Consider the following 72,089-nt stretch of genomic DNA (forward strand, 5'->3'; position numbering starts at 1 on the left):
AATTAAGTAATCAAAGGTTCAATGATGGCAACATACTTTCATGGGGGTTCAGAAATCCAAGCAGCAGGAGCAGCAGGAGATCATAACCTCCAAACACTTTATCTCATGAACCCTAATTTCATAGCTGCCTATTCTGAAGGCCAAACACCTCCTAACATGTTATTCCTCAACCCGGCGAACGCCCTCTCTCAGGGTAATCTCCCTCACGCGCCGCCTCCGCAGCAACCTCAGCAGCAGCAGTTTATTGGGATCCCTCTAGGTGGGACCCATCCTTCGGAAGATCATGGCCGTCCATCACCATCTTCCTCAAGTTCACTTCAACACCATCACCACCACCAGATCCCTACTGCTTTACATGGCTTATCAGTGTCTAGAGTTCATCCCAATCTCTGGAACCAGGGCTCAATCCCAGCTACTGCATCTGAGTCAGACATGACAGATCACATGGGCTTTCGCAGACCCATGACGGCTCAAGGTTTGTCCTTGAGCCTCTCCCCAGGTCAGCAACAGCAGCAGCATCAACAACAGCATCAGAGTCAGGTAACAGTAGTAGGAGGGTCCGCAACATCTGTTGCGGCCTCAAATGGGGTCATAATTGGGTCCAAGTTTTTGAAAGCTACTCAAGAGTTGCTAGAAGAAGTAGTGAATGTTGGAAATAATAATAAGGCTAGTAGTGGGATTAATAATAATGGCGAACATCGTAGTGGAGAGTCTAGTGGGGTCCTCAAGGAGAAGGCGAAAGCGGCTGCTGCTACTGTCAAAGATCATTCCGGTGTCGGCGAGGGAATATGCTATGGTGGTAGTGGTGGAGGCGGTGGTGGTGGTGGTGGTGCTGCCGAGAGTAGTTGTGGGGGTAGTAAGAAGATTGTTGAAATATCTACTGCTCAGAGACAGGAACTTCAAATGAAGAAGGCCAAGTTGCTCAACATGCTTGAAGAGGTACTATTGCTAATTGCTATTAGTATATACTCATTTACTACTTCCACACCATGTTAAAACTAGTACCATTAATTAGGCGAAATTTGAGGTTTAATTAGTTTTGATTTAATAAACTGGATCAATATGATGAATTAATGTTTGTACTTATCAAACTATATAATTGGAAAATTTTATGAAATTTAAAAATGGATTAATTAAGTTAACGTAGATTCAAATGGACTAGGAGGGGGATGTTTATTTTTTTTCTTCTTTTTAGCTTACGCATTTGACTTGTTTCCCACCATGCAAAGGACACCTCTGTTCTTTTCTCCTTTTTTTCGAGAAAGTAAAATAAAAATGGCTCGAAAAGCAATCTTTTCGCAACTCCGAAAAAATATGGGAGATTTTTGCAATTCGATAAAACAAAATATTCGAAAATTATCTGATTGGTTAACAATATAGATGTTAAACATATTTTTTTCTCCGCTAATATCTTTAATAGTTGATTGGTACTTGGTTGCGTCGGAATCTAAGACACTTGCATAGTGTATTTCTGTTCAAACTAGTAACGGTTCCTTGTGACTATTCACTAGTGTACCTCCAATTATTACATCCAATACATCAAACAAATTATAATTTGGCAACAACAAAAAAAATAAAAATAAATTAGATTCCCAAAATGATCAGTACATTTAATAAATGGGACTAAAGAATTTCTAGCCTCTCATTTTGTTTTCTTGTTTTTTGGTATAGGTGGAACAAAGATACAGACAATACAACACTCAGATGCAAGTAGTAGTATCATCCTTTGAACAAGCAGCAGGAGTTGGGTCAGCAAAACTGTACACTTCCCTAGCCTTAAAGACTATCTCAAAGCAATTCAGATGCTTAAAAGACGCAATTATGTCTCAAATTAAAGCTACATATAAGAGCTTAGGAGAAGAGGACACCACTAGTAATGGTACAGGGATAAAATTGGAAGGAGGAGCTGGTTCGAGATTGAGGTATGTAGATCACCAGCTACGGCAGCAGAGAGCCTTACAGCAGCTAGGGATGATGCAGCACAATGCTTGGCGGCCGCAACGCGGCTTGCCTGAGCGTGCTGTCTCCGTTCTCCGTGCTTGGCTCTTTGAGCACTTCCTTCACCCGTACGTATCGACTTCTTATTATTGCGGTCTGTTTAGTACATCACTTTGCTAAATTGTGGTAATAATAATGAATTTATAGGTAATTATATTAACAAACTTTACATGTTACTTTTTTTTTTCTTTATAAATTTCAATTACTACATCTATCCACTGAGGTGGTAGAGAGTGGTAATACAAATTTATAAAGAGGAAAACATATATGTGCTTATTTTAAGTCAAGAGTGTGTCTTGTGTGTTACATTATTGTGTAACAAAATATCACACATATATCATGACACACACACCAATAAAACATGGACTACTCAAATAATGACATGAATTTGATGTCATTTTGTCCATTATTTCATGTCATTTGAGTTTTTCTTAAAAAAAAAAAAAAATTGTGTTTTATGGGTTTTTATACAATAAGTTATGGTGTAACAGTTACACTCAAGAATTTATATTAATTCGAAGCAAAAAAAAATGGTTTGGAGGATGATATGAGACTTCCTTACAAAATTACATTGAAATTAATTACCATAACTATTTTTATCCACAAATGATTATGAAGAAGTAAATTAAACATTAGAAGTATTTAAATACTATGTGTTTTATTTAATTGTCTATATTTGCTTTTGTATAAATAGGTACCCTAAGGATTCAGACAAACACATGCTTGCTAAACAGACAGGGCTTACAAGAAGCCAGGTACTTAATCATCATGTAGTAGTAGAATGCATGATTAATTGGTTTTTGTTATTAATCTAGCATGCATGTTACATTGATTTTCAGTTAGGGGATATGATTTCTTGAAGTTCATCTTGAACTTAATTTGGTGTTACTCTATGCCTTCTCTACGATTATTTTAGTTTGCTACTACTGTCTTGAATTTTCGATATGAAACTCATGATTGGTTAAGGATATGAGTGTGCTTTTCCCATATGATATATCTACATTCATAAACCTTGCTTACTACAAGACTCACGCTAAATCTATCTTTGTAGTTACTATTATAATCATCAAGCTAATCGATCCTTACATGAGGTAGTCTTACGTGGACCAAAGCCACTTATATGATAGTGACCTTTTTTTTTTTCATATACTAACCTTATATAGTTATTATTTATCATAGTGACTTTTTTTTTTTTAATATAGTCGCTTTTTCTAACATTAGTTTATCATGTTAAAATTTTACACTTTGTGACATAGTAACCTTTTTTTTCACATAGTCAAACTTCACAATTTATATCTATTCATATTTTATATTTATTTATTTTTATATAGTAAACCTTTTTTTTCATAAATCACATGAATTAACATTAAATCCACGATAATTTAGTGTGGACCAAATCCATATAAATTTTTTACTCCTTACATTAACCAAAGGCAAAGTTCAACTTCTCGAGGGGTAATAGTTCATGCATGCATATTTGTCCATCTGCATGCATATGTGTACTTTTATACGCAAAATAAAGTGAGTATTTATATACTTTGAAAGCAAATAGGTCTACTTTCGGGAAAAAAAAAGTGTCATGTTTCTAATACCAATTATATACCATATGCCATGATGGCGTAAACTTGTCTCCAATTTGTCACGGTAGGCCAACTCGTGAAGTATATATACTCCATAAAGGAGTAATTTCAAGTACGACTACTAACCTATATATTAAGCATTGATACTTTCTTTTACAATTGTACAATAATTGTACCTATCTTGGACTGATATAAGTATAAAATGGAAACTCTGCTCTATTTTTTTTAGTTTTTTATATTGGTTTTGAATTTTGATCAAGTTTTTTTGTCATATATCTTATATTGATAACCAAAGATGTTTTAACCTAGTGGTTGAGATTGAGATACTGTAAACAATAGGTCACATGTTCAAATCTCTCCTCCCTTCTTTATAGTTGTTTTTCTACATATATGTCATTTTTTCAGTATAGTAATAAAGAAAACATTATTGTGGAATATATTGTAGGTATCAAATTGGTTTATCAATGCCCGTGTTCGCCTATGGAAGCCAATGGTGGAAGAAATGTACTTGGAAGAGATAAAGACTCAAGAACAACAAAACAGTGGCAATTCTGAGGACAATACCACCAACACAATCACCACAAACAAGAATAGCAACTCCTCCAAAAATGACGCCTCAACAAAAAAAGAAACCACACTAGTTGGACAACAAGCTCAACAACAAGCAGAGCACGGTGGCACAATAATCCACCCCCACCAACAACATCATCATGTAGCGGACCAAACAACCAATGACATGATATCGAATCTATCGGCGATGTCGACAACCTCCTCGCAAGGCTTCACTCTGATTGGCACCTCCTCGGACATGGAGTCCTTAATGGCAAGAAGCCCTAAGAAACAAAGAAGCAACTCTGATATGCAAAACTCTCCTAGTAGCATTCTTTCCATGGACATGGAAATGAAACCAGTTGATCATCATCAACAACATCAACATCAAAGACACTCTTTCTTGATGACTAATCATGGAGATGCAGATACTGGATTCAACCCTTACATTGTGAATAATCATGACCTAGCAGGGAGGTTTAACCCGGATCAGATGACCGCGCACCCATATCATGGGAACGCGGTCTCTCTTACACTAGGTTTACCTCATTGTGAGAACCTTTCACTTGGGAATCATCAGCAAAATTTCCTTCAAAATCAGCCAAACATTCAGCTAGGGAGGAGGCTCGAACTCGGACCGGGTGATCAGCCTGATTTTTGTGGGATTAGCATGGCTCAACCTTCTCACCCTAACAATGGGTTTGAAACTATTGACATCCAAAATCGAAAGAGGTTTGCTGCTCAGCTCGTACATGATTTTGCTTGACAATAATACTTTAAAAGGAAGATTCAAGCATGATTATTATTGATTAAGATAGCCATCAACATGATAAATCTTTAGTTTTTCTTAATGAACAAGAATTAAGATCATTGAAAAGAAAAAAACAAAGGTTAACCAAGGGGATTTGGTATAGGCTTATACTTAGGGATTCAAATATATTATTGCTACGTACGTAGCTAAAAAATGTAGGGGAAGTAGGGATTGTTGAGATGTTAATGCATATAGTATGTGCAATTGAAGACTTGAAGTAGTTGGATATTGTTGATTATATATGTTGTAAGGTATAGACACAGTCATGAACTTGAATTTGTATATATGGATTGTAATAGTATATAGATTTCGTGAAGTTAAATTAATCTTTTGAAATCTATGTATATGTAGTATGAACTTATTATAACTGCTAATGCAGAAAATATCACTTCTGATGGTTATCAATTCTATGGGGTAAAACCAATATCATTTCCAACCAGTCAAATTAATTTAGAAGTAATTCTCTTTTTCATGAAGCTACGCAAATCCCCCTATTTTAGAGTTATGAGAGAGTTGTATTGTAACAAGTTGTGCATGCTAATTAATTAATGCATGAAAAGGAAGTTGATAACTGATAAATTTCATTGGGCTAAACACAAGTCTATATCAGAGGAGAGTCTGATCACATACAAGTCCAATAAAATTTTATTGTAAAATCAATTGGCGATAAGAGGAGTAACCTATTAGTCTTATATATCTTTCCTCTTTTTTTTAATGTGAGACTCATATGTGGATTTTTCACTTAACAATATTCCCGGTCACCTCTGAGCCTATCTTCTTCTTACCATGTGGAAAGATAACATCCTTGTTGGGCCTTCTCTAGACTTCTAACATGAGGTCAAATAGTTCGTACTTTGATGAAATCATCGTTTTATTCTGTTGGGCTACTTGCACCAACAAATTTTCAAATCCTCTCAATTTCGCGTACTTCAAATAATTGGGTTTCCCTTCTTCTTTTGGTGCTGATAATGGTCCAAGATTGTCCACTCTTATATTATGATAAACTTTACCGGGCAAAACACAAGCCCATTGTTGGAACACAAGGTGACACTCAAGAAGGGGGGGGGGGTTGAATTGAGTGGTGAAATCTAATCGTTTTTCGCAAAAATCTCTTTTATGGCACTGTGCCAAACACTCGTAAATCGCTGATTTGAGTTTTTGCGAATAATAAACTAAAAGTATAGGAAATTTGATGTGCAAACACAAGATATAACGTGGTTCAATCTCACCTCTGAGATCTACGTCCACACGAAACAAAACCCTTTATTTCTTTGAACCCTAAAATATCAATCTCTTGATACAATAAGATTCCCCCACTACTAACCCTAGTAGTGCCAATCAACCCTTAACTCTAAGAGTTAAAACTCTCTATAATAGTGAAATTACAGAAAGAAGTAATCCTCAAACGTGTGCTTCTTAGTCAAGCAATTAGCGGACAATTACAATCGTATAATCGTTACTTGAATCTGACTCGCTCAGTGCTATGCTCAGTGCCGTAGGAAATAGTTTTCAGCTCTTAATATTTCTGATTTTTCTCTCTGAAAACGTGAGATCTAAAAGTGAATTATAAAACCTTTTATAGGACTTGGTTTGGACGACAATCCTTCAAAATATCTTTATCTTTTAATCCTTAATTTAAGGGATATAAATCTCTTTTTAGAAAAACAAACTTTATCTTTTTCATCTTTATCTTTAATCTCAAAAAGATAAGTTTTTCCATATTAGATTTTCTTTTCAACTCAAATTCTGTTTTTATCAAAAAGTATTTTCCAAAATCTTTTTAGAAAACTATTTTACTTGTTTTCTTAAAACACGTTTTTATGAAAACTTTTTTTATGTTTTATAAAATTCTTTTCTAAAACACGTTTTTATAAAATACTTTTCTAAAACACGTTTTTATAAAATTCTTTTCTAACACATTTTTTATGAAAATCTTTTATCTTATTTCGAAAACTAATTTCCTTTTTTATATAGACATATAATATTAATATAATTATTTATTTCCTTAACTCTAAGAAAATAATAATTATACTAATTTTATATTATCTATATTTCGACACATAGCATATCACTTTGTTCAAGTATATTACATTTTTATTCAAAGTAACTATTCTAAAGAAAATAAACTTTGACTTCAATCTTGATTCTTTTCTTCAAAGTCTTCATTTGTTTATTCCTTTCTTCATGCATTTGTTGCAACTGTTACACACTTTCATACTATAACATATTATATTAATTTTCATCACCAAAACATAACATGTACATGCACAACACCCATATTTAAAGAGATCCTGATCACATAAAAGCCCAATAGATATTCATCGTAAAACCAATTGGTTATCGGATGAGTAACCTGTTATTCTTATATGTTAGTCATCCTCTTTCGCTTTCTTTAATGTGGGACTCATATAGACATGGATATGTAAGGACTCATATGTAGATTAAAACAAGCATCCTCTCCGTATTTTTTTAGTTGCACCATATCACTTATGGACACTATTCATCAACTAAATTTGACAATGTTCTCACCATTATATACGAAAAAACATAATCAAGTGAGATATTATTTTTTGATTTTTTTTTTTTTGCTATTTATCTTATCTTTGCTTATATCAATTCAACTAATTTTCGTAATCCTTATTACACATTACCTAATCTTATTAGAGCTTATTTTATGAGAGCGTCAAACCTAATTTTTGCTGAACTCAAACATGTCAAAAAAACTTAGACCTTATTAGTCCTTACCTGAACTTAATTTTTTTGATAAGGACTAAGAACAAGGTAAGCAAAACAAGCTAAGCCCTGGAGTTATCTATCTATACAAATACATTAAAAGGCATTCCTATGAAAGGAATGGTGCCACATGACATTCTCCAACGTATGTGCCACATGGTAAATTTTCAAGCTTCTAATACACATGTTTATGATTTCGTTCAAAAATATTAACAATGTATAGCTACTACGAAATGAACACGTGATCTTTGAAATGAAATGTGAGGAGTTTAACCACCAATCCAATACAATTTCAATGTTTATAAATGTTTCAGTAAAACATAATAAAGTCTTATAATTATATGTAACTATAATGACGTAAACAAGCCTTTTGATCTCTAGCACTTTTATTAAGTTAATATCATTCTCTTACCCAATTCTATCGAAACTGTTATATTTATCTTCAATTCCTTATATTTTTTTTAAACAACTTGTCATGTCATAACGTCCATTTATTTTTTCAATTTCGTACTAGACAAAATATTACAAAAAGCTAATTAAATCAATTTTGAAATTTATGAATGATAATATATTTGATAATTGTAACTGACTCAAGCCATCGTCCGGGTCAAAAGAAAATATTTTTTTAGTTAGGTAAGGCAAAGAAAAGGAATTCGGAGACCACTAGCACGAGGGGAACACGGAATTCATCATTTACAAGGATATACTGTAAAGATGGAGACAAAACAGTGTCTAAATACATATTAGAGGTCAATAGGTGACCAAGATTAGCGATTCAATCAGCTTCTTTGTTAGTCTCTTTGTAGACGTGACGAATAGTCTATGTGTTGAAGTGGAGAAGAAGAGCTCGGATATTCTGAATAATAGAAGCAATTTGCCACGAGGGGACCAGATCTATTTAACACAATTGATGAGCAGTAGATTGTCACTTTCAATGTGGATGTTGTTAATGCCGATTTGACGAGCTTGCAAGATACCTTGTTGGAGCGAAGTGGTTTCGGCTATGTACACTTCTGTGGAGCCAGCTCAGCCAAGATTGAAGGAAACAACTCTTAGGGGATTGCCAAGATGATCACGAATGATAATACCAAGGTCAGAATACTAGTTAATGTTTAAAAAAGCATGTTGAAGTACTGAAAAAAGGAAATGGTGAAGAGTAAACAAGTAGTGATAAAAAGCTCATTGTGAGTGGGTAGTTAGTCCAATCATAAGAATAAACATGGGTTGAGTTAACAATAACAAATGTATCAAACGCAAAAACAAGGGTTCGTTGATTATATTTATCAATAATCAATATCTTGAACACACAAGTATGGATTCTTAAAGACAACTAATTGTACTTTTAGGGACAAAAACTGAATGAGACACACAAATCAATGCAAATTTTACTTTTTGACAGAAATCACATGTTTAACAGGGACAATATGGTCATTTTAGCATATCTATATACACAAATTGGGGTTAGTTTAACAATAACAAGTGTATCAAACACATAAACAAGGATTGATTTATCGATAATCAGTGTTTTGAACACGCAAACAAAGATTTTTATAAATAAGCAATTGTACTTTTTTGGGACAAAAGCTGAACGAGACACACAAATTGATGCAACGTTTTACTTTTTTGACAGCGATCACATGTATACTTTTTGAAAAAAAAAAGTTTCATTTTTTAGTTTTTATTTAATCATTAGTTTTTTTTATATAAAGACAACTTTTTGAAAAAAATTAAAAAATAATTGTGAGTGGACACAGTTGGACGCTCACAATGAACATTTTATCATTCCTCAAAGAGTAACTATTTCCCATCGGCGCTATATCATGACGCAAATTAGATGGTAGACACGAGTATAGCAGATAAATAGTACGCACCATTCCATACGGCGTCGTTTCGCATTATAATACAATGAACAAAACAATATCCTCAACGAACAAACAAAGCAACATGAAGACGAAAGTAGAACAAAACACGAGACTTGTTGAACATCTAAATTAGCAATGAACGACAAGAAAAAAATAAGAACATAAGAGGAAATATCCGATCAACAACTACTCAACCTAATAGACAGACAAAAAAACACAATGAACAAAGAAATATCTGCAATAAACAAACTAAGAAACATAAAGGCCAACAAATGAGAATCGATGAGATCAATATTCATTGGAGAACAGTTGATGTACATTAGTTTCTTGATCCACTTAATAAACGTGCATTTTATGTTTTTTAGGTTGCGTTTTGGCACGTAACACGAATCCACTATCTAGTATCTACCAATTGATATCATGATATTTTTGTGTTGGGTTTAAACATAAAATCAGCAAATTCAGTGACCATTTCCAGTTCGCAAAAGCAAAAGCCCAAATCAATCCAACTCCAAAGGACCAAAGCCCTCTCTGAACAGAAATCTTCTTTCTCTCTCCTCCGACGACAAACACGCCGGCGACCGGCGACCGACGACGAAAACGATTGGAAATTGCGTTTCATTGAGCATTGTCAAAGCTTCTTCTCGAATTTCAGTAGTTCATATTTCTTTTCGTAAGTTTGCTCACAAAATCTCTATCCTTTAAGAAATACAGTGGAATCTCTCATTCAATACAATTTGCAAATTTCAGTTGCTGTGAAAAGAAAACTGATAATCTACTGACTGATCTATTAGATTTTCTAAGCTTCAACAGAATTTTACTTCATTGATTTGATTCTTACTTATGGAAACTGATTTCTACTCTTCCAAATTGTTCTTTTTTCTGATTATAACTAGGTTTTCTTGAAATTGATTTTCTAAATTAATGAGAATAACTGAAAGTTACAGGAACTATAATACTTGAATAATGGTAGTAATAGTGTATGATAGGACTTTCAAAAGTATGTTTATCTAGAATTGTTTGATGAATTTAGGATTGAGATAATACTATGATCATCAAAGAATATTTAGATAAAATCATATTGATTTATATAAGTAACTTTGATTATAATCTCATTTTTGTAATAGAGATATGGAGAGCGTAGCAGAGAGGAATTGGAGTGAGGAAGTGGAAGACCTAGTAGAATCTGGAGACATAGACGCTGCAATATCTCTTCTTGAATCCCTAATTTTAAAGTTCGAGACCTTAAATTCATCAGATTCACAACCTCAATTAGCTTCTGCACTCCTTGAATTGGCCAAACTTTACTCTTCCAAAGGCCTTTCTCTTAAATCTGATGATGCTCGATCTTGCGCTTCCGCCATCAACCTTCGCTCCCTTTCTTCTCCTTCCTATTCCTTTGGGTCAGTTTTTTCCTTCATGTTATATTTGTTCACCGTTCCTTTTATTTTCAGGTTGAATCCTTAGAAGCCGAATTGAAATTAATTTCATTTTAGTTTTAATTCAGTGAAACTTCCTCGGAAGAAGAACAATCAAGGGTTTCTACTAACAATAATTTGCCTGGGTGTAGTTCAGCCAGAAATGAGTCCACAAATGATGGTACATTACTTTTTTTGTCGATAAATTTTTATGTCATCATACCTCCGGCAAAAATGACTGATTTGTTGAAGTTGTTTGCTCTAATCGCAGGGGAGTGTGACTTAGATACAAAATCTTCCACTGAGAATGTAGCTCCTCAGGAGTCTTCAGATGATGGTATGATTTCTTCTCATTATGCAATTATCTAATGCAGTAATATAGGTGCTTTCATGATCTTCAGAGTATGGAATGATACTCTCTTGATACGAATTATTAGTTGTTATAGCAAAATCTTAACACATCTTAATTGTTTGGTTAGATTTAGTAATCATTGCTTTCTGTTGTCATGCCTAATCTAGCTACTAATTACATTGCAAATTGTGACTTTCAAAACAAAGTTAGACATTCTTCACAAGAGTCTGAGGTGTGGCCGCTTTTGCTACCCAGAGTAGTATTTCTAGCTTACCAAATGTAGTTAGAGCAGCTCAACCAGAGTTTGACCTTGCAGTGAAACTAACTCCTCCGCTCTCTTTTGTACATTGTCTGCCAACATTGTTGTAACTTGTAAATCGCGTCTTCCATATCCAAGCAATGGACAATCAGAATGAAGGAAGCACATTTCCAGCTATACTCACAGTGAAATAACAGATGAGATGGGTTTCGGGATGCTGGCTGCAGAGGAGGCAGATGTCCTCATCTCTGACCCCATAATTTATTAGCTTGTCCTAAGTTCCCACTTGCTAAGCGTAACCAAGCAGCAAATAATATGTTTTGGCAAGTTCCTTTATTCTAAAACCATCGTGACCAATTGACTTTCTTAACATGACACCTTGGCCAAGAATAAGCAGAGGAGACAGTGTACTTGCCGGTAGGATGGTGCTGCCATATCTCATTAACCAAACCAGTTCTGATATCTGATCATATTAATTCACAATTTTACGTGCGCACCCAACTACAGTGTTTAGCTGGCAGGATCCTCAGTTATAGTCATGAATTTATAAATGATGGAACCATTTCACCCATAGATTGGCAGCCTACACAGCAATATTCCAAGTGTGTTTGCCAAGAAAAGCATAATTCAAGTGATAAGAGATTCTCAACCCCATATCCCCAATTGATTTAGGCTTACAAACATCTTACCAAGCAACTAAAGGACTTTTTGAGAGCACAGCCTTACCCTCCCATAAGAAAGCCCTGCTTAAGTAATTTAGTTTTTCCGAAGTAACCCTAAAAAAAATGGTTTCTTCAGAGCAGTATGTGGAAAAAATATAAATGCTTGCTTAATAGGATTGAAGGCTCATGATAACACCATCCACTAATTCCAGCCATTGACTATAAGGGAGATGTCTTGTCTTCCAGATATTAATTCCTTTAAACATTTTGTCCTCAAACAAGTCATAATCACTAACATCAAGCCATTTAGAAGACAAAGGAATGCCTAAATTTCTGAAAGGTAGCGACCAATATTAAAACTAGAGAAAGAATTTTTGCTGCACAGTGTGGCTAATATTATCAAAATACATGGCTGTTTTAGTACTCTTGTCATGCTGACCGGATGGTTCAGAAATTTTAGCAGACCTTTGCAACAGAAAAATGAATGTCTTCTTTACAGAACATAATCAGGTCGTCTGCAAAGCATAAGTGACTAAGCCAATGGCCCATTGCTTTTGCAAGTAGGACAAAAAGGAAATCTGGGATGAGTACATATCTTATTCAAAGATTTACTCATCAGGTATAGAGAGAAGGAGGATCTCCCGGTCTTGACACTTTTGCCTGTGGAAAGCAACCAAGAAGCTCACCATTAAGGAAAATAGAGGACTTTGTAGAAGGCAAACAAGTCATTATGTAGGAAGTATAGCAACTAGGAAAGCTCAAAGCACGTAATTTTTCTTGTAAGAAGGCCTAACTATATAAATCATAAGCCTTACGAAGATAAACTTTAAAAGTAGGGAAAACTCTTTCTATGATAACACATTAGTGGTCTAAAATTTATTGGCTTATCATGATGTTGTCCACGATATGTAAGGCACTTTGATTTGGAGAAGTAAGGCCATCAAGAATTTCATGCAGCCTAGAACACAGCAACTTAGAACTAACCTTATATAGCACAGAATAGCAGGCAATTGGGTAAAATTCATGACAGTCTGGGAATGGTCGAGCTTTGAAATTTTGGTGAAAGAGGTGGTTATTAGCTGACCTAGAAGCCAGTGAAGAATAAAGGTCTGCACGAGTAATATGCTAGGTGTCTGCAGAGAGTGAAAGCTCATCATTGTGATTGGGATCTTTCCTCACCAAGTCAACATTCACAGGGGTTCTATGATCAGCATCTGTACCAAACATTTGTCGATAATACCTGACAAAGTATGATTTTCAATTGGAGTGCCACTGGCATCGCTTATGGGGAAAACTTGGTTTCTTTTTTTAAGCCACACAAGCATGAAAGAAAGTAGTGTCATGACTTTGGCCTAACGCTATTTCTAGACTTTGCTAGAAATCCTATATTTGGCAGCTACTGGTTTTCCTCTTGAGCTAGTAACTCATTTCTAGGATCACCGTGTGATAGTTGTTGAGAGTTAATCAGAGCGTTCTAAGTAGAGTTAGCATTCTTTTCATGCTTAGTTTCTGAAGTCATTTCAACAGTTTAAGGTCAGGTTGAAGCCTTTCTGATTTTATTAACAACCTGATCCGTTGGATGTTAAGCTTCTTTCTTGCACTTTCTAAGCTCCAATTCCTCCAAATCACCCACATTATTCTCTGGCTATAGATGCTCTACCTCTGATGAGGCTTTACTTCATTCATCAAACTCAATCTGCGCACACCTCCAATTTCATCAGCATTCTTGAAATGTTTCCCATTTTTAGGCCGAGGCAGGATTGAAGTAGTCGATTTTGTAGATTGTTGTATGGAAGTTTTAGCTTTAGGGTTATTTTTTTGTTGTTGTTGGAGATCGCTTTGAATTTCTTGCCATCGCAACAGCTAGGAGCTGAAATATCCAGAGCGTCTTTATTTTTAACTTTCTTTCACCCATCTAAAATTTAGATTAATGCAATTTGATGTTTGAATAAATATTTTTGTTGCTTTTGTTGACTCAAATTTTTTTGATTAATATTAGTAACATTTAATGACTTAATTCTTCATTTTGTCCCTTTCCTTGTCAAACTCATTATTTCATAATCTAATGAGCTTTTTTCCAACATCATCAATCTAATATCTGATTCTCATGTACTGCCTAACTGTGACAAATATATATAATATATAATAATTACACTATTCATGTTCAATCTAAAGATATCTTTGCATTTGTAGTAGTTTGATGGAAAGTCATGTTTTTGTATATGGTAAAAACAATTTCGCTAATGGTGCTGTCAATTGTCATGGGTTTTTAGACTGGGAAGCTATAGCGGATCGTGCACCGGATGAGTTGATCTCTCCTCAACGCTTGCCAGAGGTGTCAAAGCTTTCTTTGTATGACACAGAAGTGAAGAAGGTCCCGAACAGGCGTGGGAGAGGAACCTTTACGTACAAGAAACAAGGATTGTATAGTGATGAAAAAATAACTTACTCTATTGCCTCCGATGCATCAGACGAAATTGTTCATGATAAATCTGAGAAAATTTCTGAAGCAAGAAATTGTGAGTGAGACATATTTGTGGACTTTTATGCTTGTTGTAGATTTGCAGATAAAATATCATTCATGTCCTAATTTTTGATATAGATCTAAACATCTAATGTTACGTGTTTAATGATTTATCTCGAAAGAAAATATTCAAATATGCACATGGTCAATCCGTCTTGTCAAACAATATATATTAGGCATATATACTCTTTTTCGGTTGAACGAAGAGCTAATTATATCATTGCAATTTTCTTGTCGTGCATGTGGGTACTCGACCACATTGAATGTTAATTTAGAAATAATTGCTTAATGTTTGTTACTTTCTGTCATCAGTATATGGTACACATCATGTCCTCGTCTTGGATGGATTTCTCCCGAGTATTACAACAACAGATTTGGAGAGACTTTTTGAAGATTTCAGAGACCATGGATTTGCTATTCGTTGGGTTGATGATACACTTGCACTGGCTGTATTTCGAACCCCATCAATTGGTATGTGTGGCTTGTCTGGCATGATATTGACTTGTAAGAGCTATTGATACATCTCTTGGGACGCATGGGGAGGTTCAGGTCGGGTTGTCGGGTCAAATTTTCCGAGCCATACCCACAATGTCCCAAGATAATGTTCGCATTTTGGGTCCTTCAAACCCTTGCAACTTTTTTTTTTTTATAATATTGATGAGCTTTGCAACAGATCCTTCATAAGCTAATTATAGTTAAAAACCAGACATCACATAGGCACACATGAAAATGATGTAAAAGATTTAGGGTAATTTGATAATATTGCTATTTCATTTTTCTCAGAGTTGCGAGGTAGAGGTGGTAGCTAATTGGAGTACCACCTCGAATTCCAGAACATTGTCCACGGTTCGAATCCTCACTCCGACAATATGTTGGGCATTTACTCTGGCTGTTTAGCCTTGTACCCAGTTGGTGGGCAGTTGGTGTGTCCAGCAGGCTAGTAGGGGTTGGTTTTCGGACCAATTATCTTTCCCAATCAAAAAAAAAAAAAAAAAATTCTCAGAGTTGCAGTGATTAATTTCTCAATTCTGTCATTGTTACAGACTTGTAATGCCCATATGTTCATTTTAGTTCTGTTGGTTGGGTAAAATTATTTTTATGACTTATGATGATGTAATTTTTGTTTATATCTTAAATTCACGTCTAATTTACTTTCTTAATGGCCCTAAAATGCAGCTCTCGAGGCGTGTAATAGTGTTAATGTTTCTTTTAAAGTTCGTGTGCTGGAGGAAGTTGATCCCGTAATGAGATCCATTTCAGTAAAAGGTATATATCTTATGTCTGCCTTTTACTTCTGGATGTCTAATTTTACAAGTGTTCACATTTTGCCTGTAGCAATACCATTATCAAGCAGTGAGCTAGTGTAATTTTACATTTGTTTAGTTCACCAAGATTTTACTATTTAATTTTAGCTGTTGGTTCTATCATATTTGTAACATAAAAACACGGTGATAGAGGATTGGGAATCACAGCGGATGTTTTTCCTCGTATTGATGTTATATTGAACAGAAAGAGTGGGGCTGGAGCTGGGGGTGGGGGGAATGATATAGTATGTTGAACTGAAAATATTCATTGTAATGTTAGACTTGGAACCACCTCGGCAAAGACCAAAGACATCAGCTCGAACTGCTCAGAGGCTCATCGCTCAGGAATTGGGAGTGAAGTTGCCATCAACTTTTGGGTCTAGGGAGCTAAGGAAGCAGGAAGATACTAGAAGGAATCGCATTGTTACGAGGCAAATTTTGAGGGATGATGCTTGGGGGCCTGATGATAAGTAAATTAGCACAATTTGAACAAGTACTTCGGTACGTTGTGTTATGTATCTCAATGAATTTTATTCCCCTGTTATTATTGTTGTAGTTATGACATTCATCTTTAAGTTTAAAGGTGGACAATGTGTGCTTGCTCTTAGAGCTTGACCCGCATGATGTTACTAAAAAGAACGTGGCTAGCCGATGAGCCTTTCTGTAAGGAGATGACGACTATTATGAGTCTATGACTTACGACTTCTGAGATTGGCTTGTATAATATTGCTATATAGCCTCAGATTTTTGTTCTAAGACATGGTAGATTTGTGAAAGAAATGGAGAGTGTATTGTACATTAGTAGTGTTAAACAAAACTATAGACATATTTCTCCTTTCCCAAATATATAAATTAAAATACCAAAAAAATATAATATTTTCTATTTTCACGCTAGTAATTAGCGAAATTGAATTTGCTTGCATGCATTTGAGTTCATGTACAGATGGTAGAATCCAATACCACGTGGTTGACTTTGAATTTTAGGTGGATGGGCAAAGTGTGAGCCGTCAAGAATATTGCCTTCTAATCTTCTAGACGACATTGTCAAAGATAGAGAATTCACCAGCATTATTATGCTTTAAGCTATGGTGAGGTAGAGATATTGATTTTGGAGCAATGTCTTTACGAGGTTATGTAAGTTTTCAATCATCAAATTGTCCATTGTGCTTATCTCATGTTTCAGATTAATCTACATTTGGAGTTTGGAGTAGTGTCATTTACTAGGACCTCAAGAAGTTGATCACGGAAGCCGCAAGTAAATTGAGAACTATGGAACTATCGTGTTCTAGATTCTATAACGATTGTGGTCATAGCTGCCATAGTAGACACTAAAGGTGTATCATATACACCTAAAAAAACAAATATGAGCTTGAATTAAATTCAATTAAGTCTGAATATAAGTTCCAATAAGTTTATATAAGGTTCATTTTACCTTTACATAATAGTACGAACTAGCTTTTTATGTACTAGAACTTGATTCTAGATGAATAATAAAAAGCTGGTATGACATTGCATAAATTCTCATCAACAAATCAATCTTTAGTAGAAAACAAAAATAAAAATACAAAGTCTCCAAACTCTTACAAAGAGAAATAAAATCTAACATATAGGTGAATATAATTCAATATATGGGTGATAGAACTCTCCATTGGAGAGGAAAAGGAAATTTAGTATGGGGAGAGAGGACATATAAGAGAAAAAAGGAAAGAGGAGGTGGCATATATATTTGTACTTCTACTCACATATATGGGTTATATTAAGTTTAAAAACTTTAAATCGAATCTATACAAATATATTAAAAGGCGTGCGTGATAATATATACACGTCACATGACACCTCTGTTACTCCACTAGAACTGTACAATGTGTACATAAGTCAAGTCGATTAACAAAAATAAAATTAGCTTGCAACAAAATTTGAACCCGTAACCTCTTGTTATTATACATGACACAATTACCATCTCAACCAACTTTTCAGCATGCTTTAAGTGTCCACATTATTATATTTGTACGGTTTGAATGTTGGGTTTTGCTTAATATATTTTAATGAAAATGGAAAAATGTTGGGTTTTGCTTGATATATTTTAATGGAAATGGAAAAAAAATGCATATCAAATTCGAAAAATAATACCAATCCATGCAATGCTCGGACTGAAATATTAGTTTAGTATTCTAAATAAAGTTCAATTTAGGAGGTTGCTAGTGCTCTTCCTGCCTATCTAATGACAACCATTTAAGATTTTTTTTTGACATCTGGAAATCGTACATTAATTAAAAGAAGTACAGCTTAATGCTAATACAATCCAAACTAAAACAAAAACAAATAAATAAACTTAAAGGAGCTTTAAGAGCTCGTACACTCCACCTAATACAGAAGTAAATAACAACGAAATAAAAACGCGTATAAAGGGGCGCGTCGCTGGTCAGTGCTGATGATGGTGGATGTAAACCTCGGTTGGCTGATGGGAGAGGCTGATGAAGCGATTGACAAGCACGATTTGGACAACGAACAACCAACGACGAGTGTTGAGTCTCGCCGTACGAGCAATTCCAATGATCGGTCATCACTTGGGATTCTGAGCTCATGACCATGTAAAGAGTCACAGTCCAATGTGACTCACTACTCTCGATTGAGAGTATGTCAGGTTTCTCTTTGATGAATGATAAATGCTGATGAGTGGGCCTGCTGTAAACCACCAGATTGAACTGGGTTGCCGCCTGCAGATTTGAAGTTTTTAAGGCAAAGACCATGAAGATCCATGCTAAGCTAAAAGGAGAGCCAAACAAGTTGAACCCTCGAATATACCTCCGGTTTTCAAAACCGGCAAATAAATTAAACGTCCCAACCATGAAAGCCTAACATCATCTCGTCCTTGCTCATGAACATCGTGAGGCACCTTGTCCCTCAGCACATATACCAAAAAACCGACATACTCAAATGTGACTACTTTGAACCACCAATCTTGAACCAAAGGACTAATACGTTTCGATGACCACAACCAACCACCGGAAATAACTTTAGCAACTCGAAAACGAAGCACTCCGTTTACTCGGAGATTTAAACCACTATTTAAGAAATTACCTGACTGGACTATTCGGAAAATCCAACAACTGGGGGGGAAGGGAAGGAAAGCCCAACACTAACAGGGGGAAAGGGGAGTCCGACACTAACTGGGGGGGAGGGGGAGGGAAAGCGCAAAACAACTATAAACCTAACTACTGGAAGGGTCAAACAAGACATGAGGACGAGTAACGGGGACGGAAACCTTCAGCACAAACAAACCGGCAACGACCACCCTAGGAACACTAGCACCCTAGGAATACCCGACAAGCAGCACCACAAACCTAACAAACCTAAAGAACAAAACCAAATAGACCCAGACAGGGGAAGAAGGGAAACTAATCGACAAAGTTACTGTACCAGTCACAGGGGAGAGGGGGAAGACTCGACACAAGGGAGGGGGAAGAACACGACTCAAGAGCGCGAACTGATCGACGACAGACAGACAAGGGAGGAAGGGAGGAAAACGACGATGGACGGACAAGGGAGGAAAACTACGACTAGAAGACGACGAAATGCATGGGAGTTGGAAGGAAAACGGCGACGAAGAACAGGGGAGGGGGAGGGAAACCCGCGACGAGGGGGAGGGAAACGCAAAAAGAGGAACGATGTTTACACTATTGACTAAATCAGGGGATACGAACTACAAAGAGAGGCTCGCCGGCGACCGGTGGAACTACGCCAGCCACCGCCGAGCCTTTAAAGGCAACACCCGAAAGATTTAGTTAGGGTTGATGTTTTTAGGGTTTGGGGAGGAGTTTTAGAGAGAGGCTGGAGGTTTAAGAGAGAGTAATAAGAGTAATTTTACAGTGATCACTATACTATCTCAAATATAAGAATTGTGACAAGCGAGATAGCTTATTAGATGGTCAATTTTGGTTCTTGTGTACGAATAAGGAGATTTTTGTGGTGTATCTTAGTAGATGCATTTAATCAAAAAGTGTAATTTTGTTAGTTTTTAGAAAATTTATTTTGACAGAGTGAATAATGAATTATCTAAGTAAGGTGTTAGTGATTTTGTTTTAACGTCAGTAAAAACATATGGAAGATAGCGAGTAGTTGCCCACAATCAAAACTAGAGAAATGCACAAAAATTGTTGCACATTTGGGCTAATATCATCAAAATTTTAATAGCAAAATGAAGATTGAATGTCTTCTTTACCAATGCCCCTTTCTAAATTCAAATAGGCAATTCGTAAAAGTATGAGTGAATAAGATTATGCCTTTTCGTTCAATGAAAAGCAACACTGGTGAAAGTACTACCTTATTCAATGTTCTACTCATCATCTAGAGAGAGGAATTTTTTAATATTCAAAGTTCTATTCATCATGTAAAGAGAGAGACATATATTTTAAAGTTGAGGGTAACTTGATAAGCCCGAGAAAATTTTCCGAATTAAAAAATTGTGAGTGAAACATATATGTAGAACGTCTTAATTTATGCTTGTAAATATAAAATATACAATAACATATATCATATATGTAGAATATTTTAACTTATGCTTGTGAATTAGATAAGTAATCATTCATTTTCTATTATTTTATTTATATCTAATGTTTCATGTTTGATGAAAAATCTTGAAAATTGAAATTGTTCATTGTCGTTAAACAATACAAAAGAAGTTGTTGTGTCAAACACTCAAACTATACTTTTTTTTCCGCTTACTCCAAAACAAACAAAAGAAAACTCCGAACTATACATTATGGTGTTTTCTATTTTCACGCAAGTATAGAATTTGCTTTGCATGCATTTGAGTCCATGAAAAAGATGGTGAAATCCAATATCACATGGCTGACTTTGAATTTTGAGTCGATGGGAGAAGTGTGATCCATGTAAGAATATTGCCTTCTAGATGACGTTGTCAAAGATAGACGATTAACTACAGTGTACCTTTGAACTCGTAATTTATATAAACCTGAGAGCACCTCCAATGGCAAAAAAAACCCTCCCCATATGGACTCTCTCTCCTCAAATGGGGCTCCCCATGAGTGGGGTTGGTTCCCCATTTAATGAGGATGCTCAAGTTTTAGGGGAGGTGCCCAAATGAAGAAAAGGTGGTGGGTATATAATAAATAGATAAAATATTGGTGGAGTATGGGAAAGTAGGAGAGAGAAAAGGTGGTGGGTATAGGAAATAAGAGAGAGAATAAAGGGGAGGTAGATGAGTGGAGGTATGTGTTTCAAATTTGAGTAAGGTAAAATGGGGAGGTAGTGGAAAATGAGGTGGACAAATAAGGTGAGGAGAGAGAAAAAATGGGGTGCCCCATGAATGGAGGTGCTCTGATGATGACACATTAAACTTTGGAGCCATTATGTGAAATTGGGAATGCACTTAATCATATAGTTGTTTTTTTTGGTCGGTAATTTGACAGTTAGGACTTTGAAATATTATGTATCTATAAAAAGTTAGCCAAGATATGGTATGCAAATATTTTTGGATCGGATACAAAAGTTTGATAGGAGATACTACCTCCGTTTCTTTTTAATTGTTACACTTTGACATTTTACACTATTCACAAATTGCACTTTGACCCTCGTTTGTGATTTATACGTGAATAAAAACATAGTCATGTGGGATCTTGTTAGATTCGTATTAGTATGTAATTTATTAATATGTAGTTTTTTTATTTTTTACAAATACAAAATTAGAGATATAAAGGCTCAAAGTAGTGCATCGGCATGCGTGAAAAGTGTAAGTGTAACAATTAAAAAGAAACGGAGGTAGTATCTACCAATTCTGTTTACAAAATATATGATTGTAAATGGGAATTAATATTAATATTTTAAGAACATATTGAATCGCATTATGCTTCAAACTATAGTGAGGTTATGAGGTATGATAAGCAATATAGTTGCACTTACCAAAGAAAATTAAATCACTATGTGAGGCAGTGTAACAGTGTTGATGTGAAAGATGTCCATACGAGGTTGTGAGAGTTGAAGTTTCAACTTTCAACCATCAAATAGTCCATTGTGGTTAAATCCTCATGTTTGAGATCATTCTCTACTCTTGGAATGGTCTAAAAAAGTGTGTTGTTCAAAGTTGATCACAGAAGCCGCAAGTAAACATTGAGAATAATGTAAAAAATGTGTTCTACTTCTATATTATATACCAACTATGGTCCTAGTACATTAGTATTTAGTACCCATAGTTCCGATTTCCGAATGGTTAACTGTAATTAGAGCATTATTAATGCTCCTCAGGGCTCAGAGTCCAAATCTTCAGTGCTTCCAGAAATCCCCTTTTTAATCCCTAGTAGAGTGTGGTATAGTTATGGAGCATTCAGTCAGTCGGAATGAGATAGAGATGAACACATGTACTATTAGTTTTGCATGCCACAATAGAATTATGTAGTACTCTCTTTATTTGTAAATTGTTTTTCTATTTTGACCAATTTTCTTTTACAAAAATATTACAAACAAGAACAACAAAAAAAAATGGAGATCGGTAGCATTTAGTTGATAAAGTGAAACTAGTTGTTGGCCCAGACAATGCCCCGAATCATTTATCAATGTGAATTTGAATTTTAAATCAAATACCTGAGGAAAGTGGAAAAGAAGAGTTAATATGTATTGCATCATGCTCAAAAAATAATCTTCTAGTTCCTTGTAAATATTCTACATAATAAATTATAAAATTTGTTGTCAAATGTAGTCCTTTAAAGTGGTCATTTTGTTATTTTCACCCTTTTCATATTTTGACTACAGTCTCAAATAAACCAAACTCTTTTAAGTTGCAATCCAAAAATCATAAATTATAATATGAATTATTCATCAATATAACTATCGATTTCAAGAGTACATATATATAAATATATAATTACTTACAAAGAATATTATATAATTTTGTTTTAAAAATTTAAGTTAATGTGTAAGGATATAACCAATGTAATTAAATGATGTCGTAGTGTTAATTACAGAGGTTATTAAAATTTGAAAAGCTTTTTAATATAAAAATACTGAAAGTTAGGACATGCTATTATTAGCATTAGCTTAATGAGTACTAATATATACATTTGTATTTAATGGTTTGAAAAATAGAAATATCACCTTATCTTTGAGTATTTTTTTTCCCACAAAAACCAACATGAAATTATAGAACAGTTGGTTAATGCATTTATATATTACATTATTCACTATTATCTATTTCTTAATGTTGTAAAGTGAGGTATAGGATGAAAGCTATAATGTTATGTTCAGTCACAAAAATTATATTTAATCTTTAAATATGTAGGAAGCAAAGTAATCTATATACTACTAATTTGAAGATATGGGTATGCAAGATGTTTTTGGGTGATAAAACCAGGCCTAAACCAAGGGCACAATTGCTAGGGTACTCCCAGCTCATTTTAAGTCAAGGAATCTTGCAGATTGGAGATAAGAAAAAGGAAACGCACACCAATAGTGCCCCCTAGTGGTATGGGAAGTCGGACATGTGACCTACAAGCTACAAGCTCAACTCTTTGGTGGAATCGTATGAATAATTGTATAAACATATACATGTAGCGTAATACTTTATTTCATAAACTCTTTCTAATAAATATGATAGCATTAGTTTAGTTAAGTTTCTAGGAATTTTTGTACTTATTAGAGTGGATAATAATCATCACACATTCATAGGCGAAAATAAACAATAATACATATTCAAATCAAAGGAATTAAGCATAAAAACATATTTCGTTTAGTTTTTCCGCATATTCAGTTACTTGAATTTATTAGAACTTATTATAGTTGTATATTAAACTTAGATACCTTTTATCAGTTCTAACTAGAATTTTTTGCACGCGATGCGTGCTTGAATTTTTTTTCGAAACATAAACTCGATTTTTTTGGGCATAAGAGTCAAAATTCGAACATTAGATATACGAAGTATAAGTCTCCCACCATTCTTTTTGTTTTGTTTTTTTTACTTTTGAAAGTAAACTTTTATGAACAAAATAGAAATTTTATTGAATTTATTTATGATTTCTAATATTATAATTTTTTAGTTGATTTTTGAATTAAGTACAGTACTTCATAAATTGTAAAGAAAGTAGACACTTTGATTTCAAGTCAATTTTTCATAGGTTGTAGTTTGCAAGTGAATTTTTAAGTTTTTGTAAAGCTTCCTCATTTTAGTGATTTGCATAACGTAAATTATGCAATTTTATGATTTTAGTTGACTTGTGAGTGATTGTTATAATTATATTTTTGATATTTTTGTTTGAAGCCCCCTTTGATTTGTAAGTGAATTTGTAATTTAGAATGGGAAGGGGGTAACATAGTCTCTTCATTCGGGGACACCATAGCTTCCCCCTTCCCCTATATAATAGAGATAATTTGTACTTTAATTCTTGAATGATATTTTACATAAACCTTTTTACCTTGATAATTAAATGCTATTATATAATAGAAAAAATAGGTCCAAATATATGTAAAAGTTTCATTATATATAGGAAACACTATATAAAAGTAAATAATTTTTTTCCTTATCTAGCTTCTAAATTCTGATTTCACTACAAATACACCTCTATTTTTTATCGTGACCCACCATTAATTGTAAATGGTTCTTGAGAATAGTGATTTGTAAGTAAATTTTTGTAAATGTTTTTGTATGTATTGACGTTCTAGGTTTTTAGCTAGTTTTAGTTTGTATGTTAATTTTAAGTTTTAATAAAGTTTCCTGATTATTTGAGTGATTTGCATGATTTTTATAACGTGATTTGACATTCATTTTGTAATTTAGAAAGAGAAGGGGGCAAAATAGGCGTTTCAAAAGAGGACACCGTTGCTCCCCCTTCCCTTATACAATGGAGATTTAGCTTTATCAAATCTTATTAGTCTTGAACTCAATCGGTATGAACCTAAAAAGCCTTATAAAAAACTTAACGTATCCAAACTTATTTTAATTTTCTGTAATAAATAGGTGAACCCATATAATCTATTAGATCAATTCCTTTTATATATAACTGTCTCTCTCTTATGCTACCTTAGCTTAGTGCCAAATTGTGGTCCCTTAACAATTTTTTCCAGAATTCTCTCAACAATTTCAAGTCTCACGCACCTTGAGCATGCAACTCATTTAACAGTGGGCTGCGCTAGAAAGCAACTGAGTCAAACCAATAGAGTTATTATGAGCTAATTGTCCTTTGCATGCCCAAATGGTATTGAATAGTTGAATCACTCTATGACGCAACGTATCAAAGTATTTGCTTGTTTCTGGAATGTTTCTGGAAGACTGAAACTGCGTATATGACCATATAACTTTGTTTGGTAGGGCGTAAAACATTTTTATAAACTGTTTTACTCTATTTTTAATTTTACATTGATTGGTTAGTAAGGAGTATAATTGTATAAAACTATTCTCCCTAGGAGTAAAATTGCTCCCCAATGATGGAAAACCATTTTTCAAAATGTTATTTTCCTTCCTTTTCCTTATCTCTCTTATACATTTCTCCTACTAACTCCTTACTTTCTCTTTCATTTTCCTTTCGATTCATCATTTTTCTTACATTCAACCAAACTAACGGAAAACTAATTTTAGAATTGTGTTTTCCTTTGTAAAAATGTTTTCCATGAAAATTATTTTACACTGAAAATGTTTTACACACAATCAAACGGAGCCCGTATGTGTTCAACTTTATAACTGATATGGGAGGACTGAACTCTAAACGACAGACTAGTAAAATTATCTTTTTGTGTTTGCTTTTTTCTTTGAAATCCTCTCTTTTTCGCCTATTTTGATGCCTTGACTCTTCTATTGGGCCTTTGGCTCTTCAATTTGTGCCTTAAATTTTGCCAAAGATTTAAAGTAATCTAAATTCTAATCTATATGCAAATGGGGTAATTGGACTTGAGTTCACTTTCATCCAAATGTATTAACCATCGGGACCGTCGTAAATCTCTCAATATGCATGCTTATTGAGGACTTTGTATTAAATATGTAAATGTGGTCCAATTAATGAAAAGGAAGACATAACAATTTTATTCGAATATATTTTATAAAATAAGTATTAATGTTATATTTGTACTTCTTTCGTTTCCAAATACATGCAACAAGTTTTTTTCATTTGTCAATGCAATACTTTGAGTCTTTAATTATATTAATGTTTTTAATTATTGATTAGTAAAACTTATAAGAAAGAGAACGTATTGTGTCGGACTCGTCCGACCATAATCTTTGGTCGGACGACTTTCAGGTGGTTCCAATTTTTTTTCAGTTAGTCTTAATTTTTTTTCACGTAGTCTTAATTTTTTTTCAGGTAGTCTTCATTTTGTTTTCAGTTAGTCTTTTTTTTTTTCAGTTGGTTTTTGTACTTCAGTTAGACTTACTTTGGGTTTCAGTTGGTCTTTATTATTTTTCAGGTAGTCTTCATTTTTTTTCAGGTAGTCTTCATTCTTTTTCAGGTAGTCTTCATTTTTTTTCAGGTAGTCCAACTGAAGAAAAACAAAGTCCAACTGAAACAAAACAAAGTCCAACTGAAAGAAACACAAAGTCCAACTGAAAGAAAACAAAGTCCAACTGAAACAAAACAAAGTCCAACTGAAAAACAAAACACTAACCTCTGCTGATTTTTCGAACGCCAATACTAATGGCGGCGAAACCGGCATGTATGTAACCTTGTACTTCTCTACAGTTTTCAACATCGTTTTGAAATCGAACCTCGCCATTAAAACCAACGTCTCTGCCATTGCTACCGCCCTAAGCAGCATGAAGAATCCGAATAAAAATAGTAGTAGTATTAGAGAGAAAAGTGTAAGTTTCTGCATTTTGAGATTTTTTCAGTTTTTTTGTTGCTATTATTTGAGTACTGTCAAATGATGGGAGTTTTGATGAAGGAAAATAAGAATGGAGAAAAGTGTCGAAACTTTAGAGGGGAGAGATAGTGGTATAAATAGGTAGCAGAGAGATGTGAAAGAGGAGAGAGAAAGAGAGGGAAGGTGGATACATAAACGGTAGAAAAAACCAGCGATCAATGCGATGAAGTTCCGGTGAGTTAACTCAACTCCCTTCACTCTTCCCGTTGTCCCTGACGAGTATCAATGAGAGAAGATGTATTGGGCTCAGCCCGTCTGACAGTAAACAATACGTTAGACGGTCTGACCCAATACCTTCACTATAAGAAATTGATAATTTAAAAACACAATTTGAGACTAATCCAACTATATATTGTGATAGCATTTTTATTTATGTATTAGCTTTGAATAGTGTTAAAGTTAGTATTCGAATAGTGCAAAATTTCTAATGTTGAATGTATTTAGAAACAAAGGTAGTAAAAATAAAAAAAACCCTAGTTTATTGATCAACGTAAATAACATACTCCCTCTGTTTCTTTTTAATTGCTATATTATTTAAACTTTGCCCACCAAAAAGTAATATTATTATACTTGTTTTTCTCTTTTTCAACCAAAAAAGAACTCTTTTTTTTACGTTTAATGGATAAAAAACTATCATTCAAAAAGCTTGAAAGTGATTTTACAACGGATGTGAGAAAAAACAAATAATGAATGTAAAACAAAGAAAAATGCACACAAATTTAATGTGCTTCACCAACGGGGTGTTGGCTAATTCCACAGGGAGAGAGAGAAAAGTTTTATTGCTCTTGATGAATTCTATATTACAAATGTGTTTTCACACTAATGAAGGCTTAAAACAAATAGGATAAAAGCCTATCTATAACGCAACTCGGAAAACGTGTCGAGAAAATCTTCCAACCCCATATTCGTCTCGGGTCTGCGGACAGCCACCTCCCAGTGTGATTCGATGAACACGCCATATCGGGCAAACCAGTCCGAGCCAATCGGGCGGCTTGCTGCCAAGCCCTTGCTGAGATCTTCAATCCCGGTCGGGTGGCTTAGATATATCCACCCCTTCGACATATAGTGCAAAATACACTGTGTCTTCTCAACTGTCCCATTGGGGAGAGTTCCCAAATATTATATGCCATCCAAAAGCCAAATTTGGCTGACTCGATTTTAACGACGAAGAACACGAAATTTCAGATTCAGATTGTGAGTGTAGACGAACTTCTCCCTAACGTGAACCACCACTCCAATCTAGAGTGTTTCTTTGCGCCACTGGTTTCTCAACACTACCACAAACAGCCAATGTGACAACCTCAAACTCAGATAACATGGACCCTTGAAACACATACAATATCCCCCGTTTAACACCTTTCAAAATTATCTTTGGACCCCTGTAGATATAACACTCCACCTTCACCTTTGAAACCGAACTCTTTGATGTCAAGAAGACTAAGTGAAATCAGATTCTGCGTAACCTTTGGAACATGCCTAACATTGTTTAATATACAGACCTTGCCATCACATATCTTAATTTTGATGGACGCTATATAAACTGTCTTGCATACTTCACCCTTGGCCGTAGTAACACTTCCATAAGCCTGTTTATAATTCATAAACCACTCCTTGCGCGAACACATATGACAAGATTCCTCCGAATCAAGAACCCACACATCCGAAAGATGCATGTGTTCATCAGCAATTAGGGCAAGATCATCACCAGAACTCAAATCTTTTGTTGCAACAACAGCAGAACCAGACCCAAATTTATTTTTCTGATGCTTCTTTTTAATACATTTCTTTTTCCAATTCCCCTTCTCCTTATAGTAATTACAAATATCGTTAGGTTTAGGAAACCCCCCCCCCCTTGAAATTTTTGGATTTCCTGAAATTCTTTTTCCCATAATTTCCATGTCCCTTAATACTACTAGCCACTAATCCAGAACCCTGGTTATTTTTTACATATACTACCAAATGTCTTATCGCGCAATTCCCTAATTTTCAAAGATGATCTAACCTCTTCTAGGGACACAAAATCTTTACCAACAATGAAAGATTGCAAAAAAAAATTCATATGACAATGGTAAAGTCACAAGCAAAATTAAAACAACATCCTCATCCTCCACCTTAGCATAACTATTACACAATTCTAACAAAATTATATTTAATTGATATAGGTAATCTCTAAGAGGTTTATCTTCATTCAGGCTCAGACTGAACAGACGTTGCTTCAAAAGCAACTCGTTGGCTTTAGATTTTGTCATATACAAAGTCTCCAATTTCAACCACATACCACATGCAATTTCCTCCTCCGCAACTTCAGTGATCGATTATATCGTCAACAAGAAACAACATAATCATTAAATGTGTCTTCTCCTCCAGAACGACCATCTTAGCAGTAATTGAATTCGTTGACTTCTTTGCCAATGGTGCCAACGATTCAGTAATGCCCGCATCTTGATTTGCAGAATGAAACTAATTCTCCTAGTGAATTTATCAATTTTCACATTTATCCCAAACATCTTAATTACTCGAATCGAAAAACCAAAGCTCTGATACTACTTTGTTATAACAGATGTGAGAAAGAACAAATAATGAAAGCAAAACAAAGAAAAACGCACACAGATTTAACGTGGTTAACCAACAATGTGTTGGGTAGGTCCACGGGCAGAGAGAGAGAAATTTTTTATTGTTATTGAGGAATCCTAGATTACAGAGGTGTTCACACTAATGACGGCTTAAAACAAACTAGGTTAAAAACCTATTTATAACCCAACTCGGAAATCACGTCTTCGCGTCAAATTAACCACAACCCAATCAGGTTGGGCGACATCCGTTCGATCGGACGGTAATTCTTCCAACCCCGGATTCGTCTCGGGCCCAATCGGGTGCCCATCGCCTGGTCTGATTCGGTGATCCCACCCGAGCCAATCAGGCGATCGACCTGCTATCAATCCCCTATTGAGACCTTCGACCCTGCCCGGTCGGGCGGCACCGCCCGAGTTGACCGGGTGGGCCTGCGAACATGCTCTCTGACAAACTTCGAACAGATTCAAGACATAATATTTACAATTGACATTGCATGAACTATTGTGCAATACACAATTTAGCAATTAAAAAACGAAGGAGTATTTTTTAGGATAGTTCATGGAAGATATTTGGCCTCTTCCTTTGATGTTGGGTTCATTTTTGCTTTAGCCAAATCAGCTGGTCACGGTGATTGGATGCTTAACTTTTTAGCTCTGTATAATTATATATATTTTGTGCCTTCGTGTGAATATAAGAGAGATTGATGGATGGGGGGGGGGGGGGGAGGGGATAAGGAAATGATAGGGATAACCAATTATTTGGCATCAACAATTTCTTTCAAAAAAAAATGTTTTCGAGCTAATCAACTTGTTGATCAATTAGATAAACAACATAAGTTGAATACTACAAAAAATATATTAGTTAAATGGTCAAAGTACTGCATCGACAAGCGTGAAAATCAAAGTTTAACATCTATTTTATTACGGAGGAAGTATATATATTTAAATCCTGTTTAGCAATTAGCGAATAACTTACTGTATTAGCTGATTTGACTAGCTAATTTGACTAGTTTTTTGTATAAAAGTATTTGATAAGTAGTTAATAGTTTATTCCCACATAATTGTGTAAAAAATGAATAGTGAAAATTCCTCATGTACCCTTGAGGTTTTGCATATTTCCAAATTACCCCTCACATTTGGAGAATTTCTCAGATACCTCTGAGGTTTGTTTTTGGGTCTAAAATACCCTTACTAATGACGGCAGGTTAATACCGTGTGTAAACTTTTTTCCTCTTCCCTCTCCATCTTCCTCTTCTTCATCTCTCCTCCCATCTTCTTCACCACTCATCTCCTCTTCTTCTCTGACGTTGTGCCACAAACGCCGCCGAAAAACCACCGCACTACCTATGCACCCTCGTCGGTGCACCGCCAGAACAACAGCACCCCTGGAGCACCGTCGGTACCCTCCTGCAGCTCGCGCCGTACTTGAAGTCCTCTTCTTTCTCTCTCGCCTTGCTTGCTTCCACCTTCTTCTTTTTCTCTCGCGTTGCTTGCTTCCACCTTCTTCTTTCTCTCTCACTCTGCTTGCCTGAGCTATTGCCCAGCTCGCGTTGCCTGTTGTCGGCTGCCCAAGCCTCGTTGCCCAGCTCACCGGATAGCCACCACAGTTCTCCCCTCCCTTTGCCACCTATATGCACCATCTCCGTCACCTGGTGGATTTACCAAATTCACCCCGCCATCGTGGCTTTGAACTGATTTTTGTGCAACAATTGTTTGTAAATTAAGGGATTAATTTTGAGGTTTAGAATGTCACAAATGGAGGATGATGGGAGGATAAACAAAGCTTAGAGTTTCATTAATGGAGGATGGTGGGAGGATAGAGAGAAAATTGGAAAGAGAGAGGGAAAAACCTAACGGCGTTAGGGTTCCGTCCATAGTAAAGGTATTTTAGACCCAAACACAAACCTTAGGGGTATTTGAGAAATTTCTTAAATGTAAGAGGTAATTTGGAAATTACGCCAAACCTCAGGGGTACCTGAGAATTTTCCCAAACGGATAATAAGGACATGTGCATAATTCATTAGTATTGTACTTTTTATTAATTGTGAATGTAATTTTCAAGAATTTTAGGCATAAATGTAATTTGGTCCACTCATTTTCAAACCTCTAATGTCCAAATGCTACCCCTCATGTTTTTCAAATAGAGTATTTTATGGCCCAATCAGCTATTTAAAATCCCTATTTAACAAAATACTCAAATTAGAGAATTAACTAATTAGATAATTTAATATGAATTCAAAAATCTAATTTTTAACCAAATCTATCTTTACAAAACAAAGGCCATAGTTTTTAGGATTTTCAACCAGTTTGGAAGCAACTCGGAAGCACTTTTTCTTTTTTGGAACTAAACTGAAAACGTTTTTTGGTTGCTCTTACAAATTGCAAAAACGCTAAAACATTGTTTCCTAGGGAGGACCCCCAAAATGTGGTCTCGGCCTCCTTTTCTTTTTTATCCCTTTCAAACTTTTTCTTTTTTTGTTGGCCAAAATGTCTCAAATCTTTTTTTCGTTGTGTGTAACAGATTGCAAATTAAGGTTATATTCATTTCACCTTATTTTTGCTTATTACAGATTTAATCAGGTCAGATTAGAAAAAATAAGTTCAGATCAGATCAGTTCAGATCATGCTTATATTTAAAAATCATTATTACTATTAAATATTTTTCATTACATATTAGTAAAAATTATAATAATTAAATATTAACAAAGTACTCATTGAGACGAATCAAACAAGACCCCACATGACTATATTTCTTCTTATATATTGAGAAAAATCTAAAAGATAAGATCTTGTAAATCAGATCAGATCAGATCAGAAAAAATAAGTTCAGATCAGATAAGTTCAGATCAGAAAATTTCAAGTGAACTAAGCATAGCCTAAGCATCAGAGGAGGGAAAAGATGGATTTATTTTAGTTCATTTTTTATAGGAAAATTTGTTTAAAAAAATCTTTTAAAGGTTTAATTTTACGGAAAAAAATTTTATAAAGCATTCTTCGCAAAAAGAAACCATAAACTAAAATTTCTTGCAAGATTAAACCTATTCCTATTTTTTGGGGTGTTTTTTTCTCAATTTCGACGATGACCCTTCTATCTTTCTTTAACCCCTTATTTCCATTAATTGCATCACCATCCCTATGCATCTCAAAAACCACACCGACAAAAGGGAATAGGTTTAATCTTGCAAGAAAAATTAAGTTTGTGGGGGGTTTTTCCGCAAAGAATGCTTTAAAAGGTTTTTTTCTCACAAAATTGAACATTTAAAAGGTTTTTTTTCTCACAAAATTTCCTTTATTATATTATACTTTCTTTGTTCTATTTAAATTGGAACATATCGTTCCAAACTCTAATTCAAATATTGACTATTAATATCATTAATCATGTATAAACAAAAATTATAAAAGATTGATATTTAAAAAATACATATTAAGGTGACTCTAACAATATATCACTTGATAACTAATTTGATTACATTTGAATATATATATATATATATATATATATATATATATATCAAAAACTTCTTAAAATAAGCAAAAAAAATAATATAATGAGCAAGTTTAAATGAGCAGAAAACATAAAATAAGCAAATACATAAAACGTGCAAAACCTAAAATGAGCAAAGATATCGTAAAATGAGCATACAAACGTTAATTGAGCAAAAAGGTAAAAATGATGAGCAAAAATTAAAATGAGAAGAAATGCTGTGAAGTAAGCAAAATCTTCGTAAAATAAGTGGTTCACATTATGAAGGTTGTATACACACGGTTAAAATTTATCAATTTTGACCATGAAAATATTTTGCAATAAGAAAAGGAAAGTACACACACTTCTATGCAATCCCGAAAACACATGAAACTGTATACTTTCGAGTACAATTATTTGCAAATTTGTCATGTACTTTTGTCATAAAAAAACCCAAAATAATGTAAATGTGCAAATATAATCAATATAAAATATGTTGAGATATCTAATTCTTGATGTTTCTACTAACACTCAAGACTTTGATACTCCTATTATACATGTTAGAAGTTTTATTTTGTCTCCATCAATCATTGTTTCGAGGAGGCTAATTAAGCAGTAAATTTCATGGCGCATCAAGGGCACAAATATTCTTCACTTAATTTGCTTTGGTTTCTTTCTTAACCCGCTTTTTCTCTCAATTATATGTAAGGATACTTTAAAGTGATCCATTATCCGGAATCATTCCTAATTTTCTTTTGAAATCAATTTTTTTTAATACATGTTAGAATTCGATCTGAGTTACTCTTAGCAGAAATATGAATGGTAGAAGACATATAATATTAAGGGACCACATGATGAGATCTAGCTAGCTGTTTGTTACTACTTTGTTTTGTCTTGATACTTCTAATAAGTGGGCCAAACCGGCCAATGCCCATTTGCTTGAGACTAAAAAACTTCAGTCAGTCAGTCTTAAATTCTTTTTTCTACTTTTTAACAAAATTTTCTTAAAGATGAGCCTAAAAATTAAGTTATAGGTATGATTGTAGCTGGAAAATGGAACTCCCTCTACTTGCTCAGTTGAATGTTCAAAACTTCAAAGATCAAACCAATCAAGCCTTCAAAATCTTTCTAGCTGTACAACAAACAAACTATCATTTTACCTTTTATGAAACTCATGTCTACAACTTTCTACTACCTAGTGAACCTACCATTCTTATTCAACCACAACCACCAATCATTACTTTGTATCAAACCTGTAAAGAGGTTAATTTAGTTTAATCAATTTTCTAAAATCCGAATCCAGAAAATGCAATAACACTTGTTGGGATAACTTATCTCTAGTGAAGGTATGACTCGTCTCAAATTTAAATTATTAAAAGTCTAATAGATTTTAGGTTGCTAGATGACTTTCATCCGGAAAAAAATATATTAAGATTGCCTAAATTCCAAATCGTAGTAGTAATAATAATAATAACAACAATAATAATAACAATAAGAAATTTTTTACATGGTGACCTTCTACTTTGGATTTTTCTATTTGGTAGCCAGTCAAAAGTAATTTTATATCAAGTGACCTCCTACTTTAACTAATTATAATTAGTGGTTTTAATTTACTTAGAAACTAACTAAACTATTATTTACAATAGATTTACTAACATACCCACCTAGTTGATTACCCTAATTTAAAACCCCCATCCCTCTCCCTTAAAAAAAATCATCCCTCTTATGAATGTTTAATTTGGTGCTGCTTCTTTAACATCCTTAATTTTTATAGATCCGCTGAAATGATTAGTGTATGGTAAGGCTTCCTTAGAAGAAACAATTATAACTGAGGAATTGAAGAAAAAAGTTCTGCAACCTGACATCCTTGTAAAATGGCATCTTTTTCCCCCCTCAATGAAATAAAACGCTAATTTTTTTTTAAAAAAGGAGAATTTACTACTAAAACTTTTTGATGTGATTCAAGATTTATCTGCATTGTTTTGGTATATATGGAGTACAAGAACATACCATTGGTTAGTGTAATCTTTGTGCGAATTTTGCGAAATATGACATATCTAATTGGTAATTACAATATTCTTGAGTTTGAGCTATTGAGCTTGCCAAATTTTTCATTTGATAGAAATTAAGTTGCATATTTTTTTTTTCAATTCCTCGGTTATAATATGGTAAGGCAGCATACATTCGCTTCTAAGAATGGTATAAGCCCTAAATCAATTACATTCAAGTCGCTTGTAATAAAAGAGTTTTTGTTAAAATTATAATTAACTATGGGGTAGGTTAGTAAATTTATTTTAAATGATTAGTTAGCTTGGTTTTAAGTGATTAACGCCATTAAGTATAATTAGTCAGAGTATGAGGTCACTTGATATAAATTTTTTTTTCTGGCTTGTCACCAAGTAGAAAAATCGAAAGTAGGAGACTATCATGTAGAATTTCCCTAACAATAATAATAAGAATGCTAATAACTTTTTAAATATAAGTATGATTTGATCTGAACCTATTTTTTGTGATTTGATTTGATTTGACATGACATGATCAGATCGAAACTAAGGAAAATAAAGTGAATGAAAGATAGCAAAAATCGATATACTTAGCTTGATGATGGTAAGAGTAATTACGAGTCCTTAAAACTAGATTTATTTGGCTGCTCAAAATAAGCAATGATTTAGGAGTATTTTTTTTTTTGAGGTAAAATGAAGCTCCTTGTAAGGAGAGGGGGAAATGGGAGATCCTTCCTTTCAAGAGGTGAGATTCAATCTCAAGATCTCTGGTAATGGAGGTGATGCCAATACTACTAAACTATCATATACTGCTCCATGATTTTAGAATATACTAGAGCGTGTATGTCTAACGACTAACAATACAGTCAATTAATTATCATTTGTCCGGGTCAGTCTACTCTAATTAGTTGCATAAAAAACTATACTATAACTGGACAAATATTTCTAATTAATTCATTGGCGATAAAAGAAAATGTACTAAGATACTAGAAAGCCGCAAATCTGGAATCTAAAAACGTGAACTATAAGTGAAGACTTTGATTGCAAATTACAATTTTAGTAGAAGTTCAGAAACAAGTAATGAAGTAGATTATGCTGTTTTTATATACTTACAAACTGCCCGGTCTTATCTTATGGACCCCTTTGCTGTTTTGCGCAACTCGTAGATCATGGACTTTCCAATTAAAAAAAAAGGAAGATCTAGTAGGTCATGGAAAGCCAAAACTTTTTGGTTATGAACTTAGAAAGGAGGACAAATAAGTTAATATACTCTGATGCTTCTAAAGTTTTTCTAATTAACTTGTTATTTGTTAAGCCAACAAAAAAAAAATCCTTTAACCTAAAATACATTCTAGTCCTCTCACGTGTATTATGAGGTCTATTTCATCCTAACTCAATTTTTGTTTTTTTCCTTTATATGAACATAAATCTATAGGAGACTATTGCTGCATAAAAAGTGCTAATACTTCAGAAATTATATATTGTTGGATTTGGAGGTATGAAAAATATGTTTCTCACTGACACAACTATACACTTCCGTTGTTCCCCTAGGAAAAAAAAATTAATTTCTTTGTTTATTTTTAATTACAACACTTTGACTTTTACACTATTGACTATTCACACACTTGATTTTGAACGTTAAAACAAAATTGATCATATAAGATGTTGTTGGATTTGTTTCAATGAATATTTTCATAATATCAACTTTTATAACTTTTATAAATTCATAACTAGATATCTTAATGGTCAAAGTTGTGCGTTGGTAAACGTGAAAGTCAAAGTTGTGCGTTGGCAAGCGTGAAAGTCAAAGTATTGCACTTATTTAGAAACGGATATTAGTATATGTGTGTGGCATGCGGGAAATGGTGTTTGTTGGGTACATATCTTTTTTTGAGGGGGGGGGGGCATAGGCAGGTTATATACATACATGTGGATAGGGATGCCAAGGGGTCGGATTCGGTCCGAATTATGCGTAATCCGACTTCGGCCCTTTAAAAAATCGGAATTTAAAGTTGAATCTGACTCCAACACCCTACTCCATATATCAGAGTCCGGTCCGATTTAAAATCCTAACATTGACCCCGACTTAAAATCCTAACATCCGATTTCGATCCGATTTTTTTCGCACCCATTTTTCTAATAGAAAAATCTGTTATAATACATATAATCTAATATTACTAATTTTTAATAATCATATAAAGTACTTATAATCTAAACATTATTATTATTTTTAACAATTATTTCTTCAATGGAAAAATCTCAAATAATACAATTACCTTAAAGTCAGAGTTAGATTATAGTACATACATAATACATAAATATAAATGATAAATGGATTAATTGTCTTAAAATCGGAGTCGGAATTTTTATGGGATCTGAGTCTGACCCACCTCCGACTAGAAGCCGTACTTTTAAACAGAGTTGGATTCAATTTTTTTTTGGTTTGAGTCGACTCAAATTTTTCCTTTTGAATCGGAGTGGATTTGGATCGGATCCGAATTGGATTGTCATCCCTATATGTGGAGTTAATATATGTATACCATTGTACTAACATGCTTATGTACATGTGTTTCTAAGTATACGTTTTATGAGACCGTGATTTGATTATTTGATTAATATTATAAAATATATTGAATAAATTAAAGCTAAGAATTGCATCGTTCATGTTGTCAACCAATCTACTTAGTAGTACTCCCTTTGTTTCCTAAAGTTCTTCCCTCTTTCCGTTTAAGCGTGTTTCCAAAAGATCTTCCCTCTTTTGCTTTATTCCTTATTTGACAAAACAAATTTCTCTATTTACCCTCTCATGTCACTATCATATGGTCCACCATTACATTATTAATTCAATTTTACTCCATTTCTCTCTCCTACTTTAACCCCTTTTTATTTGTTTATTTATCTTAACCCCTTTCTCCTACTTTACTCACACCATGCCCCACACAACTTGATTTTCCTTGGTATCTGTAGGAACAGTAAATGGGAAGATCTTTAGGAAACGGAGGGAGTATTATCTAGTTATCCTCTTAAGAGGAGGGGGAAAAAATTCAGAAAAAGTATTATAGTCCTTACATTGAAGCTTGTTCTTTTCAGCATAAAACAGTTGAACGGAACTGAACTAAACTGAACTGAATTGAACTGAATTGAATTGAACTCAAATGAACAGTGATATGTGAGAGTAAAAGTATTATCTAGAGCTGAACTGAATTGAACTGAACTGAGCTGAACTGAACTGAAAATAAGCTGGGGAGAACAGCCTAAGACTTTATTAACGCCAAACACAATGGTAGCAACTTAATTATGCGCATACTATTCTCATTAACATTCTTAAAAACAACATTACCATATAAAATTGGTAGCGCAATATAATTTGAATAGTTTGTTTTCGGGCTTGTTCTCTACGGCATAAAACAGTTGAATTGAACTGAGCTGAACAGCACTGAATTAAATTGAATTGAATTAAATTAAACTGATCGAATTAAATTAAATATAATAAATATATAAATAATATTAAATAATAATAATATGAATATTAAATAATAATTATAATGATAAGTAATAATAATGAATAACAATAATAGTATTTTGGATATTTTAAAATGATCATTATAGATAAATAATATTAATAATCATAAATTAATAATAATAATAATTAATGATAATAATGATAATTAATAATAATTATCATTATTATTTGTATTAATATATTAATACTTGATGATGATTATATAATAACAATAATATCTAAAAAGTAAATTAATAATACTATTTTAATAATAATATTTAATAATATAATAATATTTAGTAATAAAAGTAATGATTGGGTCGGAACGTGCAAAATTGCATCATAAACCGTTTTGACGCAATTTGATTGGTTTATGGGTGAAAAAACGTGGGTTTATTTGTGCTTTTGACCTAAACCATGTTCCTTCTAATAATAATAGTAATAATAAAGAGTAAAGCTATAATAAATAAAATAATATATAGAAATAATAATAATACTTAATAATAATGATATAATAATAATAATAATAATAATAATAATAATAAGAGTAATTAGTAAAATAAATTAGACCAACATAATAATAATATTTAATAAAATGATTATAAAAGAATGGAGTTGAACTGAACTGATTGGAGCCGAACTGAACTGAAAATAAGTTGGAGAGAACATACCCTTCTTTACATAAGGTACATAATATTCATAACATGTTAACGACTCAAAATCATATACAAATTCAAAGTAGTACTAAATTTAATATTCTTTATAATTGGAGTTGTCCAATATTTTGTTATATTCAATACAAACATTATATACTTGATTTAGTTTAATTTGAAAGAGTTTGATTACTTAGCTTCTTCTAAAACAAAAAAAAATAAAGTAAAAAGGTGAACTACTCGAGCCCCAAGCTTTGCCTTTTCCCCCTCATAGAAATCAAAACCCGCCCCCATGGGTTAGCCAAAGTCTTCCAAAGTCAGCCTACCCTCCTTTGCCCCATTCTAATTTCTAGTATTCTAATTTTCTACCCACCTTTTTTTCAATTATTATTATTATTTTGACGGGTCCATTTTAGGAAAATATATATATAAAAAGTTGCATGAAATGAATCCTTCTAATAAGTTGGGATGGAAACCAATCAAAACAACTCTTTTAACGTGGGTCCAACCAAATTGTACCAATCTAAATTTAACATGTGTCAAACTTTTTTTTTTTGCACTTTCCACCTCCTACTCACATCCCAAACAAAAGAAAGTCACACAAAATGTGATTTAATTCATATAGTCTTCTCTAAATATTTGACCAACAAAATAAGAAAGTATGACCAGTAAAAGAAGAATAATGAATGTAATCAACAAAAATGAACACCAAAAGACAGTGACATCCCAACTCAGTCCATATCTCCAATTTATTATCCACCTCCATTACATTAAAAACTATATATTGTAGTACTAATCCCCTTTAGTCTCTATACGTTACGTTCAAACCTCATCATTGATACCAAATCAAATCAAATTTTCTACCTTTTTTTTTTTCATGTCATAACCTCCAAATCCTCCGCTTATTCTTACCAATTATATAATACTATTTTGTATATATAAATCTTACCATTTGCTATTTTTATAACTTGGCCAACAACATCTAAAAAAAACAACATGGATGACCATGATGAAGTTGAGGTCCCTCAATATTTTCTTTGTCCAATTTCCCTTCAAATTATGAAAGATCCCGTGACGGCCGCCACGGGAATAACCTACGACCGCTCGAATATCGAGCGGTGGCTTAAGGCGGCCGTCACGGGACAACCTTTATGCCCCGTGACAAAACAACCTCTCCCTAGCCACAATCTTACCCCTAACCATACCCTCCGCCGCCTCATCCAAGGTTGGTGTGTAGCAAATGCTAGCCGTGGTGTTGAACGGATCCCTACACCTAAAGCCGTCCTTGGGAGGGCTCACATCATGAAGATCCTACGTGGGCTTAGTGTACCTAACATGCAGTCCACCTCACTGGATCAACTCCTCTCTTTGATATCTACTTCTACTGATCATGCCAAGGATGAGGAGAGGAAGCTCATGGCTGAGTGTGGGGTCGTTAAGGCCATGGTTTCGTTGATTCTTAAGTGTTATAAGGAAAAAAAGACCATGTTTTTAAACGAGGCTTTGGTGATTCTTAGTTCAATTTGGATTCCAGCTGATGTGTCATTGGAAGTAAGGTCCATTGTTGCGGACAACAATGACCTTGTAGATGCCATCACGTGGGTCCTCCTCGACTTAAATGTTGAAGGGAGGACCCACGCGATTAATCTAATGAAAGAGGTGGTCAAAGTTGCGGGCTCCAGCCTCATTGAGAGGCTGAAGCCGGAGTTTTTTAAAGGAGTAATTGGTATTTTATTGGATCGTGGTAATGACAATGATAATAAGAATATAAATGTGGGACCCATCAAGGCGGCCATCCGAGTTTTGTTAGAGGTGTGCAAGCATGGGAGGAATAGATATAAAATTATTGAAGCCAACACCATCTACCACCTCATCGAAATCGAGTTAGAGTTGGTCCAAGGCCATGCCCAGCCCGAGAAGTATAAGAAATTGAGTGAGCTCGTATTTTGCCTCTTAGCTCAATTGTGCACATGTGCTGATGGACGAGCCCAATTCCTAGGCCACTCTGGCGGGATTGCTGTAGTGTCCAAGAGGATCTTAAGGGTCTCACCCGTGGTGGATGATCGTGCAGTTCATATATTCGGGTTAATATCCAAGTTCTCGGCCACCAATGAGGTGTTGCATGAGATGTTGAAGGTGGGTGCAGTTTCAAAACTTTGCATGGTGTTACAGGCAGATTGTGCAAAATATTTGAAGGATAAGGTGCGAGAAATGCTAAGAATGCATTCCTATGTTTGGAATAACTCACCTTGTATTCAGGTTTATCTTTTAACAAGGTATCCTATGTTGCAATTTTGATATCATACTATGGTATATATGGTATACAACTTTATAAAGTTCTTCAGTAATGGTTGTAGTGAATTTTAGGGCCGGGGTAGCCAAAGTATGGAATGGAATTATGTGTGTTTCAAATTGTAAATTATGACATACATATGATTTTGATCAACTATTTTATGTTATTATATACTCCATATGATACAGTTCTTGCAGAAAAATAGATTTCATATCATTATTATTGATTGCTCAATCATGTTATATCGATTCCATTCTTTGGTCATAGATAGGTATAATAGATTAATTTGCCTCATTAGAGTAATATATTGCTTTGTTTGATGAAATTTAGTTTATTTTTGCCTTTGATTTTATTAATTATTATTGTAATACTGTTCTCCCTTTCCTTGGTCATAGTTGGTGTTTTCTTATAAGACATTAATAAAAGAATCGAAGGATCGTATGAGCTGTTTAAAATTGGGTCCATTGTAGAATGATTCCTAATCTAATATGGGTAATTCGTAATAATTTGATCACTACAAATAATTAAAAGGTACACTCAGCAACCATCAAATTCAAACCTGCCACAAGAATTCTGATTCCTATACCAATCTTGAGTTTGAATATAAAAATTTGTAGATTTTCTTCACTTAAATGTAACTCTGATTATACATATTTAGTAGGGGTGTAAATTGGTTGGGTTGGGTTCAGACTTTGACAAATCCAAATGCAGTCATAGTTTTTTATACTCGATAATTGAGTCAAAATCTGATAAGTCTAATATGATCCAGTCGAAGGTGATGGAGCGAAGCAAGCAGAAGCTAAGGAGGGAGAAAACTAGGGGAGATATGGAGGGGGAAGGGCAGGAGGAGGTGGAGAGGTGGATGGGTGGGAGGTGGTGGATTCAGTTTAGGGGGGAGGAGAGAGAAAGGGATAATAATTTTTTTGAGAAAGCGAAATGAAAGTTTTATTCAACAAGTAACTTTTTTAAAAATTTTATTAGAGTTAACTGAAAAAGTAACGAAAGTTTGGTTTGAGTATCTAAACTACGATGAGTTAAGCATAAAAGAGAGTACTAAACTTTGCATAAAATTGCAGTTTATTCATTCTAGTTGTAAAAGTTGCGCTTTACTAAATCAAAGTACAACTCTGTTAAATTTAATTATAATGAATAAAAAAAATTGTTTGGCCCGAAAAATTAAACTAGAATGGAAATTATTGTTTTGCAACTCAAAAGTTTAATACCAATTGAAAATATTCCAACAGTAACTCGCCTCTGGTGGATAAGCCACAACTGTGAAGCAAAACCAGAATTAAAATCAACAACAAATCATCAAAACAACAAAAAACCACAACAATTAAACACGAAATACAATTAAAACAAAAAATTAAAAGGAAGATAAAAAATCATACCTTGATAAGTTTTCTCAAGAACTTCAACTTGAAAAGCCATTTGCATCTTTCTCTTGGCTTTAGGCTCCACTTTCAGGAGGTTTATTCTCTCCATCACAACTCCCATTTTCCATTGTTAAAAATCCCCCCAAATCAAACCAAAAACAAAACCCTAAGAATCAAATTTGACTTATCTAATCTTCTCAAATCGGAAAATCAACAACGATCCAAATGAGAAAATCACATAAATAGAATTAGGTATTCCCCATAACACGAAAATTTATAAGAAAATCACAAGTTAGGTTTTTTTAATTAAGAATAAAATGAACGAAAAAGAAAAAATATAGGATTAGAAAGAAAGAATAAAGAAAGAGGAAGAGATAGAGAAATCAGAATCGATGTAATAATCCATGAAGATCAGAAGAGGAGCTTGCTTGTTGAAAAGTTGAATTCAGTGGTGGTTAGGGGTGTTCAATGTCGGATACCGGATCGGATCCGAAAATTTCGGATCGGAGGAATTGCGTTCCAAATCCGATCCGAAAATTTTGGATATCCGAACTTTTTGGATCGGATTACCGAATTTTTCGATCGGGTCGTTAACATTTTTGAAAAAAGGCTGACACGTATCCGCTCTGAAACCCGAATTTTTTCCGGATATCCGATCCGAAAACCCGAAATTTTTTCCGAATATCCGATCCGAAAACTCAAAATTTTTTCCGGATATCCGATCCGAAATCTTAAATTCGGATCGGATATCCGAAATTTTGGATCGGATTTTCAAAATTTTGGATCGGATCGACGGATTTTTGGATCGGATATTTTTTGACACCCCTGTTGGTAGTTGTGGTGGTTTAATTTGTTGGTACATCGTGAGCTGTGATGTGGTGGTATGATAGTGTTGTTGGTCCATCGTAAGAACTGATGTGGTGTTGTGGTGGTATGGTGGCATTCAGAAGTTACTAAGAAGTTGTTTAAGAGATACGTACGTAGGGGGAAAATGGTGGGAGGAGGTGGGTGCGGTGGGCTGGTGGTCTAGTGGAGGAAGGAGAGACGAAGACATAATATTTTTTTAGAAAGAGAAATGAAAATTTTATGCAGAAGTAATTCTTTTTATTATCATTTTATTAAAACTAACAACAAAAGTAATAGGGTTGGGTTTGAATACCCAAACTGCAACTTTTACAACTAGGGTGAGTAAACTGCAATTTTTGGTAAAGTTGAGTACTCAACTTTACACTTAACTCAATTTACGAATTACAACTTTCATAACTTGAATACCTAAAATTGCAACTTTAATTTGGGCAAAGTTTAGTAGCCAACTTTGCACTTAACTCAAAGAAAAACAACTGTAAATCTTTGAACTATAGAATAAAGATAAAAGTCTAAACTTGCTTGCTAATTTTGAAGAAAATAATTGAAGTACTATACTGCATTTAGGGTTGGCATTCTGGTTGGGTTCATGTTTGGGTCGTTAATAAATAGGTAAAAAATTCTTCAACCCAAATCTAACCCATTTAATAAACAGGTTAAAAAAACTCGATCAACCCTGACCCTACCTATTAATAAATGAGTTATCCGTATTACCCATTTAACCATAATAATTATTATTTTAAAAAAAGAGTTAAATGAGTAATTTCACTATTGAAATTATGCATATCTATAGTTTCTTAGAATAATTTATGAGTTTATGACCTTTTTTTTTTTTGATAATTGGGTTTTTTATTAATGCCTTGAGGCTGTTAATCAGGTTCATACATTCAAGCCCATGGGCTTTGATCAAGAGTACATAAACAGATTGAATAGACAGCCTGTAGCACTAGACAATACTCTAGCTCCCTGATTGTGATAGATGCTTCTAACATCGAGTAGTAAGCTGATGAGGCTACATCCATGCTAGGAATTCTGATTGTCTATGTAGTCCTTGTTTTGCGAGGGCGTCTGCAACATGGTTTGAGCTTCGGGGATGGTGACTAATTATCACGGAAGGGACTCGGTTCTGCACATTTCTTATGAAATTGAGGTGGAAGTTAAGGTTCCATGGTCCTCCTTCCTTTGATGTACACCATTTCACCGCGTTTGATGAATCTGATTCAATCATGATGCGCTCCATTTTGATGCGGTTCGGATTGGCAGATGAGATTTGGAAGGCCCTAAAAATTGCATTCACCTCAGCATTGTTTATTTCCATCGGAGGGATAGGAGTGGAGAACATGCACATGAATTCGCCCTTAGAATTTCGCAAGACACCCCCAATTGCGGAGTGATTTATAAGGGGATTGAATGAGGCGTCTACATTCCATTTAAGATAGCCTGCACTAGGAGGAGCCCATTGAGCATTTGAAGGTTGAATGCCAATTTTCGGAATAATTCTTTCGCACCATTGTAAACAAAGAGGGTTTCTGATTATGTCTTCAATTGGGTATGGGAGGGCCTCACCCCATCCTTTAGCCCACCAGCATAGTCTGGCTATTATGATATCACAAATTTGGCGATTCGAACATTTAGAATTGTTAAAAATTCTTTGGTTCCTCTCTTTCCACAAGGACCAAATTATGATATAGAAAATTGCCCCCCAAATTTTCTTGAAGAATGGTTGCGATGTGGGAGGGTACCATGATTGAAAAACTTCTTTCAATGATGCTGGGACGGACCATTGCAAATTCCAGATATTCATCCACCAATTCCAAACAAACCATGAAGTTTCGCAGTGGAGCAGTAGATGGTCAACTGTTTCTGAGGACTTGTTACATAGGGGACAGATATCATGAGCGACATCTATTATATTGAGTTTGGCTAGCTTTGCTCTTGTGTTCAATTTCCCTAGACATGCCAACCATGAGAAAACTTCTATGCGAGGTGGAACCAGATTTCGCCAAAGATTGATGACCACATCTTGGTGAGAGTTGACAGATTTCTTTGAGAGTTCGTTAGATAAGGATTTTACCGAGAAATTCCCGGATTTACAGTGTGGCCATATGAATTTGTCACAGTTGGTGAAGGACAAGCATACCTTATCTAGCATTGATTGCAGCGAGTCTCGATCTTGAATGTCTCTCGGCCTTAGAGGGCGAGTCCAAGCTAGGGTCCAGAACCATTGAAGTCCATTCCATATGCCCATGTTGTTGACAGTTGTTTGTTGGTCACATGAGATTGAATAGAGTCTCGGGAAGGTATCTTTGAGAGGAGCATCACCCAACCATATATGTAACACCCCGATAATTCTCTCTTTCTAGAAAATACTTTATAATATAAAACTTAGAGAACTACCCAGGCATTATCGCCCGTGTGAAAACGTTTCGGCTTACTCAGAATTTTGCAGCGGAAAACTTACTAAAACAAAACTAACTTTATTAAACTTATGAAATAAGAGTCAAACAATGTTTGAACTGAAACACACCAACTCAAAGCTAAAGTCTGAAAATATAAACTCCTAGAAACAACTTAAATACTACTATCACAAAAGCCTCTCCATTCCAGATTCCCCAATGGTATGCATCTTCGAACCTGTAATGTCAATGCTTTATTGACTCTGCTCCCCCGAAGGATCACCACAGGATCAATAGGCAAAGCCATGATCACAAGCACAGACAAGCACGTAATCAGCAAAGCTGAGTACTACATATCAGACAACAATAATCCTAAACATGATACTACAACACAACTTGTAGAATAAAATAATAATAATATATCAACTGCAGATAACTCTTACTGAACTAGACTCTAACTTTTATTTCTTCTTTAAATGGAATAGTTATTGGGACGAGTTGACTTTTCTGAAATAGGAAATACGGTCATGACTCCGTAAACCAGAATGACCTACGATATCGAGGAACCTTTGAACTAAAGAGGAATGGTGATCAATCCAACCTCGAGAATACATATCACGGCGGACTATGTACTCCAACCCTTAGTGTCCAACTCTAGACGTGCACCAGTCTAAAGTCTATAACCTATTCTCGTTTCACTTTACGTTGCATTCTTTTATACTTGTGTTGACACCAACCAAGCACATAATACTCACAACTACTAATCACATAACATCACAAAACTCCTTTTTAATCTTAGAATTAATAAAGTGTTCACAACTTAGCATCCAAGACTCTTTTAACTTCTTTTATTCTTTACTAACTTGCCTGTTGAACCTAGCCAACAGTCGCTGTACCTTTATATAGGTATAACTCAAAATTACCAAATAAGATCCTCGGTTCTTATAAGATAAATCGATAAACTCAAAGAATCCATGATTCCAATTTACTTACATTAATTCACTCACGAATTAATACCAAACTAAACTTAGTTGCTTGCATCAAACTTCCATACAAACAAGTCATACTTAACATATTCTTAGTTTACATGTAGCATACAAGCAAATAACATGTAAAGCCATCTCAGTAAATCATATATATGAACTACAAGGTCCTATACATGATACTACAAATTAAAAACATCCCTAGAGCATGTTTCTAACCATTTAGCACGTAGACTATGTACGTACCTTTATATACTAGCCTGTAGGCCACTTTTAAAACGTTAAAAGTCTCCTACGAAAGATTCTCCGCCTAAAAATTAATATAAACTAAAATCAATACTCTTAATTAAAAATACAGCAACTTTAAAATATTTAAAATCCCCTTTAAATATATTCAAAAGCTTATTTTAATATCAAAACTTCAATAACTTTTAATTCCTAGCATAGTACTACCATACTAGTAATTAAAAATCTTAAAACTCCATTAATAAAACTCTTTCTAAAATTCCAGCAACTTTTAAAATCATAAAACCTTCTTTAAACGTATATAAACATGTTTAAAATCATAATCTAAATCAATCTCATAGTATCTAATATGCTACTATGGTTTTATAGTAATTAAAACTCTAAAAATCCATGCTTTAATGATTAAAACTTCAATCTAAAAATAATAACAAATCGAAAATATTAATATTCAATATATAATATATATGAAGTCAATATATAAGAAAACGAGGAAAAGAATCAAAAGAAAAAGGAAGAAAAAGAGTAATATACCGAAATCGCGAGGGAAATATGGCAGCAGAATTGCGAAACTTGCAGAGGCCATAACTAATAGAATAAGAATCGGAATTGAGCGATTCTTGAGCCTAACTTCAATAACTTTTCGAGATCTACAACTTTCAAGAAGGAAGTTTTGGCTAAAAATAAACGGAACTATGAGAAATATGGCCAATCAGACTCGGGTGAGAGAAAAAAAAACGAGTGAAGAGAGAAAAGAAAAGTCACGTGGAAAGAGGAGAGAGAAAATGTCGAGTGAGAGAGAGGAATTTCGGAAATCACGTGCAAGGAGGAGAGAGAAAATAAAGTGTAGGGCAAAATATTTGGGTTTTTAGGATATTTAAATAGGCTAATCCTATTGGGCTTAGGAAAAGGAATTCAATAATTAAAACAATAGGCTAATCCTATTGGGCTTAGGAAAAGGAATTCAATAATTAAAACTTTGATGACTAACAAGAGGACTTTAGTCATCAAATTATCCTTTCCCTTTTTATTTCTTTTGGGCTTTCGATTCCATTAAGTTTCTTTTCAAATATACTTTTAATAATTAAACTCTTATTTAAAACACGCTTAATTAAAATATTACAAACTTTATTAAGCTTAGAAAAATATTTTTAGTTGACTTTTAAAATAGTCAACCCTTTTTAAAAGTCAAATTTTCCAAACTCATTTGGATTTAATATAATTACATAAATAACTTAATATATTTATGAAAATCCTTTAAAAATGTGGGGGATTACAGTCTACCCCCCTTAAAAGAAGTTTCGTCCCGAAACTTAACACAAAACCCTCGTACTTTCAAAAGTTTGAACTAAAACTTTCGAAAACTTTTGGAGAAAAGGTAGTGCCTCTCGTGCACTTTCCCATTTTTAAAACACTTGTGTTACTTACGAACACTTTTCTTATGCGGAGACTCTACTTCTTTTGCACTAACATGTGCAAATTGCCCAACATAGGCATACATATACATGAAAATGTCATAAAAATAGACAAAAAGCGCGAAATTTATCGCATTCTACCCCCCTTAAAGAAAACGAGTTACGCCCTCGTAACTCACCTCAAGGAATAGGTCTGGATACTTTTTCTTCATATCCTCTTCGGCTTCCCACGTTGCCTCTTCTGACTCGTGGTTAGACCAAAGAACTTTGACAATATGAACATCCTTGTTACGCGTACTACGCACTTTCTGTCGAGAATCTTGACAGGTCTTTCCTCATAAGTGAGGCTACTATCTATCTGCACTCGTTCAGGCTCTAACACATGGCGCTCATCAGGGATATAGCGCTTCAATTGGGATATGTGAAACACATCGTGCATCTTTTCAAACTCCATTGGCAATGCCAATCTATAAGCTACTTTCCCAATGCGCTCCAAAATTTCATATGGGCCTACATATTTAGCACTCAGCTTGCCCTTTTTCCCAAATCTCATAACGCCTTTGGTGGGTGATACTTTCAGGAATACTTTATCACCTACAGCGAACTCATCTTCGCGCCGCTTTAAGTCTGCGTAACTCTTCTGCCTATCTTGCGCAGCTTGAATTCTAGCCTGAATCAATCTAACGTTCTTGACGGTCTCCTCAATGAATTCTGTCCCCAAAACTACATTCTCACTATAGTCGTTCCAGCAAATGGGACTTCTACACTTCCGTCCATATAACGCCTCAAAAGGTGCCATCTTTATACTCGCATGGTAACTATTATTGTAAGAGAACTCAATAAATCTAATTGGTCCTCCCAACTTCCTTGAAAATCTATAGCACAAGCTCGCAACATATCTTCCATAGTTTGGTTAGTCCTCTCAGTCTGACCATCGGTCGCAGGGTGAAAGGCGGTACTCATCTTTAATGTTGTCCCAAGGTTTGATTAGACCTTTTTCCAAAACTTAGATAGAAATCTAGAGTCACATCGAGATAATGTCCTTTGGAACTCCGTGCAACCTCACTACATGCTTGATATAGGTTGAGCGAGTTGCTTTTTCTTCCATGTCTCCTTAATAGGTATGAAAACAGCGGACTTGGTCAGTCTATCCACTATAACCCAAATGGTATCATTTCCACTCCTCGACTTGGGTAAGGCAGTCACAAAGTCCATAGAAAGAATCCCACTTCCATCCAGGAACCTCTAGTGGTTGGACTTTCCCCATGGGTCTCTTATGGTCTATCTTCACTTTCTGACAGGTTAGACACTTAGACACATACTCGCGCTACCTCTCGTTTCATGTTCGGCCACCAATAATCACCTTAAGATCCTTATACAACTTGTCACCCCCAGGGTGCACAGAATACGGAGTATTATGCCCCTCATCCATAAGACGTCTTTTAGGTCGTCACACTTCTGTGGTACACACCACCTCCCTTAAACCTTAGACTCCCATCCTCATGAATCTTGAAGTCTATTCCTTACCTTGCTTCATTTTCTCTTTATCTTATCTAGATGCTCATCCCCAACTTGACCCTCAATGATCTCATCGAAAACTGACACTCCCAAAGAAAGATTACTGAGTCTAGCCTCACTTTCCCCAGGATTTAAAATTTCTAGGTTCAACCTTTGCATATCTCTACACAACTCCTCAGGAACTATCAAAGACTCAAGCTATGACTCGATTTCCTACTCAAGGCGTCAGCACCACATTGGCTTTCCCTCATGATACTGGATGTCTAGATCGTAATCCTTAATCAACTCTAGCCACTCCTTTGTCTCATATTCAAGTCTTTTTGGGTAAATATGTATTTCAAGCTCTTATGGTCTGTGAATATCTTGCAGTTGCCCCATAAAGATAATGTCTCCAAATCTTCAATGCAAATACTATGGCAGCTAACTCTAGATCATGGGTAGGGTAATTAGCCTCATAAGGTTTCAGTTGACGCGATGCATAAGCTATTACCTTCCATTCTGTTGCAATACACAACCCAAACCATTCTTCGAAGCATCACTATAGACCTCAAATCCCTCATTCCATCAGGTAGGGTTAAGACAGGTGCAGTGGTTAAACGATCTTTCAAGATCTGGAAAGCTTCCTCACACTTCTCATTCCACTCAAACTTGGACTCCTTTTTCATATAAATTCGTCATAGGTCTCGCTATCTTCGAGAAATCCTCACAAATCTCCTATAATAGCCAGCTAAACCCAAGAAACTTCTAATGTCAGTCACACTCTTTGGAGTTGGCCACTCACTCACAGCTTGAATCTTAGCAGGATCTACAGAACTCCTTCCTTAGACACAAAATGACCCAAGAATGCTACTTTCTCCAAACGAAACTCACACTTAGAGAACTTGGCATATAATTGGTTCTTCCTCAAGGTTTAAGATAATCCTCAAATGTTCATCGTGTTCGGTTTCATTCCTCGAATAAATCAAAATGTCATCGAATGAAAACCACTACGAACTTATCTAAAAACTCATGAAAGATTCTATTCATCAAATCCATAAATATAGCAGGAGCATTGGTTAACCCAAATGGCATTACAGTGAACTCGTAGTGACCATAACGCGTTCTAAAGGCAGTCTTAGGTACATCCTTATCAGCTACCCTCAACTGGTGATATCCTGAACGTAAGTCAATCTTCGAGAACACACTAGCTCCGTTAGTTGATCGAATAGGTCATCTATTCTAGGCAAAGGGTACTTGTTCTTGATGGTAACATTATTCAACTCCCTATAGTCTATACATAACCTCATACTCCCATCCTTTTTCTTCACGAACAAAACAGGAGCTCCCCAAGGCGATGCACTAGGTCTGATATAACCTTATCAAAAGTTCTTGCAATTGCGTCTTTAACTCACTCATCTCAGGAGGTGCCATTCTATAAGGTGCCTTAGATATAGGTGCAGTTCCAGGAACTAAGTCTATGGTAAACTCAACAGCTCTTGCAGGCGGCATACCTGAAATTTCACTCGGGATACTATCCACAAACTCATTCACTATTGGGACGTCCTCAAGCTTCACTTCTACTTCTTTACTCACATCCTTTTGAATCTCACAATCGATATTGGCCTTGTAAAGACTTAACTAGTTCATCCCAAGAATCACATCTAAATCTCCTAAGTTAAACTCGATTAAATCGGATGGAAAGACACTCCCTCCTATCTTCAAAGGCAGGTTTTTAAACAACTTGGCACACCTTATGATTTCTCCAATAGGTATACTAATAGGCAAATCAAACACTTCAAAATCTACTAAACCCCATTTGAATTTCCTCAATCAAAGCTTGCTCAAATCATTGAGCCTTTAACTCCTTAGTGGCTATTACCTCAAATGCAAACCTAGCTATGAACTTTCTATAATACTCAGAGATAGTCATACTTCTCATCCTAAGGTTTGTAAACTTCTGGGCTTTTAGTTTCCTCATAAAAGTAGGGTAAAACTTTTCTCTTAAAGCAGCAATAAAGGATTCCCAAATAAACTCTTTCATAATACTGAGTCTAGTCTCATTCTCTTTCTACTATAAGTCAGTCTCATCTTTCAGATATAATATAACTTGACCTACTTTCACACTCTCAGGACAGTTCACAGCCCCAAAAATCTTTTCAAACGCCCTAATCCGACTCTCTAAGAGGATAGGGTCAGCTTACCCCTTAAGGTACGACAGTTTATTCTTAGCTAGTCTCTCCAACATGTCCCAGCAGAATCGGGACACTCAACTTTTTTTTTTCGAGTCGAAATCTCTGCCAATAGGCGAATAGCGAAAGCTAATTAAGGCATCATTATTGTTTGACACTCTACTTCGCAACCGAAACTTAACGTAACTCTACTTTGGTTTCGATTCAGACTTACTGCCATTCTACGAAGGCAACATTTGATTTGACCATAAAGATCGCATCAACAAACAATTTCACTAAGTTCCAACATGAAATGTTCTCTAATAATCACATAATCGTTCATGTAAAATATATTCACATCAACATGCAAGTAGAAACAAGCAAGCAAGAATATAATCACATGATGAAAAGAATAATAAAAAAAATATTCCCATCACGTGCCCAGAATAAATTCTTACTCACTCATATAAAGAAATAATAACTCCTATTCCTCAATCGATAATAAGAATATTTTCCCAATCCAAAATAACCAACTTATTCCTCAATAATATAAAGAATACTTAATAAGAAAATTTAAACCATTATAGCTTGACTACTTTCCAACAACTAATCTTAAAGCATAAATAAATACTCTATAGAGTTACATTATCATTCATATCCTTATTTCCTTTATACGGAGTAAACATTTCATCTCCAAAGTCTCCAAAGTCTTCACTATAATAATAATAATAGTAACAATAATAACTTGAGTTCCTAGATCTAGTAGATCTTCATATACTTTTGGATTGATGTCCATTTCATCCATCTCTAAAACACTCACATCGCTCAAATAGGTCTCCAAATAATATTGTAGATGTCCTTTCAGGTTTGCACTCTAGTACAATCAAACTCTTGAATTACTTCATATATCACTAAAGAGGATGCCTACTTTTAACCATAATGCATACTGATCTCCAGGCTAATGTAACTATAACTTCGAGGCTCATGACATCGAACATTCTCATCATCACTCAATATAATTGGGTTAAGATAGCTTCCTACTCTATTAACTTTGCCTGACAATTCTATTAACTTGTCTGGCAGACATGGTTAGGGATTTACAACAAATAAACCTATAATGGTTTAGCACTCTCTCTAACGTGTTCCCACAAATAACAAGGGTAAACAAAAATAAAGGTATGTAAAATATAACACCTTAGCATGCAAGAATATATAAACAGTTAGCAGAGAAGAAAAACACTCATGCATCGTTAGTAGAGAAGAAAAATAATAATGCACTTATTTGCAGGGAAGAAAATTTATAATGATGCTGAACTAAATTTGCAATGCAGGCATATAATATTTTTATCCTATATGCCCTTCCTATACTACCCATTCTCACAATGTCATACTATACCTTAAAGGCATGAAAAACTAATGCAGACACTTTTTATAAATAACATTACTTTTGTGCCTAAATAAATTTTCTAAAAAAAATTTCGAACTCGAAGACATTCGAAAAAAAAAATTTACTCGACACAAAATTTTTTTTTTTTTTTTTATTCGGCTCCTAAAAAAAATTTCCGAAAAACGAAAACGACAAAAAGAAATTTCGAACTCCTCGACTTTCGGAAAACGAGATTTTCGAACCCAATTTCCGAAAAATTTCGGTTCTTAAAAAAAAATTTGATCCTCAAAATATTTGTGTTCATTTTTCGAAATGAAACGTAGGAGCAATACTAAGGTTTCCTTCAAATAATCAATAAGCTAGGTAACTTAAGAAGCTAAAGTCACTTAATAAGCTAGTTAGTTAGTTAGGCGCCTATAAGTCTTAAACTAACCTAAAGCTCTGATACCACTTTGTAACACCCCGATAATTCTCTCTTTCTAGAAAATACTTTATAATATAAAACTTAGAGAACTACCCAGGCATTATCGCCCGTGTGAAAACGTTTCGGCTTACTCAGAATTTTGCAGCGGAAAACTTACTAAAACAAAACTAACTTTATTAAACTTATGAAATAAGAGTCAAACAATGTTTGAACTGAAACACACCAACTCAAAGCTAAAGTCTGAAAATATAAACTCCTAGAAACAACTTAAATACTACTATCACAAAAGCCTCTCCATTCCAGATTCCCCAATGGTATGCATCTTCGAACCTGTAATGTCAATGCTTTATTGACTCTGCTCCCCGAAGGATCACCACAGGATCAATAGGCAAAGCCATGATCACAAGCACAGACAAGCACGTAATCAGCAAAGCTGAGTACTACATATCAGACAACAATAATCCTAAACATGATACTACAACACAACTTGTAGAATAAAATAATAATAAATAATCAACTGCAGAAACTCTTACTGAACTAGACTCTAACTTTTATTTCTTCTTTAAATGGAATAGTTATGGGACGAGTTGACTTTTCTGAAATAGGAAATACGGTCATGACTCCGTAAACCAGAATGACCTACGATATCGAGGAACCTTTGAACTAAAGAGGAATGGTGATCAATCCAACCTCGAGAATACATATCACGGCGGACTATGTACTCCAACCCTTAGTGTCCAACTCTAGACGTGCACCAGTCTAAAGTCTATAACCTATTCTCGTTTCACTTTACGTTGCATTCGTTTTATACTTGTGTTGACACCAACCAAGCACATAATACTCACAACTACTAATCACATAACATCACAAAACTCCTTTTTAATCTTAGAATTAATAAGTGTTCACAACTTAGCATCCAAGACTCTTTTAACTTCTTTTATTCTTTACTAACTTGCCTGTTGAACCTAGCCAACAGTCGCTGTACCTTTATATAGGTATAACTCAAAATTACCAAATAAGATCCTCGGTTCTTATAAGATAAATCGATAAACTCAAAGAATCCATGATTCCAATTTACTTACATTAATTCACTCACGAATTAATACCAAACTAAACTTAGTTGCTTGCATCAAACTTCCATACAAACAAGTCATACTTAACATATTCTTAGTTTACATGTAGCATACAAGCAAATAACATGTAAAGCCATCTCAGTAAATCATATATATGAACTACAAGGTCCTATACATGATACTACAAATTAAAAACATCCCTAGAGCATGTTTCTAACCATTTAGCACGTAGACTATGTACGTACCTTTATATACTAGCCTGTAGGCCACTTTTAAAACGTTAAAAGTCTCCTACGAAAGATTCTCCGCCTAAAAATTAATATAAACTAAAATCAATACTCTTAATTAAAAATACAGCAACTTTAAAATATTTAAAATCCCCTTTAAATATATTCAAAAGCTTATTTTAATATCAAAACTTCAATAACTTTTAATTCCTAGCATAGTACTACCATACTAGTAATTAAAAATCTTAAAACTCCATTAATAAAACTCTTTCTAAAATTCCAGCAACTTTTAAAATCATAAAACCTTCTTTAAACGTATATAAACATGTTTAAAATCATAATCTAAATCAATCTCATAGTATCTAATATGCTACTATGGTTTTATAGTAATTAAAACTCTAAAAATCCATGCTTTAATGATTAAAACTTCAATCTAAAAATAATAACAAATCGAAAATATTAATATTCAATATATAATATATATGAAGTCAATATATAAGAAAACGAGGAAAAGAATCAAAAGAAAAAGGAAGAAAAAGAGTAATATACCGAAATCGCGAGGGAAATATGGCAGCAGAATTGCGAAACTTGCAGAGGCCATAACTAATAGAATAAGAATCGGAATTGAGCGATTCTTGAGCCTAACTTCAATAACTTTTCGAGATCTACAACTTTCAAGAAGGAAGTTTTGGCTAAAAATAAACGGAACTATGAGAAATATGGCCAATCAGACTCGGGTGAGAGAAAAAAAAACGAGTGAAGAGAGAAAAGAAAAGTCACGTGGAAAGAGGAGAGAGAAAATGTCGAGTGAGAGAGAGGAATTTCGGAAATCACGTGCAAGGGAGGAGAGAGAAAATAAAGTGTAGGGCAAAATATTTGGGTTTTTAGGATATTTAAATAGGCTAATCCTATTGGGCTTAGGAAAAGGAATTCAATAATTAAAACAATAGGCTAATCCTATTGGGCTTAGGAAAAGGAATTCAATAATTAAAACTTTGATGACTAACAAGAGGGGCTTGTTAGGACTTTAGTCATCAAATTATCCTTTCCCTTTTTATTTCTTTTGGGCTTTCGATTCCATTAAGTTTCTTTTCAAATATACTTTTAATAATTAAACTCTTATTTAAAACACGCTTAATTAAAATATTACAAACTTTATTAAGCTTAGAAAAATATTTTTAGTTGACTTTTAAAATAGTCAACCCCTTTTAAAAGTCAAATTATTTTCCAAACTCATTTGGATTTAATATAATTACATAAATAACTTAATATATTTATGAAAATTCTTTAAAAATGTGGGGGATTACAATATATCCTTCCAAAAGAATGAATTTTCCCCATTCCCTATCTTGCAGCGAATTCCTTTCAAGGCTAGCTCTTTTGACTGTTCATGCTTTAGAATCGATGCGCAAATGCTCTTCCATGGTCCTCCTTGTTTATGCGGTTTGAGCTCCTGAATTCGGAACGAGGAAGGATATTTATATTTACACTGGATTACATTTCTCCACATCGCCTCTGGTTCACAAAAATATCTCCAAAGCCACTTGAACATTAAGGAGAGGTTCCGGTGAAGAATGTTGCCCAAGGATAAACCTCCCAATTTTCGGGGTAATTGGAGAGTTTCCCATTTGACAAGTGACATTGCATTTTTTTTCATGCTTCCGCTCCAAAGGAACTGTCTCTGGATTGAGATAATTTTTTTGATGACGGCTTGAGGGATAGGGTATAATGACATGTAGTATAAAGGTAAGTTTGTCAATGAGGATTTTATTAGAGTCACCCTACCCCTGATAGATAGCAGACTCCCTCTCCATGAAGTCAGTTTCTTTTCCATCTTCTTGATTATGGGCTCCCATGATGCAATGCGTGAAGTGAGGCCGCCAATTGGAAGCCCAAGGTAAGTGAGTGGCAGCGAGCCCTTCTTGCATAATAACTGTTTTGCTGCACATTCAATCCACAGGTCAGAAATATTTAAGCCCGATATCGAGCTTTTATGAAAATTCACTTTGAGTCCAGATGCAAGGTGAAATAAAACCAGTGTTTTTTTAATATTTGCCAAAAATTCCATGTTTGGAGGGCAAAACATGATCGTATCATCTGCATATTGCAGGTGAGAGATCATTATGCCCCCCGGGGCAACCTCTATTCCTTTCCATAAATTCAATTCAGTTGCTTTCGAGATTAATAAATGAAGCACCTCGACAACGATATTGAAGAGGAAAGGTGACACGAAATTTAGAACATCGAATAGTTTATGACCTATTTTAGCTTCATTTTATTTTTTTACACGAAATCTTGGATTTATCAATATATTTGACAAGTTTTTATATGTATAATTTAATAAGGTCAAAATAGTTCACTTTTAGATCGAAAATGTCAACTTAAACCTAACTCATTTAATTAAATGGAATCATATCAAACCATTTACTTGAATGGGTCCAAAATTCCGATCCTCGCCCACTTATTTCGGGTTAGGTTTGCATCGAATTGTCGTGTTAGGTCAAATTTTACCAGCTCTAACTACATCTATCTATACAAATATATTAAAAGACGTACCTATCAAAGGAATGGTTTCATGTGACACTCTCCAACATATGTGCCTCATGTTTATGATCTCATTAAAGATATTTACAATGTGTAGCTATTAGGAATTGAACCCATGAATTTCGAAATGAAAGGTGAGAGTTTAACCATCAATCCATCACAATCTTAATGTTTAATGTTTCAATAATGTAAAACATAATAAAGCCTTATACTATAAAAACATAAACAATTTTTTTTTGCCTTTTGATCTCTAACAATTTTATTAAGGTAATAACATTATTGAAAAAGTACGAAAAACTAATAAAATCAGTTATGTTTTTTTTTTTGACAGAATAAAATCAGTTATGATATATGAATAATTTATTGAATAATTATAACTGATCTAAGACATCGTTGGAACCAAAATACTAGTTACTATAATTATTCAAAGTATTTTTTTTTCCTTGTCTGCACAGTATTACTCGAAACTACTCATATGAGAAACATGGCAATAATTTAAAAAGAGATTGAAATAAGGATATGTGGAATACTCAATTTGAAACTGACCACATGCAAAGTAAGACAATAAATAGCCCACCATAAAATAGTAAGACAATAATATTATTGCTGAAATATACTAGTACATTGAATTATCTGGTGTTAGACCTAACCAAATACGGGGTATGTTTTAGTGAATCAACGCATTTCGTTGATTGCGCTTTCATAAATTGAATTTGTTACTCCCTCCGTCCCATAATATAGTGCCTATTTCATTTTTGGTGGTCAAACTTTAAAATCTTTGACCGAATATTCTCATTTGTATATATAAAAAAACATATTCATGTAGGATCTTGTTAGATTCGTCTCAATGTGTAGTTTCATAATATCAACTTTTTATATTTTTTATCAATAAGGAATTGAAGATATTAAAGGTCAAAGTTACGTTTTGGAGACCGTGAAAAAAGAAACAAGCACTATATTATGGGACGGAGGGAGTATAAATCATAATAATTAAAAGGATACTATATAATTAAACCTTTTACTTGGGTTAATTAAAAGGGTATTATATATATAAGCACTCTAATTAACTTCTGCCACCATAATTCTTGTAATTTGTACTCTTTCTCTCTTAAAAGATAATAAAATTGTTTATCCTTTGCTAGTGGACTTACCTAACATATTGTTAGTGAACCACATTAATTTGTGTGTCAGTTGTTTTTTAATTCTTTAATAATTATTGTGTTCGTTACAACAATTAGTGGAAGTTAGAACATGAGAAATGTAACCTTTGAAAATGCTAGTATATATGATCAAACAACTTACATAAAGAGAAAGGATGAATATAGAAGATGGGGATTTTCATGTAGTTTTGTTAATCTTGTACGGTTGTTAATATATCAAATGCTAAGGATCCTTTAGAATGGGGACATTTACCTCCTATCCTTACACTTAACATTCACATCTAAATTAAATTAACACTTTCCCATATCCAAATGAATAAAAAAAAATTTAAAGCTGAAAGTCCCACAAAAAAAGAGTTTTTATTTAAATGTAACTGTGATATTAGTACGTAGTTCAATTTACATTATAAATGAGACGATTAAATTGGATGAAGGAAATCTACAATATTGTTCGAGTAAAAATCACCAATAAACCTTTTTCTTAAAGGGAAGATCATCCAATAAACTAGGATACATGATAAAGGGTAAATATAGAATTGGATCTTGTTCAGCAATAGTACTACTTCATCCACCATTTAGGCCGTTATTTTAGACAATTTCTAAAATACTCCCTCCGTTTCCTAAAGATCTTCCCACTTACTGTTCCTACAGATACCAAGGAAAATCAAGTTGTGTGGGGCATGGTGTGAGTAAAGTAGGAGAGAGAAAGGGGTTAAGATAAATAAACAAATAAAAAGGGGTTAAAGTAGGAGAGAGAAAGGGAGTAAAATTGAATTAATAATGTAATGGTGGACCATATGATAGTGACATGAGAGGGTAAATAGGGAAATTTGTTTTGCCAAATAAGGAATAAAGCAAAAGTGGGAAGATCTTTTGGAAACACCATTAAACGGAAAGTGGGAAGATCTTTAGGAAACGAAGGGAGTAATGGACATCTTTCCAAATTTAGTAAGTTAATATTTCTTCGGTTTTTTTGCTATTTCTATTTGAAATTTTGGCACTATTCAATAGTCAAATGACTCTTCTAAAAATTATTTTCAATATATAAGAAAAACATGTGCGGTTTTATTTGATTTATCTCAACGAGTTCATTAAAAATATCAAACTTTTATAATTTTACTAACATGTAATTAAAAATATATATGATATAAATTATGCATTGGCAAACGAGAAAAAGCAAACATGAAGAACAAAAAAGAAAGCAGTGAGTACATATGTAATTTTCAAACACAAAATTTCAAAACAATAACTATTAGCTCGAAAACCATAATTTATACCCATAACCAGAAGACATAATTATCAACTCAGGCTCGTAATAACTACCATAATAACATACATATTAACCCTAAAACTATAATTACTAATTTCAAATCATAATTATCAATTCAAAACAATAACTATTGACCCAAAAACTATAACTTTTAACTGTAAAAATTATAACTATATTCAAAACCATAACTATCAACCTAAACATTATAACTATCAAATTAATAACATAATCATCGACCAAAATTATTCACCAAAACATACATATTAACCTAATAATTTGAACTAGCTACCTAAAATCATAACTATTAACCCACACATCATTGCTAATAACCAAAGTTCGTAAATATTTACCAAAAAAGTAACTATTATTAAGCTAAAAATCATAATCCAAATACCATAACAATAATTAATCAATAACCATAAGTCCATAACTATTAGCTTGAATACCAATAACCTAAAAGTCATAACTATTAATCCAATACCATAACTACTAAAATAAAAATATTCATGACTATTAATTCAAAATCGTCATAATTGCTTCTCGAGATTTTAAACACATCCTAATTTAACTTTGATTGATTTGTCACAGTCAACGAGTTTTTTAGCGGTCCAATTCGACCATCAAATCTCATGATTTTCGGTAAAATTAAGTAATAATATTAGGTTAATAGTTATGGTTTTTTAGGTTACAGTTACTAGTTCTAGTTTTGGGTTAAATGTTATCATATTTTCGTTAATATTATGGTTTTGGGTTGATAGTTATAGTTTTCTGGTTAATAGTTATGATTTGTGTTTAATAGTTACGTAATGACCGATCAATAGTTATGATTTTGCTTAATTAATTTGTTGTATTGCTTAACTAATACATATAAAGTGATTTTTTTTCAAGATTTAACTAATTGGTATAACTTTACGTCTACTCATTAGACAGTCTTACTAAAGACTAGCTTGCGATTTTCAAATTATCAATTCCTTTAAAAGACTATAATGAGCAATTGTTATGAAATTTCTTATATGGACATCTTTAGAAAAATAAAAAAACTCATATGTTGAGGAGTTGGTAAAAATATAGAGCGATATATTAATCTAAGACTTAAATTCCTTTGCGATTCTTGCAAAAATATGTTAATATACCTTAGCTTATTTAGTAGGTAGTTATAAAAAACTTCTCTTTCAAAGAGTGAACCCTAAAGCTTCAAAACCTAAAGCGCTCTGCCGCCCACCGCAGGCTCGTTGGTGGCTGGCCTGAGCGTGCGTCGCTCACCCGGTCGCCGGCGAGCCTGCTGTTCGTTTTCTAGTTCGTATGAGAGTTGTTTGTTTCCCTTCCTTGCGATTCTAGTTACCTTCCCCCGTGTTCCCCCTTCCCCTCCCTTACAAGTCTAGTTCATTTATTTGAGTTTGTTGGCGGTGGTAGTCCTAGGTTTTGTACCATGTTCGTGGTTCCGACATCGTGGTGTAGTCTTAGTCCCCTTTTCCCCTGTTCAAAGTCGTCGGCTAAGTGGTTCCACCCCTGTAGTTGCATTGGTCTCCCCTTCCCCCGGTTGTCGGGCTCCCTTTCCCCTCCCCCTGGCTGTCAGGCTCTCCTTCCGCTGTGTAGCGTAGCTTTTCCCTTTTCCTGTTAATTTTGGGTCTTAACAATTCCCCCTAGTTGTCGAGCTCTTCCTCCCTTCCCTTGTGTAGCGTATCTTTCCCCCATCCCCTGTTAATTTAGGTCATATGTGGACTTAGTTCCTTTTTGCAACCCCTCGAGATGAGTTGGGGACGAAACCCCAACAAGTTCGGTGTAATAGCATACACTCCACCAGTTTGGCAGCAGTGGTACGAAGTTGTTAGTTTTTAGGACGGTGACGATTTTTGTTACATTTTTGCCTTCTTTTATGTGTGCTTGGGTTGCTCGGTAGATCTGGTTCTTTTATGACAAGGAATGATATAAGAAATCAGATCAATATTGTAGTTCATCTTGGATTTTACCATGCGTGGATAGATAGAACTCTAGGTATGTATGTGTTGGCGGAGAGTAGAGGTGTTTATGCATTTCAAGATCCCTGCTCTCAGGTTCAGTTTGAACATAAATTTGTTGTGTTTCAAACTTCTTTGTTAAGGATCGCAAGTTTCGATTGTGATATTCGGATCACGTGGTAGAGCGATGAATTCAAGCAATTCATATCACCCTATGTCTCCGTGATGACCTTAGGAGTCATCACAACTCAAAAACTCATCTCATGGGAGGCCCTCCAATGTAAATTGGGGCAAATTACGACCTCCATAAATGTCGTGCTTCTGCCTCTTGAGGCAAAACTCATGATATCCTATTTGGAAGGTACGGAGTCACGAGAGAAAGTGACTTCAATGGTAGTTTCATCTTTAGAATCTCAGGATTATTTCTCATTTCAATGGCCTTGGGATTTACTGTCTTGTGAACTAGTAGTTTCACAAGAACATATTTGACAATCCATTCTCGAAAATAGATTTGGTTCAATCTCACGGGCAATATCCATCACATTTCAGCGGGTATTCAGTTGTAAGGGAAAAGAGGCATCTCCACCAACATTCACCCCGCGGAAGTTCCCTAAACGAAATCTGTCTTATCACCTGCATAGTGCATCGGACTGGTAAGGTAGCACGATGGTCTGTAATGTTTAGTTTGTTTTATTTTTAGTCGGTTGTAAGAGCTAGTCGAGCTCACTTTAGTTTCTGTTTGCTTGTTTTTCAGTTTGGATGTATTAGCATTAGTTTGTAATTCATGTTTTAATTAATGCAAATTTTTTCGATGTAAAAAAATTATGTAGTTCTCACTATTTCTCTTTTATCACAGGTATATAAGGTCCACCGATCATCTCGCTCTCGGCCTTTTGCCAAATAAATATTCATTCATTACTATGCCATCATCATATTAAACAAAAAAATTTCTGAAAAAAATCCGATGCAAGTGAAACTATTTATTTAAGAATAGATGGAGTTGATATTTGAATCTAGTATGTACACATATATTGTGTGCCATGGTTTCAATCGGATGAATAAGTTCTACCTCGTTACCAAAAACATATTTCTTTGATATCTATACAATGCTACACGATTAAATGGATGATAATTACTATAATATGGGTGCATATCAGCATATACATATATGGCACTCTCATGATGATGTAAATTGTTTTTATAGTTGCTAGATAGGGCTGGTCATGAACAATTTGAATTCGGCTTATCAAATGTTTGGCTCGAGTTTGGTTCGTGTCTAAACGAGCCAAACTCAAGCCAAAAAAAAAGGTGTTTGATTACTTAATGAGCCGAACTCAAACTATTTAGTATTTGATTCATTAGCTCGCAAACAGTTCAATAAAAAAAATTAGCATTAAAAATATGCTAAGTGTATCTTATGTCTTATGAGTTATTACTTATAAAATATAAAGTCAATACATCAATCAATCTTCATACAACCTAGTTGCTATATTATTACTCTTTCTTTCTTAGTTCCTAAAAATCCCATATAATTATGCAATCGCCATAACAAAACAATTCCCCACGTCTAAGACTCGATTAAAAGTCCGGTTCTTTGTTTTGTGAGCCAAGCTCAAATACAAATGCAAGCTTATTTAATAACAGCTTTCAAACCAAGCTCATTTTTAAAGTTCGAATCGAGCTCGAGCCTTACAAATTAAAGTGTTATCAAGGCGAGCCTTAATATGGCTCGACTTGATATGGCTCGGCTCGACTCGTCTCAACTCGTATCCAATGACCCTAATGAAGGGCTCCCACCAATATAAGAGTGACATAACAGGAAGAGACGAAACCTTATTAGATAAGTTCCATGAAATTTAAACCCTATAGCACATAGTTGTAATGAGCTATGAGTTCGATAGATATGATTTTCTACTATTACTCCATAATTGTTATATGAGAAGGTATATATTGTGTTAGACTGGTCTGACACAATGGAAGTGGTCGAACCAGCATGACCAACAACCAACTGAAAGAATAAAGGAACGAACTGAAAGAATAAAGGAACCAACTGAAAGAATAAAACAACCAACTGAAAGAATAAAGTAACCAACTGAAAGGATAAACCAACCAACTTAAAGAATAAAACAATCATATGAAAAAATGAAGTACTATCAAATAACCATGGTCAGCGAAGAGGAAGATCCCCTTCCCCTCGAAAAATTCCCCAACCCACTGAAAAACCAGACTGGTCTAGTTTTTCGGTGAGTGGGGAAAGTTTTGGAGGGGGGAGAGGCGGATTTCGAGGGGTGGGGGGGAAATTTCGACGGTTTTCCCAGGTGGGAGTAGTGGTTCTCCAGAGGCAATGTGGTGGTAGTGGTGGGTTTAGGGGTGGTTCTCGTGTGGCAGTAGTGGCGGGGTTAGGGTGAGGAGTGAGGAGTGGGGTGGCTGTAGTGGGGGTGGCGCTTGGAAAGGAAGGTTTTTCGGTTTTGGGTCAGCCCATCCGACCAAATACATTGGGTCAAACGGTCTGACCCAATAATTTCACTTGTTATATTATTGTGATGTGAAAGTTTAAGTAAGAGTATATGAAACGGCGCCTATTATGTTGATACACTCCATTAATTGTAATTTGTATTTTGTACATTTTAGTCCCCTAATGGGACGCATTATAAGTAAAAAAAAAGTAGGTTCCATATCAGAAATACAAAAAAAAGTATAATATATAGACACAAAGAGCAAAGAGCAAAAAGCAGCAAATAACCTGGGAATATTATTGGACAACATATGTTCATATAACCAAGCAATTCAAAAAAGTTCATCAGATTATATTGTTATCATATCAATATTCAAATAATCAAACTCTAAGTTTTCCCCCATGAGTAGCTAGCTAATGACTTGTAGAAATCATTTTGTAAATGGCAGCTAAAGCGAACCTTTTTGACTTTGCTATTGGGTTATTCAACTGTAATTTGGTTATAATTATGACTTTTTTTAGCAGCATTAATAACCTTTCTAACTGGAAATTATTAGTCACATGTTATCATGTAATTGTCCAAAACCACATGTTATAGATTAATCATCGTCAAACCCAGTGACCAGATAATTGCAGTCCACTACTAATTCATGTGGTGGTAACGCAATTGAATTGTTTGATTACCTAACCAACTCCTATCCAATTATTATTAACCCCCTAGTTATATTGTTTTAACTCTTTTGTTTTAACTTTTACCCCCTTTGGCCTTGGATGATAGAATTATCATCCATATTCCATCCCTTTACTTAGTTGTGTGATGTGAGAGGCTTCTTTGACTAACAACTATTCAGATGTTCTCCTAAAGATGTCACTGTCTAATCCAAAATAAGAATGCTTTACAATTTTATTTTATTTTTTATATTTTAAAAAAACAATATGATCTATTTAATTTGAGTGGCCATCTGGCAAAACAAGTCGTGTAAGAATGGTCGAGTTGGGTAGGTCGTGTTCTTTTGGACTTATTTTCAATTCAGTTTAATTTATTTCAGTTTAGTTCAATTCAGTGCAATTCAGCTAATATCAGTTTAGTTCAATTCAATTTAATTCATTTCGGTTCAATTCAATTCACCTAGTTTCATCTCACAGTTTTCATTCAGTTCAGTTAAACCTAGTTCAGTCCAAAAGAACAAGGCCTAAGATAACTCTTGAAGTTTAAATGAATTATTAATGTCACTTTACTATTAAAATTTTCCATTTTTTATTTGCTTATTTATTTTTTAACATGTGAAATGCATATGTTTGAATGCTATTTAGAGATAAAATTAACTTCCAGTTAAAAAAATGGTTAATTTTTAATAGTAAAGATTTTTTAATATTCTTTAGTAGTTTTTTTAATAGTAAAGTTTTAAATAACAACTGTTCTTTGTTAAAGGGTGGATTTGAGTATTTGCTAAATATTTCCTCCGTTTAGAAAAATTTGTACTGTTTTATATTTTCACGCTTGTCGATTCACAGTTTCAAACATTAATATCTCTAATTGTTAATAAGTAAAACTTATAAAAAGTTTACATTAAAAAAACATACATTGAGATGAATCTAACAAGATCTCATATAATACTATATTTTTTCTAAAATATGAATTATGAAATACAATCAAAGTATAAAAATGTACATAGTAAACACTATATTAGTCAATAGTACCAAGCTATGTTTGACCTAGTGGTAAGTGAAAAACCTTCCAACCTCAAGGTTGGGAGTTTGATTCTCACTAGGGGCACTTTGAGAGAGGGGTTCCCCTTACCATCTTCCACTAAAGCGTTTGCTCGCAAATCCAAATCGTGTTAACCTGCGAGAGGTTTCGATCAGGCAGGAGATTTCATCTTACTATGGGACCCAAATATATATTATATATGTATGTACGTATGTAAATGGTGCAACTATTTTCTAAACGGAAGAAGTAGGGTTGACAATGATGTGAGTCAAGCTCGAGTTTGACTATAGTCGACTCGAACTCGAATAACCAAACTCGACTGACTCGAAAACTTGCAAGCTTAAAACTTTCAAGCGCGAACTCAGTTCCATGTGGCATGTGCGAGGGCTTGCAGTGTGGACATGTGGTGGAGTCTAGCATGGACGCGTGGTATGCGCGGGCTTGCAACGTCGCCTAAAGTAGTGGCCTCTGGCGTGGACGCGTGGTGGGCTTGCAGCGTCGCCTGAAGTAGTGGACGTACGGTGTACGACTTGCAGCGTCACTTGAAGTGGTAGTTGTCGTGCTGTGCGGGCAGCGTGGTGGACCTGAAGCGTCACCTGAATCTATGAGATGGAGTCATGGAGATGGAGATTGGAGAGGGAGGGGGATATTGGATAGGGTGGCGTGCAATGTGCTACTGGTGTGATTTTGTTTAGGACTACGTGTCCTTAACTCTTTCTTTACAATGAATGGCTAAGATTATATTGTAGGTTTCTTTAAATCTCATCCATTGATATAGTTCTATTTCTTATAGGAGAAATTCTTTACTTTGTCTTTTAATCATTTAATGTGGTTTTTTTTTTTTTTTTATGTTTTTTAAAAAAGAAAAGTTCAAGTATATATAAATTTTTCGAGTATTCACGAGCTTTTCAAGTGGAGTATTGGGTTGCTCAACTCGACTCGTTAACATGTTGATTTAAGTTCGTGTCGAGTTTTAATCGAATGTAGATCAAGTCGAATTTGAGTAGCTCGCGATATTACTATAGAAATGCATTATGCATAATTGCATATCTTCCCCTTTCATGCATGTCTATTGTCTACAGTCTACATGAAGATGGGACAGAGTACATGACATGCAAATAAGGTCAAACGTGTTGACAAAATCATGAAAAGCGAAAGGAGGTGCTAGTAGTTTTCTGCTTCTTTAACTGCAAGTGGTTAGCCATTTAGCTGAGAGAACAAAGAAACAGTCCAGTCTATTTTTAATGCGGCCGCCATTAGTCAAAATTATAAGCCTGGCCCAGGCCCACTTACAATTCTACCATTACCCTTTTTCAAGCATCCTGACCCCCTAGTCTATTCTATTCGATAGCCGAAATTATTTCAGATATTCTGATATTGCATATGCATGTAACCTAGTCTTTTCACTCACGACAAAAACGTTTTCTTCTCTTGTAAAAGCACTATATAGAAGTACTTTTAAACATTGCACCTTTTCAGTCCTTTCTTTATAAAGCTACACTTCAATGTTCGATTGGGATGGCGAGAAATTGTTAGGTTTTTTTTTGGATTGAGAGAATTTGAACTGAATTGAATTGAATTGAAACATATAAAATAATTTAATTGAATTAAAAATAAGTTTAAAAGAATAAAGTCTTAATTAGTGTCAGATATCTAAAATCAACAAGACTATAAGACGCTCCTATTCATCACTCAGTCAACAAAATTAGGAACTAATAAGCCTTTTAAATTATGTTTTAATTAGGAGGTATACATAAAATTTTAGGCAACTCTTCTCTTATGGTACATATAGTCTCTTAGAAAACAAAACAAAAGAAATATATAGCAATTAATGTGCCGAAACTTTTGCTATTTACAGAACAATTTCAATCTCACTTCTTAGCGACATTGCAAAAAGTGTTTGTCTCCTCCTTGAATCTAATTTGGCAAATGCAGTATTGTCAAAGGACCAACTCAACCAAAAACTTAAGCTGATGGTTGGAGTCCTAAGAATAGTTTAATACTCTATCACTCCTCCTCACGCTAGAGCCCATTGGGCTTCAAGTGTGGATGCAACACATGATCCCTCATACCTGGTGCTAAATATTCCACTTAGAAATGAGGGGGTGGATGAGATTTGAACCCGTTACCTTTATGTCACGCTAGCTCTGATACCACGTCAAAGGACCAACTAAACCAAAAGCTTAAGCTGATGGTTGGAGTCCCAGGAATAATTTAACACTCTATCAAGTATCGTGGTGCAATAGTGAAAGTGGAAGACCTTAGAATATGAACTACCATCTAAATTTCATAAGAAGTGCTTAGAAAAAAGCCTTAAGCATCTCAATATCTCATAAGGAAATAAGCTCCAATTTTGTGGCTGATGCGCTTGCAAAGCAAGGATTACGCCGTCAAGATGAATTCACTGCTGGCTTTAGATCGAATTTCAAATGGAATGGGTATTTTGTTGTCCAATTCATAATTGTTTTAGATGGTAAACGGATAAGGATGAATGTAGGTGCCTGCGTGCACTATTTACTTGGGTAGTTTGATTAATTGTAAAATCTATACAAATATATTAAAAGACGTGCGTTATAATGTATACACGCCACGTGACACCTATTTTACTTCACTAGAATTGTCCAATGTGTACATAAGTCATGTCAATTAACAAAAGTAAAATTAGCTTGCAATAAGATTTGAACCTATAAGGCTATAACCTCTTCCTATCATACATGACCTACATATAAATAAGAATGTCGTAGGTACTCGAGATTCATGACATTGATATGTTAAAGAGGCGGGGTTTTGTAGATTAAGCTAAGGCCCCTAAATAAATTAAATAATAAATAGAGGCAAAATTGGTAAGAGCTTGAAGAGGTAAGTAAACAAAGGGTACATTGAAAATTAATTAAAGAGCGAGAAAAGTAAGATGTGAGGATAGGTTTGTTGGTGCATTGCGGTTTAATTCATGATAATGTTGCTTGGGTTGTAGCATGAAACATCCTTAGAAACACATATATATTGTACTAATAATAACAATATTCTAGGATTTTTCCGAGCGAGGTTTAGTGAAAGCTTTAAAAGTGATTTCTTAATATCTTTGTATCATCTCACATCTAGTGCAAATTTTATATTCTTTTCGGTTTCTAACGCTCATCAACCTTTTTTGTTCTATGTATTGTTACTCCAATTTTCTATGTTTATATTGTACTAATAATACGAATCAAGGTTGGACTAATTGGCTAGAGATTTTCCACCCTTTTGACAAGGGTTTGTATCTTGCTCTTTGTAAAATAGGGTCTCTAATTTCCGCCCTGCTTGTGTAAGGAACATGCATCTTACCATAATACATAAAGCAAGATCACATGAGAAAACATCTTACATGAGAAATAAAGACTTAAAACTCACTCCACTTTCTCATTAGAGTCACAACACTTATTCATTAGAGTCACAACCTGACAACCAGGGTCGTATTTGGACATGGATGAGAGGGGCGTAAAAACCACTCCTTATGAACATATAATGAGCAAAATTAAAAAATATAAAATGAACAAAAATTTATAAATGAATAATTTTTTTTAAAGATGAGCAAAAACATAATAAGCAAAAAACATAAAATGACAAAAAAAATTAAAATAAGCAGAAAACCTGATTTCCAATATATATATATATATATATATATATATATATATATATATATATATATATATATATATATATATATATATATATATATATATATATTATATATATATATATATATAGGAATAGGATCTTGTGAAAACCACCTCTTAATCTAAAAACTGAAAACAGACAATCCTAACCATTGGATTACATCTAAGGGACGCGATCTATTCTTATAGGTAAACAGTTGAAACGTCGCTCCTCCCCTTCTCTCCTCTCTCTCTCTCCTCCTTCTCTTTTCTCTACAGTATTTCACTGACTTCACCTCTTCCTGCAACACCATCTTTTCCGATCTCCAATCCCTAACTCAACAAACTTCCCACAACAACATCTTCGCCCACCAACTCTCCGACGCTTCCATCCGCCTCCACACCTCCCTCCGAAATTCTCTCTCCTCCCCTATCCTCAAAACGTGGCGTTCCTCACCGCCCTCACGCGCGCAAGTCGACGGCGCGTATCAATCACTTCGAAAGAGTTCTCCGGTGAAAGGAACACTGAGTTCCGACGAGTTTGCTGTAGTTTTGTTCGCGTGATTGTTGTTTCGAATGCGTCGAGAATTGTAGCGAGTAGGGTTTGTGTTGGAGTTGCGGGATTGGTGGAGTTGGAATGGCAGCTCGCCGCCGTTAACGTCGCCGTTCATGGCCTCGACGGAATTCTCGTTTCCTCAAATGAAGAAATATCTCTGTTTTGATTATTGATTGATGAGGTTGAATAATTTTAAATTTCTCTGTTTTCTGGTTTGAGAGTTATGTGATTTGATGAGTAATTGTTAATTTTATGATAATTTTGAGCTCATTTTGTTCATCATTTTCAGATCTTCAACTGAATTTTTGAATCTAGTAATTTTCGATTGAAATTGCGAAGAGATCTTCATTTTTCGTTCAATTATGCAAAGAATCTCCAGATTGTGTACATTTATGCAGAAGTAATACCGACTGTAACGGTATGAAACCCTAATTTGTCAACTGCAAAAACAATAAGCCTGAATTACAACTAAGTTATATTATAGTTACCTCATTGCAACTTCTTTAATCGATAATGAAAGACAACCATAGCACAGCAATAGTTCGAAGACCGCAAGATCGACAGCTGAAAGCGAAGACAATTACAACGAAGAAAAATCGTAGTTCGGAAACAGCAAAATCGAAGAATGCAAACTGAGAGTGATGAAAATGGGAAGTTGTAGGTGATTTAGTTGCCAAAGTATTGTTATTAGTTGCTGTTTTAAAGCTATTTGTTACCTCCTCTCACTAACATATATTTGGCGAAATTCATACAAAGTATTGTTATTAGTTGCCAAAGTATTGTGATTAGTTGCTGTTTTAAAGTTATTTGTTACCCCCTCTCACTAACATATATTTCAAGGTAAAAAGTTACCTTAAAAGTGGTAATAGTTACTCTTATAATAAATAAAGTTACCCTTGAAATACATAGAACTATCCTTAATATAATAAAGTTACCCCAAAACTGACAAAAGTTACCCTAAAAGTGTTAAAAGTTACCCTAAAGGGTTAAAAGTTACTTTGTTTTCAGTTTTCAGCCTAAGAGTGGTTTTCAGCGGATCCTTCCCCTATATATATATATATATATATATATATATATATATATAATGTCCAACTTTTTTTTAACTTCACGGGCACTTGGATGGAACAGCCTGGGAATTAACTTAGGTCAACTATATACGCAAAGCTACCCTCTTCCCTCTTGCAAGAAGCTAGCTAGCTAGCAAATTGATGACGATATTACCTATAATACAATTAATATATGCAAGTTGACATCAACATGAATTAATGACGGGTGTAATCCTTTTTTTTAGAAGGAATAATATACTTTCTAAGTTAATAACGTATTAGATATAGAATTAAGGGAAAGAGTT

The 72,089-nt window shown here is 34.4% G+C and overlaps 3 protein-coding genes across 3 annotated transcripts in view; all 3 read left to right on the forward strand.

The window, feature by feature from the left end:
- The window catches only part of LOC104899855 (BEL1-like homeodomain protein 1), a 6,226-nt gene extending 921 nt beyond the window's left edge, over positions 1-5,305 (forward strand). Inside the window, exons 2-5 of the mRNA XM_010687139.4 lie at positions 1-939; positions 1,672-2,066; positions 2,693-2,753; positions 4,024-5,305. The exon at positions 1-939 is cut by the window's left edge and continues 189 nt beyond it. Of these exons, the coding sequence (XP_010685441.1) occupies positions 22-939; positions 1,672-2,066; positions 2,693-2,753; positions 4,024-4,893 (2,244 nt within the window). The 5' untranslated portion in view covers positions 1-21 and the 3' untranslated portion in view covers positions 4,894-5,305. The remainder of the gene's footprint in view (positions 940-1,671; positions 2,067-2,692; positions 2,754-4,023) is intronic.
- A 4,654-nt stretch (positions 5,306-9,959) lies between these two features.
- LOC104899856 (uncharacterized) lies at positions 9,960-16,935 on the forward strand. Its single transcript, XM_010687141.3, has 8 exons — positions 9,960-10,206; positions 10,661-10,936; positions 11,041-11,132; positions 11,223-11,288; positions 14,498-14,743; positions 15,061-15,219; positions 15,925-16,014; positions 16,333-16,935. Exons 2-8 carry the CDS (start codon positions 10,665-10,667, stop codon positions 16,524-16,526), a joined length of 1,119 nt encoding a protein of 372 aa, XP_010685443.1. The 5' UTR covers positions 9,960-10,206; positions 10,661-10,664; the 3' UTR covers positions 16,527-16,935.
- Positions 16,936-39,927: 22,992 nt separating this feature from the next.
- LOC104899857 (E3 ubiquitin-protein ligase PUB24) lies at positions 39,928-41,549 on the forward strand. Its single transcript, XM_010687142.4, has one exon. It carries the CDS (start codon positions 40,100-40,102, stop codon positions 41,399-41,401), a length of 1,302 nt encoding a protein of 433 aa, XP_010685444.2. The 5' UTR covers positions 39,928-40,099; the 3' UTR covers positions 41,402-41,549.
- The last annotated feature ends 30,540 nt before the right edge of the window (positions 41,550-72,089 follow it).

This window comes from Beta vulgaris, chromosome 7 (assembly GCF_026745355.1).
Source record: "Beta vulgaris subsp. vulgaris cultivar EL10 chromosome 7, EL10.2, whole genome shotgun sequence".
In the NCBI taxonomy this organism is placed as follows: domain Eukaryota; kingdom Viridiplantae; phylum Streptophyta; class Magnoliopsida; order Caryophyllales; family Amaranthaceae; genus Beta; species Beta vulgaris.

What these genes read in the sequence shown, in the direction of transcription:
- LOC104899857 (XM_010687142.4), top strand. Translation starts at nt 40,100, where the DNA reads ATGGATGACCATGATGAAGTTGAGGTCCCTCAATATTTTCTTTGTCCA.
- LOC104899856 (XM_010687141.3), top strand. Translation starts at nt 10,665, where the DNA reads ATGGAGAGCGTAGCAGAGAGGAATTGGAGTGAGGAAGTGGAAGACCTA. An exon ending in AAATGAGTCCACAAATGATG is followed by an intron (nt 11,133 to 11,222) that starts GTACATTACTTT and finishes CTCTAATCGCAG; the next exon opens with GGGAGTGTGACTTAGATACA. An exon ending in TCAGGAGTCTTCAGATGATG is followed by an intron (nt 11,289 to 14,497) that starts GTATGATTTCTT and finishes ATGGGTTTTTAG; the next exon opens with ACTGGGAAGCTATAGCGGAT.